Source organism: Spinacia oleracea, chromosome 2 (genome assembly GCF_020520425.1).
Source record: "Spinacia oleracea cultivar Varoflay chromosome 2, BTI_SOV_V1, whole genome shotgun sequence".
Lineage (NCBI taxonomy): Eukaryota > Viridiplantae > Streptophyta > Magnoliopsida > Caryophyllales > Amaranthaceae > Spinacia > Spinacia oleracea.
In genome coordinates this window covers 17,942,594-18,014,682 of record NC_079488.1, presented here as the reverse complement: position 1 = coordinate 18,014,682, position 72,089 = coordinate 17,942,594, and the positions used below count along the sequence as shown (strand labels likewise).

Here is a 72,089-nt window from a genome sequence, read left to right as displayed (position 1 = left end):
CTACGCCCCAGTTTTCCTTTGTTTATTTATTATTTTTTGATCTGATCGTACCCGTTTTTTGCAGATTTGGCTCATGGAACGACTTAGGCTCTTAGAAACTCCTGCCGATCCTAAACATTATCGCCCTATAGCCTTGGGTAACCGGAAGTATTTGCACCGAGGCCAGGACGAGGCCGAGTGGGCCTCCTTTTTTACTCATGGTATCTGTTTTATTAAGTGGGTGGTACCGTGGTGGGGTTTGACTTGATGTATCGGTTTATGTTTCTTTGTTGGGGCTATCCCGGCCCATTTATATATTTCCTTACCGAGTCATGCGTCAATACGGCTTAAGGCAGACTATCCCCTTTTCTGATACGGTACCACCTAAAGTAGCGGCCTTTTCACAAGCACGGGTTCAAGCGTGGGCTAAGTATTATGATGGTCTCCCGCGTTGGGCCGTAGCTACAAATGGCTTTGTGGGTCTTTCTGAAAACTACAAGTTGTGGATGAGCTCCGATGATAAAGCTGTGAGGACCGAGGCTCGAAATGGGAAGCCGGCTGAGCTTTTGATACCTCGTATTCGGGTTAGATATGAGGGCCGTGATTCTGCCAATCCTCGCACCCATGGTATTAAGACTGTGAAAGCTCGTCCTGATCGAAAGCGAAAGGAAGTTCCTCCCCGTTCCAGTTCTAGGCCTAAGAAGATGCCTAACATGAAGGGGCCTGCCGTTGTTAAAAGAAATGCAAGCTCTCGCGGAGATCGTCGCCGGAACAATGTATGGGTTAGGAAGGCTCAACCGCCATTAGAAACAGTGACTAATCCAGTTGATGTTGATAATCCTTCCCCCACCATTGTCTGTGCCCTTGAGGCTGAGCGGGCTATAACCGAGAATGTTTCTGAAGCCTTGGCATCTTTGGAAGTTAGTGTCCAGGAGCCGGTTCTTATGGACATTGATATAGGGGCAGCGCAGAAGACTATGGGGGTGGATCCTGCGAACATTGCCCTCTACAAGACTTTATTTGATGATCCGGAAGAACTAGAGTAGTGTAGTTCCTGCTAGGGTGTAGGTGCCCTTTATTTATTTCAGTTGTGTTTGTTTTTTATTCCTTAGCACTTTTGTTTTCCTTCTTATCATTTTTTAATAAAGGCGTATTTTATTTTTATTTTCATTTTTTGCTTCTCCTCTTTTCTTTTTATATTTTATATATGTCTAACACTTTTTGCACAATGTATATATGTTTTTTTTTTACTTGATTGGTCCGAATCCTTGGTAAGGATTGCCTACGTATCTTGTCAGAATCAGATCGCGCGTAGTTCTAGCTGGAATATATTCTAGGATGCCGGATTTTAATAGATATGCTCTGAGGTGAAAAGCATATTATTTAATCGGTAAAATGAGTGAAGTATTATCATTATGTTAGTCTGCTGTTTTTGCCGTAAGCTGCGTATAAAAATGAAGTTCCATGTGTTTTTTGTACGGCTATTTTTTTTGTACGCATATCTGGATACGTGCTGTACCCCCCAAGTGTTCGTTATTTTTCCGTTATGTGCGGATAAAATGACGAGCACTTCTGGAAAAAGTTAGGCAGGCATAGAGTTTCAGCGCCCATGCTGGGGCGTCAAAGATATCGGCGCCCAGCCCTGGGCGCTGAAAATGATTTTTGGGCGGTCGTTTTTGACGTTTTGCTTCACATGTTCTTGCATTTATTTCTTTTCTCTTCGTTTTGTGCTTTGCTTTTTACTCGTATTAAAATCAATTTTGAGGCTATTTCGGAGGCTTATTTGACTGTTAGCGTGAGACGCATTTTTGTCTGGATTAATTTTTTCTATTCGTGACTCGAAACGGTTTTGAGAATGGGGTTAGTATGTGGAAGATATGAAGATCTTTGTGTGGGCTTTTGAGTGGGCTGAGGTGCGTGTTGCTAATGACGTGGATAAATGGGGGTTATGTTTTTTTTTAGCAACATTTGCATTGTTTTGGATTTGATCTCTTTGTGGTTTCTTTGGGTCGCACGGGCTTGACCCTTATGTCTTGGAAATATGAATGGGGCGGTATGGTTTATTTTGTGGATTTCGGGAATTGGTTTCCATGCCACGATTTCAAGACCGAGTGGGCCTTGCTATTGGGCCTAGAGTGGGAAGCCTCTTTGCAAGTACGTTTGGTGCTTATTTAATGTTAGAATAAAAGTTTTTAGGAGAAATCTTACGCCTTTATTAATTTGGAAAGTAAGGAAAACACACTGAAACAAAATTCATCTATATTCTAAGGGGTCTTAGGACCATCTAAAGCCTTTATTTTTTCTACCAATCTAAAGAACTACTAGGCGCTTTTTACTAAGGTGCCCTATATGGCTCAAGCCTTGGGTTTAGTCTCGTAAAACTTTGGTCCTTCACCGGTACTCATCTTGAATTCTATTCCCTTTGCGTTGACCCACTGATATGTCTTCACCCATCCGTTCTCGATCTCTTCTAGTGTTGATGCAGGAGCGATTAACCGGGTTGGATCGAAACCTTCATCTTGTAAAGCTAGGGTAGTCATCACAGTCTCGTCCTCCATAGGCCTCGATTCGTTAAACAATGTCCATAGAGCCTGGTTGTCCAATATTTCAGCTGTTTTGGTCTTGGTGAGGTGGGGTGCCTCATCCAAGGTGTGGCAGTCATGGAAAATTTCAAATCCGGGTTTTTGCAAGCCATCCTGAACGAAGGGTTCAGGGAAATCACAGCATGGATGTTCTTCTCCTTCCCGAACGAACATCCCGTTAAGGGTTCTTTGATACGGGGGAAGGAGGGTGGTTTGTTTGGACTTGTTAAGGCGTAGCCCAGACAGGCGGTCAACAATATCTTCCTCCGTTGGTTCATAGCCTAAGCCAAAGGGAGTAGATTTGTTGGGTAAAGGATGGAATGTGCATTCCTTCTTCCTTATGCCCAATGGGGTTCCTGGGAAATAACCTTGAGCTAAGAGCATTCTAGGGATGACTCGGGATGCGTGCGGGTCTAGGAATGCTGGATCATAGTCTTCGATGAACTGGATTGCTTCATCCATTTGAAACCCATAAAGGTCGTCTGCAGTATCGGCCGTTCCAACCATAGTACAATTGATGTCGAGAGGAGGGGGCGCGGATTTCCAGTATTACCCCGTTATGGTTAAGTTTAACCATTTGGTGCAAGGTAGAAGCCACACCTCCTAAGTCATGGAGCCAAGGTCGCCCCAAGAGGAGGTTGAAAGTGGGCTTGATGTCGATTATTTGAAACTCCGTGGTGCGTGCCACAGGCCCGGTTTGTATGGTAAGGTTGATTTTTCCCAACACAGGCCTTCGAGAGTTATCATAAGCTCGTACCCCTTGCGTGGAGGTTTGGAAGTCATCGTTTCCTAGCCCCAAGCAATGGGCGGTTCGCAATGGGCAAACGTTAACTGCCGAACCGTTATCTACGAGCGCTAGGGGGATGTTTTGTCCTTTGCATCCAACCACTAGATAGAGGGCTCTATTGTGAGCACCCCCCTCTTTGGGCAAGTCTTTGTCAGTGAAAACTATGGCCTTTTCTCCAGCATCTCTTGTGACGTGGTTAACCAATGAGTCAGGTGTGATATCCGTAGGCACTGAGATGAGGTCAAGTGAGCGAATAAGCTTTTCGCGATGTTCCTTTGAAGTACACATGAGATCCCATATGGTAATCTCGGCCTTGGTTCTTTTTAGTTGCTTCAAGAGAGGATTTTCAATGACTTCTGCGACGGTGGTGTGCCGTCCATTCTCAGGAGTTTGTCTGACTGGGACATCGTCCATAGTAGGTGGGCGAATATCCGGTTGGTATATCCTTCCGGATCGGGTGAGGTTGTCGACTTCGGGTTCTTGAGGGGTTGTGTCAATGAGAGCATACCCGGGCCAAGTTTTAGTAAAGAGGTCCTGGCCCGATACTTGAGATAGGTAGATATCTTCAGCATCATCATCCCACACACCGCACACTTCTCTCTCGATTCGATCCATAGGGACCACAACGAGTGGTGCACCTTGAGGTGTAATGTACACCGTAGGGTCGAAGTTCTCATTTTCTGGTTGGTCGAGAGAGATGTGACAAGAGCCGAGTGGGCTCTTGTTGTTGTTGGGTTTTCCAACGTTAGGGAGAGGTATCACTTCATCCTCTATCATGTCCTGGATCGTATTTTTTAGATTCCAGCAGTTTTCAGTGTCATGCCCATTTCCTTGATGAAATTTGCAGTAAGTACCTTCGACCCAATATTTTCTCTTGACAGGAGGGTCACGGGTGGGGCCTATAGGCCTCAACTTTCCTTGATTGGTTAGTCTTTCAAAGGCTTGTACCAAAGTCGATCCGAGTGGGGCAAACTTTCGGTCTCGGACCCATCTTCCAGGGCTTCTTCGGGCAGGAGTCTCCTCTACGGCATGGACTTCTTGGGCTTTGGATGTGTTGCCCCTGTTGTAGGTGTTGCTTTTGTATGCGGGCTTACTTTGTATTGTTTTTGCGAGGTCATCCTCGATCTTTATTCCCACATCATAAACTCTTTTGAAAGTGTCAAGTCCCAGGTACCTAAAGTGTTGTCTGTAAGCCGGGTCCAGGTTGTCAATGAATTTTTGGACCAATTCTGTTTCGGGAGGCCTATTGATTAGTTGGGCCGCCTGGTCCCTCCATCTAGAAAAGTAGGTTGTGAAACCCTCATTTTTCTTTTGGAAGAGAACTTCCAGCTCGCGCATGGTGACTTGAAAATCCATGTTCGACGAGTATTGCTTGATGAAGACATTGACAAAGTCTTCCCAAGTGGGGAAGAGCTTAGGGTCCTGGTGGTAGTACAATTTGAGAGGCACAGGTTCCAAGGACAAAGGAAAGGCAGGTAAATACATGGACTTGTCCACGCCTTTCAATTTCATGGCATTCACAAAGCTCAATAGATGATCACGGGGATTGTCCGTGGCTTTAAACTTTGGTAAGTCAGATGAACTAAACTTTTCTGGTAGTTTGCCAGGAAAAGGTTCAGGATCGAGGGAGAAGTACTTGCTCCCCATGGTTTGTTGTAGGACCATTTTTTCAATCCTCTTCTCGTTATCGAGGTCATTTTTGGCTTGTGCAGCTGCTAAGGCTTCGTTTTCCATTTTCAGTTGGCCCATAAGTTGGGTCATTTGGACCATCTGGTCTCGCAATTCTTCGATGGACATGTTTGAGGGTGCGAATCGAGGTTGGGGAAGCGGAGATCCTTGAAATGAGGGATGACGGACGGAGCTTGGAGTCACTAAACCTGGTGTTGGCGATGTATTTTCGAGACGCACTAACCTTTAATTTCCCGATCGGCACCAAGTGGCAGGACCAGTCCTATGCATAAGATAAGCTAAAGTTTAGGCCCCAAAGTTTCAAGCATTACTTAGTCTATACTTTGACTCTCTCTATTGGTTTTTTCTCTCTTTCTTTTGTTGGTACACTTTTTGGTTTTTCTTTTGGTCATTCTTTGGATTTTCGAAACACTTGCCCGTTGTGACATTCATAGTTATTAGAATGTTCGGTTTTGGTGACGAGCATTGTCGTCGTAGGAGGCCTAACAACGACACAAAGAGTTATTTATTGTTGTTTTAGTCGCTTTTAGAATCGAGTGCTTTTCATACGCCCTTGCAGCAATTTTTACGAATGGAATTTTTTGCTACGTGTTTTTTTTGCGCGTGCACCGAGGCTGCTGCGCCTGACCAGGCAGCAACTTCAGCGCCCAGCGTAGGGCATGAGAAATTTTGGCGCCCGGCCAGGGGCGTTGAAAATGCGTCCCTGGCTGGTTCTCGTTTTCTGTTTACGTCTACTTTTTGTTTATGCGACTTTGATTTTGCGTGCTTGCCTAATAACGTCCTTTACGCGTTGTGCAGCGTTTGTGGGATTCGTTACGGGCCATCCCGAGCATCACTTATTTTTGTGGCGATCGTTCGGGTTTGCGGAACACGTATCTTGGTATAACTCTTTGGCCAATTGGTTTATGAATGTTTGGGCAATTTTTTAAGGTCGTTGGTTTTCTAGGATGGTTTGTCACACACAATCATATATTTCGCTACACATAATTAACATTACATCATGAGGCAATAATAACATGTCATGTAGTTTTATGATAGGCTTCTATGGGTAGTATTTGCGCCTGGCTTGGTACCGCTTCTATCGCAGATCCAACACATGCCCCGGTCGAGGTAGTGCCTTCAACAGACGAATTTCACCCAAGAGGCCAATCACGATGTAAGCCAAGGGGGCATGCACCAATGAGAGGGACCTAATGGGCGAGCGATTGGGTTTGGGACGGGTGTACTACTAGCGAAAGTGCCGAGTGGACAACATTCGAAGCGTATGCACCCCCCGGTTGGCGATGGGTATCCTTAGTCCAAACTCCCTGAGGGAGCCAAGATTCGTTATGCGGTTCTGCCCGTTCACATTAATATGCTGATTTTCAGGTCGTCCCAACTTGATGGGGAAATAAACGCGGGGTAGGATCGTTTCACCCTTCGGCTATTTTGATTACCTACAAGCACGAGTATTTCCTTCACTATCCCCAGCGGAGTCGCCACTGTGAGGGGGTCGAAAAAGCACGAGGCTAATGCGTGACCTCGTCCCTCGTGGGTGTGACGCTTCTTTTTGTCAAATCAAGTGTAATTGGATTTCTTGTGAGTTTACACCCAATTGACTAGTAATATAGGAGTCGCCATTCAGTTTTTAACGACAATGAGAAAAACTGTCAAAACCCGGTTATCGTGACATAAAGGGAGTGCAATTATGTTTGACCACGACGGCCATAGGTTCCCTTGTGATCCCTGGTGTGGGGGTCTCTCAACGTACACCTGCAGGGTAGAGATTGAGGGTTCGGGGGACTGTAACTACCGAGAGGAGTACTCGCTCGTCGATAACTCCAGAGGCAGGATATCCTTACTAGCTCAGCATAAATAATTGAAGGGACATGCGTTAACTATTAAACTAATCTGAGTTGATTTTAACAATATGCAATATATAATACTAGATCGAGCGCGATTATCTGATTTAGATTGTATTAAGGGACCTAGCATGATAATCCAATTTCCCAAAAATATTATCTTTATTCGGCGTGATAGAACAATCATATTCAATTAGTTTAACAGTTCATAAAAGGGCGAGGAAAGCAATTAAATCATGGAAAAGGGACACATTACGACGCACCCTTGAGAGGTGCGTCACGGTTCTCAGAAAACTAACCACTTTGACTTTGCTATTTCACCTTTTATTTAACGAATCTAAAGATACGGGACAGGATACGTTCTATTCGATTTTTGGATCGATTGCGACAGAACGCGTGATCAATTTCGCAGCGTGATGCTTAAGCTTAGGGGTTGGAGTCAATACTCAGAATAATAATTGGTTTTCACGTCGATCTTGGGGCTATATTTATAGAAAAGAGTTCGTGGGAAAGATAGAATTTTAGAGCTCTAATCCACGAGGAATTAGGAAAGAACACGTCCCAGGTAATTTCAGCGCCCAGGGCTGGGCGCCGAAGATTTCGGCGCCAAGAGCCAGGCGTTGAAAATAGGGTCTGGGCCGTTTTCTTTGTCAGATTCGGACTCTTAGAATCCGGAGTGTTCGAGACTTGTTCGAGTCTTTTAGTGCGTATTAACTTTATGAGGGGATGCGTCTGGGCCCGTTACGAACTCTAGGCTCGTTAGGATTTTAATTAATACGTAACTCTTATTTTCGAATCATATTAGGAATAGGATTCCTCTCACAATTTCTATCTCATTTAGGATTTATGTTGGAGTGCAACACCTAATTCTGACAGGTTTCTATCTTTTATGACTTGCCACTTTTAACAACTACTCATTACGGCAGTTACAATTTTTAGCAGGTTTCCATAAATAGCAGATTTCTATAAATAGCAGGTTTCGGGAATGGGGACAAAGGTAGGTGTCTACACCATCCAGCTCGGCTCGAGATGTAAATTGCATACTGTAGGGGGGTGGCAAATCAATGCTCCTTTCTTGGTGTACTTCCACATGGACCGACCTGTTTAGGTCGATGAGCGTTGAGCTTGCAAGTTTTGACAGTGCGTCAGCTTGTGTATTCTGACCTCGGGGGAATGAGGATGACTTCGAAAGATCTTAACTTTGACGTTAAGGAATTGATTTTTGCTAGGTAAGCTGTCATGCTGGGCCATTTGGCCTCATACTCCCCTCGGACCTGGTTGGCTACAAGCTGTGAATCAGTCTGGAGACAAACATGTTCGGCTTCCAAAGATAGGCAGAGCTCTATCCCTGCGATTGCAGCCTTATATTCGGCCTCGTTGTTAGTTTCTTTGAAGCCAAAATTCAGGACATACTCAATGCTTTTCCCTGTTGGAGGGATTAACACAACTCCGGCTCCCGAGCCATTTACTGTGGAAGATCCATCAGTGTAAACTTCCCAAGTGCTCTTTGCGTCATCCTGATAGGTTATGATACATATGACAATTCATAAATCATGCGGAAAAACCATAAAACCAGGAAAGCATATTATATTCACATAATCATTTAGCATAGTATTGATGCATACACTTTGTTGCGTGCCCTCCCTAGCTGCGCCCGAACCGAACAAGAACAAGTCTTTAGGACTCCAAGTGTCGTCCCTCCGTAGATAGTCCACAGCACGTCCGGATCCGCCTTAAGCTTGACCAACTAGGATCGCCCTTAAGGTACTTAGAATTTTCGGCTATTGTAGGCAATTATATGACTGAATTTTTGCTCTCAAAAATCACTTTGAATACTTGAATACTCGATATAAATTATGAGCCCTTAACTCATATTTATAGACCATGGAATAAGTAATCGAATCCTACTAGGATACGAATTAATTAAATTGGAATCCTAGTAGAATTCTTATTTAATTAATTTATCATTTAGGATTAGGAATTTTAATCATTAAACAAATCCTATACTCTTTAGGTTTCGTATGTGAACACAAACTCTACACAAGCATGACCCGCAAGCGTGCAGGCCATGCCCGCGCACAGCCCACACGGCCGTTCGGCCCACGCGAGCTACAAGCCCACGCGAGCTGCAGCAATGCTCGCAGCCCACTGCTCGCAGCTGCGCTCGCTGCCACGGCCAGCTGGGCCTGGCCTTGCGCTGGGCCTGGCGTGGCCTTGGCTGTTCGTGTGGCGCGCTTGGCTTGCTGGGCGATGGCCTGGCTTCGTGCTGGGCCCTCGTCCGGCAGGCCTCGTCCGATGCTTATTCGTACGATACGCTTCCGATTAAATTCCCGATTCCGGAATTTATTTCCGATACGAACAATATTTAATATTTTCGATTCCGGAATTAATTTCCGTTTCGAACAAATATTTAATATTTCTGTTTCCGGAATTATTTTCCGATTCCGATAATATTTCCGATTCTGACAATATTTCCGTTTCCGGCAATATTTCCGATTCCGGCAATATTTCCATTTCCGATAATATTTTCCGATACGTACCATGTTTCCGTTTCCGGCAACATCTACGACTTGGATAATATTTATATTTCCGATACGATCCATATTTCCGTTTCCGGCAATATCATCGTTTCCGGAGCATTCATTTCTTGCCTGTGACGATCTCAGCTCCCACTGAAACCAAGATCCGTCGATTCCGAATATCCATAGATGGAGTATTTAATGCCATTAAATACTTGATCCGTTTACGTACTATTTGTGTGACCCTACGGGTTCAGTCAAGAGTAAGCTGTGGATTAATATCATTAATTCCACTTGAACTGAAGCGGCCTCTAGCTAGGCATTCAGCTCACTTGATCTCACTGAATTATTAACTTGTTAATTAATACTGAACCGCATTTATTAGACTTAACATAGAATGCATACTTGGACCAAGGGCATTATTTCCTTCAGTCTCCCACTTGTCCTTAGGGACAAGTGTGCATTTCCTAATTCCTTTGTCGCTCGATGCTTGCTCTTGAACATAAGGTAAGAGTTGTCATCCTTATTATGTCCAGAGGTGTTCCTCGGTTTCAGAGTTCAACTGATCAAATAAACAGATAATCATAGCCTATGATTCATCCGAGCACGGCCATGCATTTCACAGTTTCTAGCTCTCCGAGTGGCCTTGTACAACTTTTAAGCATCTCATCCCGATTTATGGGAGGACAATCCCAATCTTGCGATCTTGAGATTAGACTTCGTTTGATAGGTGATTTATGATAGTTTGATTGCTAGGTCACTTCTCTTTAAACATAAACTTATAGGTAGAAACGGAATCGTAAACTCCTTTCATTTGTTCCTTGTTTTCCTATTTCTTGTACCCTTTCTTATAGTCTTAAGAATTGAATTCTTTAGTGTTGACTTTTATACTTTGTTAGACATGTCCAATGTCACCAACAAGGTTCTTTACCATTTTAATTTATGTTGAATATTTTGTTTCAACTAGATGATCTTACCAGAAACTTCTAAAGTTCTCTAAGCATCGATCGATTCGAATGTCTAGGGACTAGACTCATTCGAGAATTAAATGGAAAAAAGATTTTAGGTTGTTAACCATTGGTAAAGCTGAGCGTTTAAACTCAATGCTTTATGATCTCAAAACTACATTGTATTTTGAATTCACAAGCACCAATTGGTTTGCCATTCGATTTTGATATTCGAAAACAACCATAAAAGTCGCGAAAAGAAACGTACATTTTAAATTGCTCATTTTCTCTCATTTCTGTGAATCGTTCTTGGATTCACTACCAATCGAGGAAATTTTCTGTTACCTTTCTAAAAGGATTTACTGCAGTGCAAGATATTTAATTATAAACAATAATTAAAACATACATTGAAGCATGCAAAGTCTAAACATTTATCATGAGTAATAACTTGAAAAGCAATCATGCAATTTAAACAAGTTATTAGCATTTTATTCGAATTTATTGTTCCGGCAGGTGTGAATAAAATGATTCCAAGATCCTAAAATCATTGAAGAATTAAGCACAGTTTGTCGACTTAATTCTAAAACATCTTAGGTAAGCAAAAACCTTTTGCTAATAGTCTAGAAACTATTCTTGGTTGATAGGCACGTCTAAGAACTTATTAGGTAAAACCTATCGATTTTGCCACGAGATAAAAGGACTTCTTACTTATATCGTTGAGTTTCACCAAAACTAACATGTACTCACAATTATTTGTGTACCTTGCCCCTTTAGGACCAATAAGTAACACCTCGCTGAGCGAAAACTATTACTAGATTGATGTAAAGGATATCCAAGCAAGTGTATATTTTGGCATGGCACCTTTTAACTCAATTTTTAAGTTTGGAACTTAAGGCTCTTACTATGTTGGTTAGATTTTAAGTGAACTAAAATCCTTAATCATGCAACATAATCAAGCCGCGATCTCATGCATAATTAAGACATATTTAAAGCCATAAATAACTTAAAGCATGCATAAGATAAATGTGATCTAGTATGGCCCGACTTCATCTTGAAGCTTTAACTTCAAAGTCCGTCTTGAAAATCTCCGTGGGAGGCACCATTTTCTTCAAATAGGATAAGCTATAATTAAAACTAATTACAACTATTTGATGGTACGCAGACCATATTTGAATTGAAAAACAACTTTGGTACTTTAGACCAATTACATTCAAATTAATGGTACGCAGACCATATTTTCTATCCTATATGGGCCATACTAGTCACTTCATAACCTGCAAAACAGTACATATACAATATATATACCATTCACCCATTCATTATCATGAATGGCCCACATAGCTGGTTAGTAAAACACATTATAGATCACATAAACATTTGCAGCAATTAATCAAGGGCACCAATAATCTACAAATTATTCAGTCCTTATTAATTCTAATCAAGTTGTTTTAACCTTAAGGATTTGTAGACCTAATCAAGAGTTTATGACTAAAAAGGGCTCCAACTTAAACCAATAAATTCATATGCTTTACTAATTTTAAACATAAAAATGTATTTCTAGTCTAACCGGAAACATACAAATTTAATTAAAATTTAAAGCTCATATAAATTTATAATTGAATCCATAAATTTTATTTAATTTCAGTCGTATTTAAATTAATTCATGATTTTAATTTTAGTAAAATAATTAGAATAAATAAAATTTATTATAATTACAATATGCAAAATTAAAATCCAAGAAAATAATTTAAATTATTAATTTTAAATTAATTAAAATTACGTAAACTGAAAATCTCAAATTAAAATTTCAAAACGATCTAATCGCAACGCAACAACCCCACGCAACGCACGCCCATGGGCCACACGCACACAGCCATCGCTGGCCATGTGCGCGCAGCCCATGCGCTGCGTCGCATCGCTGCTGCTCCCCATCGCAAGGCATCAATCGAACACGCGAGCTGGTGCTCGCTGCGCGCGCCAGCGCTCGATGCACGCGAGCCATCGCTCGCTGCGCTCGCTTGCCAGCGCTCGATCCAAGCGAGCCATCGCTCGCTGCGCGCCTGCCTTTTCCGCACGCGAGCTTGCGCTCATCGCACGAGGCAGCAGTATGCCAGCTGGCGCTCGCTGCGCGCGAGCCATCGACGCTGTGCGTAGCGCTCGTGGCACGCGAGCTTGCGCTCGCTGCGCGCGAGGCTCCGCATGCTTGCGCGAGGCAGTGCGCGCTGTGGCGCAGCACGCTTGCTGCCCACACGCGACTGCTCGTGCCTTGCTCTCGCCCCTGCCCACACGCCCATTGCTCACAGCCCACGACACAAGGCAGGGTTGTTGCCTTGTGCTCGTGCACCATGCCCTTGCTCGCTGCATTCGTACCGCATGGGCGACGAGCTCCCATGCTCGTCGTCGCATGCCCGCACTATACAACACCCCTTAAGGGTAACACGTAGCGTCTATTGCTTTGTGCGTGCAAGTTATATGAGCGAGTCGCATAAAAATTAAAAATTTATATTCAAAATTAATGACAAATTAATAAATAATATTAATTTCATAATTTTAGGGCGAAAAATCGAAAATTTATTATTTAATTGATTTCCGATTAACATGGATTCAAGTCTAGGTCATAAAAAATTTAAAATTTAACATAAATTTACAATTTTTATGGTGGTTTTTAATCATAGGTTTCTAATTAAATTATAACTAATTGGTATGAGCAAGGGCATTATTTCCTTCACATCCAACATTTATTGGTATGAGCATTCGGCTAAGAAGTCAGCGAGTGCCTGCGCCTTGATGGCTGTCCTCGGGTGATACTTGATGCCGAACTCTGATAGTTCGAAAGCCCATGCAGCCAATCTTCCTGACCTCTGTATTTTGTCTAGTACTTTTTCGAGCGGTTGGTCGGTCAACACCACTACTTGATGAGAATCAAAGTAGGGTCTTAACTTTCGTGCGGCTACCACCACTGCATAAGCTACTTTCTCAATGAGTGGGTACCGAGTCTCGGCGCCTGTTAGCGTTCGGCTGGTGAAGTAGATTGGTTGTTGCTTCTTTTCTTCCTCCCAGAGTAGTACTGCGCTTACGGTCCCGGGGCTAAATGCAACGTATAGGTATAAGGTTTCCCCCTCTTTCGGTCTAACCAGTGTCGGCAGTTGGGCCAGGTGAGCCCGAAGCTATTGGAACGCATCTCTTTGCTCTTGTTCCCATGTCAGCTCGGGGTCCACTTTCCTCGGGACGCCTTTCTTTTTGATGGGTTCTGCTTCTCATCCTAGGAGGGTTCTTGGTTTAAGAGCTTTGAAGAAGGGGGGCCCTTGGTCCGAAGCTTTGGATATGAATCTTGATAGTGCGGCTAGCCTGCCGGTTAGTCTCTGCACGTATCTTTTTGTCTTCGGCTCAGGCAGGTCCAATGCCACCTAGACTTTGTCCGAGTTTGCATCGATCCCCCTTTCGCTCACCATGAATCCGAGGAACTTTCCTGCTTTTACCCCGAAGAAGCACTTCTTCGGGTTCAGTTTCATGTTGTATTTCCTCAGATTGCCGAAAGTCTCGGCTAGGTCTTTGATGTGGTCCTCCTCCCTGACACTTTTCACTATGGAATCATCCACATAGACCTCGACGTTCCTTCCCTTCTTATCAGCGAAGACGTGATCAACTAGCCTTTGGTAGGTTGCTCCGGCGTTTTTTAGCCGAAGGGCATCATTTTGTAGTTGAACACTCCTGCACTAGTGATGAATGTTGTCTTCGCCCTATCATCTTCCGGGGTGCATGAACACTTGATGGTACCCTAAAAAGGCATCCATGAATCTTAGCAGTGCGTGGCCACTCGAGAGTCTACCAATTGATCTATCCTCGGCAGGGGATAGCAGTCCTTGGGGCAGGCTCGGTTCAAATCTGTGAAGTCCACGCACATGCGCCATGAGCCGTTTGCTTTTTTGACCATCACCACATTGGCCAACCATTTGGGATACATGCATGGCTCGATGAAACCAGCCTCTTGCAGCTTTTTCACCTCTTCGGCGATGGCTTTGTTTTTCTCTGAGGAGTAGTTCCTCTTCTTCTTGATTGGTCGTGCCTCGACGTTGACATCCAGTTTGTGATAGATCATCTTCGGATCTATCCCTGGCATGTCAGCTGCCGACCATGCAAAAATGTCCTTATGATCCCTGAGCAGTTGGATCAGATCGATTCGGAGTCCTGAGCTTAGGCCTTTGTCTATTCGGACACTCCTGTCTGAATCATCTTCGAGGAAGATATCCTCTATTTCTTGATCTGGTTCGGGAGAAAGGGTTTCGGGCGCTTGTCCCTGCCTTTCTTCTCTTCGCCTCACTTTCCTCTCTTAAGGGATCCTTTTTTCCTTCTTCCTCCTCAGAACCGTCTCCTAGCCTTGGCTTTTGGTTGGCGGTGTGGCAAGTTCTTCTTGCGACCTCTTGGTCACCTCTTACTCGCTCGGCAAAGCCTGTGTCCGAGACATATATCATCATTTGATGGTATATGGATGGGATTGCTTGCATTTTGTGGATCATAGTTCGTCCGATGATGACATTGTACACTGAATCACAATCCATCACTAAGAATTCGTCTCGGAGGGTTCTTGCTGCTTGGCCTTCGCCAACCGTGACAGGTATGGTGATCTTCCCTCGGGGAATCGTTGCGGATCCGTTGAATCAGATCAGGGGATAGCTGACTTTTGTCAGCGACTCTTCTGATTCCCCGAGGATCAGCTGCTCGAAGCAGTTTCTGAAGATGAAGTTAACGGCACTTCCTCCATCAACTAGTACTTTGTGGGCGTTGTGGTTGTTGAGATCCATGGAGATTACCAAGGGATCTTCATGCTTGTACTGGACTCCGAGGCAATCATCGGCGGTGAAAGTCATGTTCAGAGGGTGGGGTTGACTCTCTCTTATGGTGTTGAAGTTGACTCGGTGGGAGAGGGCTCTCAGGTGTTTCTTGCTGGCATGGCCAGACTTCTGCCCTCCGAACACCACTAGGATGTCGTTCTTCTTTTTCCCAGCGGCCTCGTAGACCCTTTTTTGGGATTGCTCTTGCGGTTTGCCACTTGCGGCTTTTTCCTTTTCCTCTCTTCGGTCCAACAAGTATTGCTTTAGGTAGCCTCGGCGGACGAGGTCCTCAATATTATCCTTCAGCGAGTTGCATTCTTCGGTGTGATGGTCGAAGTCATCATGGAACTCGCACTACTTGTTCTTGTTTCTGCGATTCGGGTTGGACCTGAGCTTCCCTGGAAGCTTCCACTTTCGTCGTTCCTGTGGAGGCTGAGAATTTCTTTTCGGGGCCGAGTGAGTGGAGTGTAGTTGGTGTATTTAAGTTGAAGTTCACCCTTTCTCCCGTCTTTCTTCGGGCTCACGTCTCTCGCACCCTGTTTCTCTTTCCCTTTTCTTGAGCTGCCCTCGGGCTTGCTTTGATTTGTTTTTGCATCCCTCGGATCTGAAGATCCTTTCAATCTTGCAGCGGCCTTGTTGAACTCTTCTGTTTTGAAGAACGCATCTTCCATTTGGAGCACATCGGCTATCTTGGAGGGGTTCTTCATTGACAGTTTATCACGGAACTTCCCCTCCTGAAGTGCGTGTTTCAAGGCGAAGATTGCCACGTCGGGCTGCAGATTTGGGATGTTGGTTGATTCCTTCATGAATCTGGCCATGAAGTCTCGTAGACTCTCGTCTCTCTCTTGCTGGATGGAGGTTAGTTCCGCGGTAGTTTGTTCGGGGCGATTATTGCTCACGAACTGTACGCAGAATATATCCTTTAATTCCTTCCAACCGTCAATCGATCCCTTCGACAGCGACCTGAACCACTCTCCCGCTACTCCGGTCAGCGAGGTCGGGAAGTATTTGCTGAAGGAAATAATGCCCTTGGTCCAAGTATGCATTTAATGTTAAGTCTAATAAATGCGGTTCAGTATTAATTAACAAGTTAATAAATTCAGTGAGATCAAGTGAGCTGAATTCCTAGCTAGAGGTCGCTTCAGTTCAAGTGGAATTAATGATATTAATCCACGGCTTACTCTTGACTGAACCCGTAGGGTCACACAAATAGTACGTAAACGGATCAAGTATTTAATGGCATTAAATACTCCATCTATGGATATTCGGAATCGACGGATCTTGGTTTCAGTGGGAGCTGAGATCGTCAAAGGCAAGTAAATGAATACTCCGGAAACGATGATATTGCCGGAAACGAAAATATGGATCGTATCGGAAATATAAATATTATCCAAGTCGTAGATGTTGCCGGAAACGGAAACATGGTACGTATCGAAAAATATTATCGGAAATGGAAATATTGCCGGAATCGGAAATATTGCCGGAAATGGAACTACTGTCAGAATCGGAAATATTATCGGAATTGAAAAATAATTCCGGAAACGGAAATATTAAATATTTGTTCGAAACGGAAATTAATTCCGGAATCGTAAATGTTAAATATTGTTCGTATCGGAAATGAATTCTGGAATCGGGAATTTAATCGGAAGCGCGTCGTACGAATTAGCATCGGACGAGACGTGCTAGGCGAAGGCCCAGCACGAAGCCAGGCCTGCGTCCAGCAAGCCATGCGCATCAACACAACGCAGCAAGGCCACGCCAGGCCCAGCACAAGGCCAGGCCCAGCATGGCGCGCGCAACATTGGTCAATCTTAAGGCGGATCCGGACGTGCTGTGGACTTTCTACGGAGGGACGACACTTGGAGTCCTAAAGACTTGTTCTTGTTCGGTACGGGCGCAGTTAGGGAAGGCACGCTACAAAGTGTATGCATCCTAGACTAATTATATGATTATGTGCAATAAATATAATTCCTGGCATTAAGGTTTTTCCGCATGATTTATGTTGTTCATATGTATCATAACCTAACAGTGGTATCACGAGCCTATTATTATTTGCATATTCTATAAATTGCTTAACATGGTTAAATTTTACAAATTTGCAAAGAATTAAAAGGGGTGATTAATTTTCGTAATTGTTAATTAATTGCAAATTGCGTTTACTTAATTATATGTACGTAGTTTTTCGGCAGTTTCTTCGTTACTCAACCAAATCGAGTGATTTTTGTGTCAATTCCGCATGTAAAAGGCATTCCAAAAATTTTGACAAAAATACTCTTTTTCGGCCGAACCCATAATTCCCAAATTCGAAGCCTAACTATGACTTTTCGGAGGTTTTAGTTTTTCGAACGCAAAAGTTTGTAATTTTAAGATGTTAAATTGAATATTTGCGATTCTTGTTGTTAAATCTTGAATTTTTGATTGACCTACTGTATATGTTTAACAATTTTGAATGCCTAAGCTTGTTAATTATACAACCTAATTTGTAATTGTAATTAATTTGTTGAAATTCAATAATTTAGAATTTGATTTGATTTTCATAATTAATTGACAATTTAATTAGGTATCCATGATTAAAAACCACCATAAAAATTGTTAATTTTTGATAAATTTTAAATTTTTATGACCTAGATTTGAATCCATGTTACCGGGAATTAATTGATTAATAAATTTTCGATTTTTCGCCCTAAAAGTATGAAATTAATATGATTTATTAATTTTTCATTAATTTAAAATTAAAAAGTTTTAATTTTTATAAAATTTGCTCATAAAAGTTGCGCGCACAAAGAAAAGGACGCTACGTGTTACCCTTAAGGGGTGTTGTATAGTGCGGGCACGCGACGACGAGCAAGGGAGCTCGTCGCCCGTGCGGTACGAATGCAGCGAGCAACCAAGCGTGGTGCGCGCGCGAGGCAATGGTGCCTGGGCGTGTGTACTGCGCGCATGAGCGATGGGCGATGGGGCGTGGCACAACGAGACGAGGCGCGCGCGCAGGAGAGCGAGAGCTGGGTAGCCCTGCGAGCGCTGCTCCGCGCACCAACAAGCGTCGCCTCGCCATCGATCGATTTCTCGCGCCCAGCGAGCGATGCATCCCTTCGGTAGCTGCTGCGAAGCGAGCGAGCATGCTGCGCGCAAGCGTGGCTTGGCTTGCTGCGTTTGCGCGTGGCTGCTGCTGCTTGTGCCATGGCTATGCGATCAGTCGAGGGGCATTGATGCCTCGTGCACTCGACGGGGCTTGGGCGCAAGCCCAAGTGCCTCGTCATGTTACGATTGAGTCGTTTTGATTTTAATTTGAAATTTTCGGTTCGGAAATAATTTTAATTTAACTTTAAAAGTAATAATTTAAATTGTTTTCTCGGATTTTAATTTTGAATATTATAATTATTATAAATTTTAATTTATACTAATTATTTTACTAAAATTAAAACCTTGAATTAATTTAAATTCATTTAATTCAACTGAAAATAAATTAAATAAATGGATTCGATTATAATTTTATATGAGCTTTAAATTTTAATTAAACTTGTATGTTTCCGGCTAGACTAGAAATACATTTTTATGTTTAAAATTAGTAAAGCATATAAAGTTATTGGTTTAAGTGGGGGCATTTTTAGTCATAAACTCTTGATTAGGTCTACAATTCTTTAAGGTTAAAACAACTTGATTAGAATTAATAAGGACTGAATAATTGGTAGATTATTGGTGCCCTTGATTAATTGCTGCAAATATTTATGTGATGCATAACAATGTGTTTTACTAACCAGCTATGTGGGCCATTCATGATAATGAATGGGTGAATGGTATATTGTATATGTACTGTTTTGCAGGTTATTGAAAGTGACTAGTATGGCCCAAATAGGATAGAAAATATGGTCTGCGTACCATTAATTTGAATGTAATATTGGTCTAAAGTACCAAATTTTATTGCTTTTAAATATGGTTTGCGTACCATCAAATAGTTGTAATTAGTTTAATTATAGTTGATCCTATTTGAAGAAAATGGCGTCTCCCATGGTGAAATTCAAGACGGAGTTTCTAATCCATTTTCAAGACGGACTTTGAAGTTGAAGCTTCAAGATGAAGTCGGGCCATACTAGATCACATTTATATCTTATGCATGTTTAAGTTATTTATTGCTTTTAAATATGTCTTAATTATGCATGAGATTATGGCTTGATTATGTTGCATGATTAAGGATTTTAGTTCACTTAAAATCTAACCAACATAGTAAGAGCCTTAAGTTCCAAACTTAAAATTGAGTTAAAAGGTGCCATGCCAAAATAACACTTACTTGGATAACCTTTACATCAATCTTAATAATAGTTTTCCGCCATAGCGAGGTGTTACTTATTGATTCTAAAGGGGTAAGGTACACAAATAATTGTGAGTACACGTTAGTTTTGGTGAAACTCAGCGATATAAGTAAGGAGTCCTTTTATGTCGTGGCAAAATCGATAGGTTTACCTAATAAGTTCTTAGACGTACCTATCAACCAAGAGTAGTTTCTAGACTATTAGCAAAAGGCTTTTGCTTACCTAAAAGATTTTAGAATTGAGTCTAAATACATAATGTGCTTAATTCTTCAATGGTTTTTAGGGTCTTGGAATCATTTTATTCACACCAGCCGGAACACATAACTTGAATAAAATGCTTAATGCACATTAAATTATGCATGTATGCTAGAATTTGAGTTTATTAAGAGAAACTGTGAATGATTATTTATTTGTTTATTCTTTTTCTATTGTAGTTTTACTATGGCAAACAACAATCAAAACATCATCATGGGTTCTGAGCTTATGGTCAAGCTAAACCTAACGAATTTTCTTGAATGGGAAGCTAAGCTTGTTGAAATAGTCAGACTCAATGGACTTGAGTATGTACTGTTGCATCCCATGCCAAGCTACTATGCCAGAGACATGACCCCTGAAAGATTTGCCGCATGGGATGCGGATCTCAAAAAGGTTATGAGTCTCATGCTGAACAATATCCCTGATGAATGGGCTAGAAGGTTTGTAGCTTACGAACCTTTTACGCTCATCAAGAATCTGAGGGATATCTGTCGTGGAAGCACGGAGGACAGGGACCTAAACGTCCATGAGTTGATTGAATCAATGTCTGGTCTAAAGGTTAGTTCTCCCAACAGGTGTTATAGGATGGAGGTCCAAGAAACACATGTTCAACTCCTTCGCACTAAACAAAGGGTAGGCGTCCCACTGAGGTTCCATGTGGAGCTTATGCTTTCATATTTTGATCGCCTAAGTCTGCTAGGAACACTAATAAGCGAAAGGATGGCAGTCTCTATCTTGCTCAATTCACTGCACAGTGGGTTTGGTCGTTTCAAGCAACTATACCTAAATGAACCAAGAGAAGAAACAGTTGCAGAATTTGTTCACCTTGTCAGAAAGGCTGAGATAATACTCGACTGTGAAGCCAAAGATTTACTCAAGGCTAAAGGGAGACCCTTCAAGAAAGGTGGAAAGTCCAAGGGCAATACTAAAACAAAGCAGGACAAGTCCACATCAAGCTGTCTTTATTGTGATGGAATAGGCCATTACAAAAGAGAATGTCCAAAGCTTAGGAAGATCAGAAGAACGGAACAGTCGTTCCATCTTCAGGTATTTTTGTTATAGACTGTATATATACTTGCTAATTCAACTTCTTGGGTATTAGATACAGGTTTTGGCTCACACTTATGTTCCAATTCACATGGACTAAGAAGAAGTAGAAGGTTAAGCAAGGGTGAAGTCGACCTACGAGTGGGAAATGGAGCACGGATTGCTGCATTAGCTGTAGGAACTTATTATTTGTCGTTGCCCTCTGGGCTAGTTTTGGAACTAGAAGACTGTTTCCATGTTCCAAGTCTTACTAAAAATATCATTTATGTTTCTTGCTTAGATGCTAAGGGATTTTCCTTTATAATAAAAGACAATAGTTGTTCGTTTTATTTTAAAGAGATGTTTTATGGATATGCTAGATTAGTCAATGGACTTTATTTACTAGATCACGACAAACAAGTTTATAACATAAATACCAAAAAGGCGAAAAATGATGATTCAGATCTCACCTATCTGTGGCATTGTCGATTAGGCCATATTAACTTGAAACGCATAGAAAGGCTTCAAAAGGAAGGAATTCTAGAACCATTTGACTTACAAGATTATGGTAAGTGCGAATCATGTTTACTTGGAAAAATGACAAAGCAACCTTTCTCTAAATTTGGAGAAAGAGCAACTGAACTATTGGGTTTAATCCATACAGATGTATGTGGACCAATGAGTACAAATGCTAGAGGTGGTTTCAGCTACTTTATCACTTTCACTGATGACTTCAGTAGATATGGTTATGTCTACCTAATGAAGCATAAGTCTGAATCCTTTGACAAATTCAAGGAATTTCAGAGTGAAGTAGAGAATCAATTAGGCAAGAAGATTAAAGCACTGCGGTCGGATAGAGGGGGTGAATATTTGAGCTATGAATTTGATGACCATCTGAAAGAATGTGGAATTCTGTCAGAATAGACTCCTCCTGGAACACCACAAAGGAACGGTGTGTCGGAACGGAGGAACAAAACCTTGCTAGACATGGTTAGATCAATGATGGGTCAGGCCGAACTTCCAATAGAATTTCGGGGACATGCACTAAATACAGCAGCACTGACGATAAGTAGAGCTCCGTCTAAAGCTGTCGAAAAGACTCCATATGAGTTGTGGTTTGGAAAGCCTCCAAAAGTGTCTTTTCTTAAGATTTGGGGATGTGAAGTATACGTCAAATGATTAATTTCAGACAAACTTCATCCAAAATCTGACAAATGTATCCTTGTGGGCTACCCAAAGGAAATAAAGGGGTATTACTTCTACAATACATCTGAGAACAAGGTGTTTGTTGCTCGAGATGGTATCTTTTTGGAAAAGGATCACATTTCCAAAATGACAAGTGGGAGAAAAGTAGACCTCGGAGAAATTCGAGTCGAACAACAAAATCTAGAGAATGCTCATGATGACATTCAGGATGAAACTCACAGATCTTTAGAAGTATCTGGTGAGAATCATGGACCATCTAGAGATGTAACCCCGCGTAGACCGCAAAGATATAGATCTCAACCGGAAAGGTACTTAGGTATTTTGATGAACGAGAGCTATGACGTTCTATTACTTGAAAGTGATGAACCTGTGACTTACAAACAAGCTATGACGAGCCCTAGCTCCAAGCAATGGCAAGAAGCCATGCAATCTGAACTAGACTCCATGTCAGAAAACCAAGTTTGGGATTTGGTCGATTTGCCAGATGGCTACCAAGCCATAGGAAGCAAATGGGTTTTCAAACTGAAAAAGGACAAGGATGGGAAACTTGAAGTTTTCAAAGCTAGATTGGTTGCAAAAGGTTACAGGCAAGTCCACGGTGTGGATTACGATGAAACCTTTTCACCAGTTTCAATGCTAAAGTCTAGTCGGATAATGTTAGCAATCGCTGCATATTACGATTACGAAATATGGCAGATGGATGTCAAAATCACTTTCTTAAACGGCGTTTTAACAGAAACTGTGTTTATAACACAGTCTGAGGGTTTTGAGGATCCAAAGAATGCTAAAAAGGTATGCAAGCTTAAGAAATCAATCTACGGATTGAAGCAGGCATCAAGGAGCTGGAATATACGTTTTGATTAAGTAGTCAGTGACTTTGGTTTCATCAAGAACGCAGACGAATCTTGTGTATACAAGAAGGTCAGTGGGAGCAAAATTGCTTTTCTAGTATTATATGTCAACGACATATTACTTATCGGAAATGACATTCCTATGTTAAACTCTGTCAAGATTTAGCTTAGGAAATGTTTTTCGATGAAGGATCTAGGAGAAGCACAGTACATACTGGGCATCAAGATCTACAGAGATAGATCTAAGAAGATGATTGGACTTAGTCAAAGCACTTATATCAATACGGTGCTTGAAAGGTTCAAGATGGCAGACTCCAAGCGAGGCTACCTACCCATGTCTCATGGAATGACTCTAAGCAAGACTTAGTGCCCAAAAACACTTGATGAGCGTAGACGAATGAGTGGGATTCCATACGCATCATTGATTGGTTCAATAATGTATGCTATGATATGTACACGCCCGGATGTTGCGTATGCACTCAGTGATACTAGCAGATACTAGTCAGACCCAGGAGAGGCACATTGGATTGCTGCCAAGAATATTCTGAAGTACCTGAAAAGGCACAAAGATGATTTCCTGGTCTATGGTGGAGATGATGAATTAATTTTTAAAGGCTATACGGACGCAAGTTTCCAAACCGGCAAAGATGATTTCAGATCACAGTCAGGGTTTGTCTTCTGCCTCAACAGAGGTGCAGTAAGCTGGAAAAGTGCTAAGCAAAGCACCATTGCGGATTCTACAACTGAAGCGGAGTACATTGCTGCACATGAAACATCAAAGGAAGCTATATGGCTAAGGAAGTTCATAGGTGAACTTGGTGTAGTCCCCTCCATTAAAGGACCAATAACCCTATATTGTGATAATAATGGAGCTATTGCACAGGCAAAGGAGCCTAGACACCACCAAAGAGCCAAGCATGTACTTCGTAGATTTCACCTTCTACGAGAGTTCGTTGAAAGAAAAGAAGTCGAGATAAGCAAGATTGGAACTGATGACAACATCTCAGATCCATTAACTAAACCTCTGCCGCAGGCGCAGCACAACTCGCACACTACAGCTATGGGAATCAAGCATATTGGAGAATGGCTTTGATGTCCTTGTTTAATGTTTTAAAGTTTTAGAGTTTAATACTTTGTAAAACATTATTGGTTAATCATTCGCATAAATGAATAGAATTCATTTTCCATTAAATTTGTGGTTTATTAAATGATGAGTCCCTTCAATTTGACGATATATTCAAGATAGACTGTCAGGACCAGTCCTGTGACTAAGAAATGTCTATCAAGTGAACTTGAATGTCAAAAGTTGAAAATGGTCCCTAGTCGGAGTTTTCTATAAAGATGGACGCATAGAAAACGTTAGACGACTAGAATGCAAGATGACTAGTAGTTCTTCTTCTTGAACTATGTGGACATGGCAATGTCGTAATCATTTGCATAGATACTTACTTTGGGAAGACTAGTATCGGACAGACCTATGAAACTTTACTGTAAGAGATGAAAATCTGTCATAAGTAAATTTCATTAAAATTATTAGACACTAATCCTCAATACCTGAGTGATTTGAGATTACTTGTTTGAGAACTGCTTACTTTGACGTTGTCAACCGTCGCATCGTAAAAGGAGGCTATAAAGGCAACGCTCAGATAATCACCTATCAAACAAAGTCTAATCTCAAGATCGCAAGATTGGGATTGTCCTCCAATAAATCGGGATGAGATGCTGAAAGTTGTACAAGGCCACTCGGAGAGCTACAAACTGTAAAATGCATGGCCGTGCTCAGATGAATCATAGGCTATGATTATCTGTTTATTTGATCAGTTAAACTCTGAAACCGAGAAACACCTCTGGACATAATAAGGATGACAACTCTTACCTTATGTTCAAGAGCAGGCATCGAGCGACAAAGGAATTAGGAAATGCACACTTGTCCCTAAGAACAAGTGGGAGACTGAAGGAAATAATGCCCTTGGTCCAAGTATGCATTTAATGTTAAATCTAATAAATGCGGTTCAGTATTAATTAACAAGTTAATAAATTCAGTGAGATCAAGTGAGCTGAATGCCTAGCTAGAGGTCGCTTCAGTTCAAGTGGAATTAATGATATTAATCCACGGCTTACTCTTGACTGAACCCGTAGGGTCACACAAATAGTACGTAAACGGATCAAGTATTTAATGGCATTAAATACTCCATCTATGGATATTCGGAATCGACGGATCTTAGTTTCAGTGGGAGCTGAGATCGTCAAAGGCAAGTAAATGAATACTCCGGAAACGATGATATTGCCGGAAACGGAAATATGGATCGTATCGGAAATATAAATATTATCCAAGTCGTAGATATTGCCGGAAACGGAAGCATGGTACGTATTGGAATATATTATCGGAAATGGAAATATTGCCGGAATCGGAAATATTGCCGGAAACGGAAATATTGTCAGAATCGGAAATATTATCGGAATCGGAAAATAATTCCGGAAACGGAAATATTAAATATTTGTTCAAAACGGAAATTAATTCCGGAATCGGAAATGTTAAATATTGTTCGTATCGGAAATGAATTCCGGAATCGGGAATTTAATCGAACGCGCATCGTACGAATTAGCATCGGACGAGACTTGCTAGACGAAGGCCCAGCACGAAGCCAGGCCTGCGTCCAGCAAGCCATGTGCATCAACACAACGCAACAAGGCCATGCCAAGCCCAGCACAAGGCCAGGCCCAGCATGGCGCGCGCGCAACATGGGTTGCGAGCAATGCTCGTGGGCTGCGAGCTGTGCAAATCGCGTGGGCCGCGAGGCTTGCGCGGGCTGTACGGTGCTCTTGCTCGTGTGCGGTTGTGTGCGATACGAATCCTGAAGCTATTGGAATTCGTTCTATGAATAAATCCTAATCCTAGTAGATAGAATTTATTTAATAGAGTTCTAAAGGGATTCTAATTAAACTAATTGGTATTCTAATAGGATTCTAAATCCTTTTCCATGACTATATAAATATGTGTCTAGGTTCACAAATTTATACACAAGTTTTTCAAGTATTCAAAGCTAGGATTTTTAAGCAGAAAAATCAGCCAAAACACTTGCCCTATTTAGCCGAAAATAAGTCGTACCTTAAGGGCGATTCTAGTTGGTCAATCTTAAGGCGGATCCGGACGTGCTGTGGACTTTCTACGGAGGGACGACACTTGGAGTCCTAAAGACTTGTTCTTGTTCGGTTCGGGCGCAGCTAGGGAGGGCACGCTACAAAGTGTTTGCATCCTAGACTAATTATATGATTATGTGCAATTAATATGATTCCCGGAATTAAGGTTTTTCCGCATGATTTATGTTGTTCATATGTATCATAACCTAACATTTTCACCAACAAGCTTCAGAGTAGGGGCTCAGGAACATATGCTGCTCGTAGGAGATGATATGGTCCCTCGGATCCGTGGTTTCGTTATATGTTAGGTGTGTTGGCAGCCTAACCTTTGGGATCTCCTCCATGATCAGCTCTTCTGTGAATGGGGAGGACGTTGAGGTCATGATTCTTTTCCCTAGCCTCGCTCTGATGCCTCCACTCGCCGAGGTTCTATTGTTGGAACGCTCGGGTGTGCGTCGGGGGCTAGGGGTTCGATCGTGTCTCATGTCTCTCCTTCTCGCCGACCGGCTACTGACCTCGGGTCGTTCGTTGGATCTGCTTGACTTACCTAGCCTATCGTGAACCGACGGTCTCAACCTGCTGAGTACCGAGCTTCGGATCCGAGTGTTCCGGGTGGTCGATTTACTTTGGAGAGCTGATGGAGTAGGCAATGGCCTTGCGAACCAGTTTGGCTGCTGTTGAGCCCTTTTCTAGGTATCCCACGTGCTTTCTACCCATTGAGATTCGAGGTGAGTTCCTGACATGGGAGGGAGTGCTCGCACAGGTCTAGCAACCTCTTCTCTGGGTGGCATGTTCTGTCGTCGCCCGATTCTCCTCTCTTCCCGGCGGTCGTATGCCAATCCCTGCTCCTTCTCGTTGAAGAGGAAGTTTTGCATGATGGTCATGGCTGCGTTGAGCTCTTCCTGGGATGGAATTGGGGGTCTTGCGGTCATTGCGGTCGTAGCCCTGCTCGGCTGTGACCTCGCCACTGACCATGGTTGTACCTCCGCATCGGATTCTGAATCCGTGCGCACGATGACATCATTATCACCGTTGTTAATATTGTTGTTATCCATTTTCAGAGCAAAGATGGTTGATTTTTTCAAGGCTTTGAAGTGTTCTTCCCCACAGACGGCGCCAAATTGTTCCGGTGTTGAAACAATGGGCTTCGTATGAAGGCCCTTTTCGTTACTGTTGAAGATCTTGCTTGCTTGAATGAGTTGTGTCCGGATTTACCTGCACAATGACAAAGTTACTAGCCTCGGGGGTGTTTCCGAGGAAAGCCCCTCCGATGCCTAAGTAAGAACGATGCTCGGATTCTAGAGAGAATTCTCTAGAGAGTAGTCTTAAGGCAATAAATTGGACGTACCTTACGGTGTGAGCCTGGACGGCCTATTTATAGTGTTTGTGTAATAAATGCTCATAGGTCATTTATTGCAATTGGGCCTTGGGCCTTTGTTGGTGGCTAACAAGCCAAGTAGGTTAGAATGGGGTTGATGCTGTTGTATAGAGCCATTGAGCTTTGGACTGTTGGCCCAATTGGTTTCCAATTGGGAGCCCAAACACTACTAATATTTTTTCCAATAGGTCAAGACTTTACATAATAAGTCTTTGTTCTTTCATGTTGTTTTTTAAATTCATCATCAAATTTTCATAATTGTTGTATTTTTTGTTCTTTCTTCTGGAATTTTATGTTCTTTTTTATATTGTTTGTTCTTTCTTGTTTATTTGTTTGTTTATAATAATCATATGGCTAATGTTCATAATTAAACTCTTCATTAATTTTTTATTCTTTCTTTTTGTATTGTTTGTTCTTTCTTGTTGTACTGTTTGTTCTTTCTTGTTGTTTTTTAAATTCATTCATCAAACTTATTGTTGTATTGTTTGTTCTTTCATGTTGGCTTTAAAATTCATCATAAAATTGTTCATAATTGTTGTATTGTTTGTTATTTTTTCTGGAATTTTATGTCCTTTTTTATATTGTTTGTTCTTTTTTGTTGAATTATTTGTTCCTTCGTGTTTATTTGTTTATTCATAATAATTATCTGCTTTATTGTTTGTTCTTTCTTGTTGTATTGTTTGTTCTTTTTTCTGGAATTTTATGTTCTATTTTATATTGTTTGTTCTTTTTTGTTGAATTATTTGTTCTTTCTTGTTTATTTGTTTGTTCACAATAAATATATGGTTAGTGTTCATAATGAAATTGTTCACTTCACTGGTCTTTTATGTTTTTACAAGCGCCTATATTGTTTATTTCCAAATAAATAAATAAATGTTCATTTCCAAAATAGTAAATGTTCATTCCAAATAAATAAATAAATGTTCATTTTCGAAATAGTAAATGTCCATTTTTGTAGTTTATTTCTAAATAAAGAAATAAATGTTCATTCCAAATAAATAAATAAATGTTCATTTCCGAAATAGTAAATGTTCATTTTTGTACCAGTATTTGTTCTTTCTTGTTGTATTGTTTATTCTTTCATGTTGGTTTTAAAATTCATCATAAAATTGTTCATAATTGTTGTACTGGTTGTTCTTTTTTCTGGAATTTTATGTTCTTTTTTATATTGTTTGTTCTTTTTTGTTGAATTATTTGTTCTTTCTTGTTTATTTGTTTGTTCACGATAAATATATGGTTAATGTTCATAATGAAATTGTTCACTTCTTTGGTCTTTTATGTTTTTACAAGCGCCTATATTGTTTATTTCCAAATAAATAAATAAATGTTCATTTCCAAAATAGTAAATGCTCATTCCAAATAAATCAATAAATGTTCATTTCCGAAATAGTAAATGTTCATTTTTGTAGTTTATTTCCAAATAAATAAATAAATGTTCATTTCCAAAATAGTAAATGTTCATTCCAAATAAATAAATAAATGTTCATTTTCGAAATAGTAAATGTTCATTTTTGTAGTTTATTTCCAAATAAATCAATAAATGTTCATTTCCAAAATAGTAAATGTTCATTCCAAATAAATAAATAAATTGTTCATTTCCGAAATAGTAAATGTTCATTTTTGTACCAGTATATTAATGTTCATTTTAAACAACATAAAACGACATCGTTTTGGATGGGTGTACATCCAGCTTTGACTGTACCCAGGTATAACCAAAAATTTGCGGAGCCCCAACCTAGAGGCCCAATATACTACAAATTGTCATACGGAGTACATATTTATTACTCCGTATAACTTACTACGAAGTACTCCGTATGAAGCATACAAGATACAACGCGCTAATTCTCTTAGCTAGCCAATAATAACAATGTATGTCGATCACTTTATATAGAGAATAGGCCACAGTCTTGCATGTCATTATTGTGTTCGTAGTATTATATTGTCAATGTAATTAGGTATATTTTTACATCAAATTGTGGGATATTGAGGGCCCACGTGTTGTTAATAACGTTGTTGCTAATTGCTTCGCTTAGCATCATAGCATGTCAACGGAACTTAATTAGGTGTTCTTTGGACATGAAATTTCGGATTAAGGCCCTGTTTAGTTCACCTTATTTCTCCTGATCTGGTCCGATCTGGTCTGGTCTGATCTGAACTTATTTTTTATGATCTGATCTGAACTTATTTTTTCTGATCTGATCTGATCTGATCTAATCTGATCTGGTCTGATTTGATCTGATCTGATCTGGTCTGATCTGATCTGATCTTATCTGATCTGATTCTTCTGAATTAAGTTTAAACAAAAATCTACATTTATTAATATTAAACGACTTACGTGTAAAATAAATATTACACAAATTTATAATATTGTTATTATTTACTTGACTTTGCTCATGATTTAACTGTTCCTTATATTAGATAGACCTATACATGATCTAGATAGATCGGTTATGATCTAGACATATAAGTTCTGATCTGGATATGATATGTACAGATCGGTTCTGATCTATACATGATTTGTACATATAAGTTATGATCTGGATATGATATGTACAGATCGGTTCTGATCTATACATGATTTGTACATATAAGTTATGAACTAGACATGATCAGTTCTGATCTGGACACGAAATGTACAGATTAGTTCTGATCTGTACATGATATGTACAGTTTAGTTATGACCTGGACATGATCTGTACAAATCAGTTCTGATCTGGACATGATATGTACAGTTCAGTTCTGCTCTAGACATGATCTGTACAGATCAGTTCTGATCGGGACATGATTTGTACAGATCAGTTCTGATCTGGACATGATATGTACAGTACAGTTCTGATCTATACATGATTGGACATGATCTGTATAGATCAGTTCTGACCAGGACATGATCTGTACAGATCAGCTCTGATCTGGTCATGATCTGTACAGATAAGTTCTGATCTGGTCACGATCTGTACAGATTAGTTCTGATCAGGTCATGATCTCTACAGATCAGTTCTGATCGGGTCATGATCTGTACAGACTAGTTCTGATCTGGACATGATCTTTGCAGATCAATTCTGACCTGAACATAATCTGTATAGAGTCGATATCTAGACAAGTTATAATTTGGTCATATCGATTTTGATCTGGACATGATCTGTACAAATCGGTTTTGATCTGAACATATTGGTTCTGTAAGGATCGGTTCTGATGTAGATAAGATCTTTGCAGATTTGAACATGATCTGGACATGATCTGTACAGATCAGTTATGATCTAGATATTATCTGATCCTATCAGTTCTAGTCTGGATATATAATGGTTCTGATCTATAAAAATTAGTTCTGATATGGACATGACCTGATCATATCGTTTCTAACCTGGACTTAATGGTTTTAATTTGGACATGATCAATTTGAATGTTTTATTAATGTTTTTTTATGCCTTAAATGATAGATTTTAATTGCAACGACAACAACATTATTTTTTATTAAAGCAATAATAGTAATAAAATATTAAATATAATAACAATGATATAAACATATACCAATAATAATAATAATAATAATAATAATAATAATAATAATAATAATAATAATAATAATAATAATAATAATAATAATCTGGTCTGATCTGATCTGATCTGATCTAATCTGAACTTATTTTTTCTGATCTGATCTGATCTGAACTTATTTTTTCTGATCTGAACTTATTTTTTCTGATCTGATCTGATCTGATCTGATCTGATCTGATCTGATTAGATCTGAAATAAGTAATAAGGTCCTGAAATAAGGTGAACTAAACAGGGCCTAACACTCCACAAGTCCACAGGAAACTGAAGGTATTGATTGCTTAAAGAAAAAGTTGACATTATTAGTCTCAATTAAGTGTAATTAGTCTTCTTTTGATTAACTCAAAGTGATCTCTTAGTATTTAAAAAACATAACCATCTCCATTTCAAGAACACATAAGCAACATCATTTTGAAGACATGTGGCGGACACGTAAGCAACAACATTTTGAAGACACGTGGCCTTCAATCCTCCCTTTCAGCTTCTATAACCTCCAAATTTATCAATACCTAGTATTTAAAAAACATAACCATCTCCATTTCAAGGACACATAAGCAACATCATTTTGAAGACATGTGGCGGACACGTAAGCAACAACATTTTGAAGACACGTTGCCTTCAATTCTCCCTTTCAGCTTCTATAACCTCCAAATTTAATTCAATTTAATTCAATTTAATTCAATGAAGTAATGAATTAATTTCTTCAATTCCTAATCTTCTCCTCTTCTCCCTCCACCTCCCCTTCCAATGTAACTGAATTGTGTTTGTCATTTAACTCATAACATCCGATCCCTTACAAATTCAAAATCCCTTATAAGTACCTCATTTGCAGATACTCACTTGGATTGCATTTCTCATCCCAAACTATCAAGGCACAATTGAACGTTGTCGGCTGCCTCAAGATCTCTGCTGACTTTCTATCTCTTTCACTCTATTTTAAGTTGAATTCCATTTATATGTATATATGAGCAGTTGATATTTTTACTGTTGGTTCATAATTATTATTGACATCAAATGTGCAGAATTCAGCAATAAGATATTATATCAAAGGATTGGATTATAAGGTGACAAGGGGGTGATGAAAGACTGTTTTAAATTTTTGGAAAATGGTTTCAGTTATGAGAGACTATTTTCTACAATTTTAGACAGCAAAATTATTGATCCATCTTAGATGAAACCATTCTTTTGCGGGTATAAATTGGCATTTTCTTTGTAAATATATGCATTCGTAGGTAGATTGCCGTTATTTTTTAGTTTAAGCATTATAATAGCAGCTTGTGCAATTGTGGTTCATGTAACTTATCATTAATTTGTTTGGAAATTTGTAGTTTCTCCCTCAAAAAAATAGTTTCAAGTGAGTAAAAGCCCGTACGAAGAACGGGCCCAAAAGCTAGTTCATAATTAAAATGTGTCAACCGATTGAAATACCTATATGAAAGTGGGTGAGGAGGTGAACAGAGAAAGAAATAGGGTATCGGAGCTGATTTTAGTGGTTATTTTAGTCAATTGAGCAATTTCATTATGGATTAGAACCGTTTTGAGATGAAACCACTAATAGTTAGGACCGCCGTGGAATTAATAAAAAAAATTGATATCTTTTAAAGTAGGACTTCCCGGAATTAATAAAAAAGTATGATATTTTTAAAGCAAACAACCCATGGGGCCATAGCCCATAAGTAGGACTGTTGATGTCAATTTTTTCTTGATTAAATGTTCACTTTTACTGCATATTAATCATATACTTCCTCCGTTTTTTTAAATGACACAATTATTTAGGCACGTTTGCCAATGCACGATTTTAAACATTAATATATCTAATTGTGGATCGGAAAAAATTATAAAAAGTTGATATTTAAATAATATTTACTGATACGAATCTAATAAGGCCCCACACGACTATATTTTTTCTTATGTATAAACTACAAAAGGAAGTCAAAGGTGTTTGTGTGAATAGTGTCTAAAATCTCATTGTGTCATATAAATAAGAACAGAGGAAGTATGTAATTGGTAATTTATCGGATTTTTTTATTTTTTATTTTTATATAGATAAGAAGAAAATATATTTAGAAAGATATTCCGATTTATGGATTGTTTCTTGCTTGGTATCCTTTATTGTACGGAACATGAGCAATAGTCTAGTTACCATGTGAATTTAAAAGCATTGAATTTTTTGGTGTTATTTTGGCTCATTCTTCAACCGGTCTGCCGACTTGTTTGTATTTTTACTTTATTTGTGAAGTGCAATAATGCTAGACAAATTATATCTTCTCCGTCGACAATATTTCGGTAAGGCGTTAAATTGACTTATTTCAGACAAAATAAGTTAAGTTTATATAAGTTCAGCTAATTTCAGATAAAGTCATGTTATGGTTGATTTATTCAAGACAAAATAAGTTCAGCAAAAATAATTTTTTTCAAATATTTTCACACACAAATAAGTTTATTCAGACAAAATAATTTTTTTTCCAGAATAAGTTCAGTTAAGTAAATTCAGTTAAGTTTAGATAAGTTCAGATAAGTTCAGAAAATATGAGTTCAGTCAAAATAAGTCTAATAGAACGGAGACTAAATCCAGACAAGTTCAGATAATATAAGTTCATAAAACATAAGTTTTTTTCAGACATTTTTACGCACAAATAAGTTTATTTCAGACAAAAGAAGTTATCTTTCCAGATAAAATAAGTTCAGATAATATAAGCGCAGACAAAATAAGTCGAATAGAACGGAGCCTAACTCATCCCAGTATATTTGGGGAAATCTGATGGCTACTCCGTATAACGTATCCCATATCTGCGAAGAGCACGTGCTTTTCAGATAATTAAATGGCAAATTATTTACTACTTGCAAGTACCTTTGTTGTCGCCGAAGCATGATTTTGTGTGTCTAATACCTTATTATCAGAAATTATCAAAACTTATTTTAATTATAAATTATATTCAATTCGTTTTTTATAACGATTCTTACTTTTTCATTATGTGCAGCCTCCAATACACTACTTTGGCAATCAATATTTTTAAATTTGAAAAACTCACATTGAAAAGTTTGCAATTTCTTTTAATAAATTGATTTAAATAATCCTCATCCGACATAATTAGTCGTTTTGCTAATGGCCGTTTCAGATGAAGCTAACTCCTACTCTATTCAAGTACGTAAGGAAAAATATGACCATGTTTATAACTTTGTTGAATTCGTCTCAATAAGCATTTTTAAAATATTACTTCGTATTTTATAAATTACAATCTTTTCAAATACTCTAAATTACATAATTAAAAATATTAATACATATTGATTTTAACATCCCACGTTAGTACATTTTTATAATGTTTTTTACATCATTCTTTATACTTTTACCGCACAACATTTTACAATTTCCACTCCATTATTCTTATTTTTTTTTTTTTTTTTACACTCACCTGTATTTTTCATATTTTTCTTACTTTATCCATTATTTATTGTATTCATATATTTTTTCGCCACATACTCTTCCTTCATTATCTTAATATTTTTGTAAATAATAAAATATAAACATAATTTAAAATAGAGACAATAGTATTCAAGTATGTTTCCACCCGATCCTCCACCCTAGAGCTGTCAAAACAGGTCATCGGGTCGGGTTTGGGTCGGGTCATCTCGGGTCTCGGGTCATGATCAGATCGGGTCGTGTCGGGTCAATATTTCATTCGGGTTGAGTTCGGGTTCGGTCGGGTCGATTTCAGGTCGGGTCATATCTGGTTTTTTCCTATCCCGGGTTCAGGTCGGGTTCGGGTCGGGTTACATTTCGGTCAGGTTTGATTTCAGGTTCAGGTCTTATCTGGTCGGGTTTAAGTCGGTTTGTAGCAGATAATTTCGGGTTCGGGTCTTATCGAGTCGGGTTTATGTCGGTTTGCAACACAGTTATTTTCGGGTTCGTGTCTTAGTTTGGATCGGATAATAATCAGATCAAATAGAATTCAGATCGGGTCACTCTCAAGGACGGGTCAAACTCGGGTGTGATAATTAACCTATACATTTTAATTATTTTATATTCTAAAAAATTTTGTTTAACTTATTTTAGAGTTAAATTTTTCAATATCTAGCAATAAATAATTAAAATAGATTTATCAATGTAGTTAATATTTGGTCGTGTCATTGATAACTCGGGTAAATCGGGTAGCGGGTTGTCACAAGTCGGGTCAATAGCAGGTTTCATCGAGTTACAATCGGTTTTGGGTTGACATCGGGTCGGGTATCGAATCGGGTTCGGGTCATTGTTCGGTCGGGTCAGTTTGGTTATCGGTCATTTTCGGGTCGGGTGTCGGGTTCGGGTTCGGGTGTTACAAAATCGGGTTAAAATCGATTATCGGTTTTTTCGGGTCGGGTACAGATCGGGTTTCGAGTTACCTATTTTACCGTAATTTCGGGTCATGATCGGTTACGGGTCGGTTCAGATCGGGTCAGTTTTTAACAGCTCTACTCCACCCACGAAATGTTGTAAATAGAAAATGCCGGAAAAAATGGTCCAATTTTCCAAACCATCACAAATTTATAAAATAACTAAAATAAAATAAAATAAAATATCCTTGCTTCTTTTGACAAAAGTATATTTCCCATCAACAAAGAATATATTACTCGAAAAAATTGGTTAAACACTCCTTTTAGTAAACGGAAAATTAGATTCTCCGTTACGGAGCACTTAACAGTTAACCACCACTTAACCGGAGTTTATGGCAACGTTAGAAATAACGCAACATAACCAAGGACCTTTCTCGAACAAATAAAAAACCTTACCTTAATTAATTAATTATTAATTCAATCAACTGTTCCAAATTTTCACCATTTTTTTAAGATTCCCATAAATTAAAAACAACACGTGTTTATTTTCCCCCAACCAACCAAACAACTGTACACCTCCTTTTTTTTTATAAAATCAAAAATAATTTAAATTAAATTTACCACTCATTTATAAAAAGGTCACCCGCCTCCCTTCTTTCTTCTTCTCCCACCTCCTTTTCATTTTCTCTCTCCTCCATTTTTATTCCTCGTGGCTAAATCTAAGCAACCCATCAAATATTCTTCTTCAACTCTTTAAAATCTCCAATATTTTTCGATTCTTTGTTAAATATTTTGTTATTGGGGTTTAACGATTTGATTGAATTCGTAATCGGAAAGTATGTCTAGCTCGTCGGTGATTGGTGATTCCGGTAGATTTCCCGGCCAAAAGATGAGTTTCTCGCAGACTTGTAACCTTCTCAGCCAGTATGTTAAGGAGAAACGCGCTCAAGGTGTTACTGGAAACATCGAGTCCCGAGGTATAGATCTATTATTATCTAAAATAAATTAAAACCCCAACTGTGTTTATATCATGTGCTTTTTTTTTGAGGGATTGATTTTGATTTATTTTCTGGGTTTTTATAGGACCAACTTCAACGATGAATTTGTTCCCTGTGAGTGGGAAACATGCAGCTGAAGATTCAAATGTTTGTGCTGGGAAAACAATCAATCTCTTTCCTCAGCTTTCTGGGTTTAATTCAAGGTAACGCCAAGTGTTTCCTCTTCTTGGTATTTTTCAATTTCCCTTAAGTAGTAAACGTCCTATTTTGTTTTTGTTACGCAATTACTATTATTTTGTACATATAACGTGTGTGTGATAATGTTATTGTTGCTTCACGTGATTGAAATCATGGAGCTATAAACTTTGGAGTTGTAATTAAGTAAGTTTTTGACTAATATGGAATTAGGATAAAGATACGGTAGATTTTAAGTTTAAGGGATTGTTAAACTATTTTATTTTGTTGTTCATAGCCTAAAATAAATTAATTTAATTACTAGTCAATTGATTTGTTGAATTTTTCATGCAATTTTGTTGGTGGTAAGAAGATATTAAATTACTAATCAATTGATTTGTCGAATTTTTCATGAAAATTTGTTCGTGGTGAGAAATTGATTGATGGGGTCCCCAAAATTTTAGGATAGGGGTAAGGTAATATGGTTGCATGAGGAAAATGGGTTATGTACTTTGGTTGCATTATAGAGCCTCCTCATTTATTGAAGTTGTTTTTTTTTACCCCCCTTTGATTAGTTTGAGGGTAATTTTTGTCTTTTGTTTAGTTTGAGAGGTCTTTGATGGGAGAGTTTTTCACATGTTTAACATGGCCTCGAGGTTGCGCTTAACCCGTGAATCCGTCACCACATGGAATTGGTTTTCAGATGGAACCTCGTAATCGTGTTTATACCAAAGCACTGTTTGGTTTGGCGTAAAACGTTTTCATTGTTTTTCTTTGAAAAACACAATTTCAAACTAGTTTTCTCTCGTGTGGGTTCCTTTCAAAAAAAATTAGTAGAAAAAGGAAAAGGAGAGAAGATTGATGGGAAAAGAAAGAGGGAGGTAAGGAAGAAAAGTGGAAAAGTGGTTACGCGTTATTTGATTCTTGTTAACTAGAGATAACCTAAAAGTTGGTATATTTAGGAGCCAAAAAGCCCACACCATGAATGATTCTTCCAACCATAAGTTCGATTTGTTGAAGCTTGTGTTAATTTTTGTTTTGTTTGGTCAATGGTTTCCCACTTTTGTTCAATCTTTCCTACACGGGAAAATCTGTTTCTAATATGTTTTACTCGTCGAATTTCAGCGTGAACAAGCGTGCTAACCCCGAGCCTCCGACTCCCCAAATGACCATCTTCTATGGAGGGCAAGTCTTGGTCTTTAATGACTTGCCGACTGACAAGGCAAAAGAAGTCATGGACCTAGCTTGTAGCTTTGAAGCTAGCCTCAAGAAGAGGAAAGTCGAACCTACCAGTTCGAGTCCCCCTAGCCCGGTTGCAGCCCCTGTTCCTGCCCAAAACCCCAAACCAACCCTGAATCAGACCCTGATTCCAACCCAGAAATCAAACCAGAACTTGACTGTTGCTCCAAAATTTGTGAAGAACGTCATACCAGCTACCGTGCCTAATGTTTCTGGTAATTATTCTGTGCATGTTGAACTGTAATGACTTGTATTAAGGGGGTATTGTTATCTGTCTTTTGTTGGGTTTTCTGAACTATTATTATCAATCTTTTGTTTATGTAAACCACGCTTGTTTCAAACCTGCAGATCTGCCTATTGCTAGGAAGGCCTCACTCCACCGTTTCCTCGAGAAGAGAAAAGATAGGTAAGGGGTTCACTTTATTGGAGGTTTCATGTTTCTTTTCCTTTGAGTTAGGTAATAAGGATACATGTTGTAAAATTGTTGTTCACTTTGAGAATTGTTTGCTAAGAAACTGATTACAGTTTTGTAGAAACCCAAAGAACTCGAAACACATGACATAGTACCAATACTTCGGCCTTGTTCGGTTCACCTGATCTGGTCTGATTGTTCTAGTTTCTGGTCTGGCCTAAATGTTTTACATGAGTGTTTTTTGCCTTTTCTTTTCTGGTCGGGTCGGGTCTGGTCTGATTTGCTCAAGCAGTAAGAATAAGGTGATGAGAATAAAGCTTAAGCAACCATTACAATTTCGCTTGTATATAGTGGATTCTTAACAAGTATCTGATTTTGTTTATGTTTGACATTGAACAGGCTTGTGGGCAAACTCCCCGCGGAAATTCCAAATGGAAGCCCGGCAAAGCCCCTAGAGGGTAAGGCAGCGTGGCTCGGACTGAATTCTGTGCCAGTGTTTCAGATGCAGAAGCCGCAGCAGCAATCCTAGTAGTTATAGTATCATGTTATTTATGTATACTATAGGGCATTATATATATAATATGATGAAGATGATATAACCAATGAGCTTATTATTGTTATTAATTGTAGTGTTTAATTATTTATTTATGTAATTTGGGGTTGTTTTGGTTATTCGAAGCCCCAGTTTTTTAAGTTTAAGTTAGAGCTGACATTTTTGTGAACCTTTCTAGCTTATGTAATTATTTTAAGCTAGTCCAAGTTCATTTCTCAGTTGAAATGAATATAGTATATGATATATATTTGTTCTGGTATTATATTCTATAATGTCGTTTTCGAGTTTTTTATTCGATGTTGTAGAGGTAGAGCTAGTGGAATCGAACTTGAGCTGTCAATGGGTGATTTTGAGGACCATCCATTATCTGTTTTTTAGATACATCAAACATCAGTCATAAATTGAGGTTCGATAAGGTGACTTGGTTTGTATAACCAAGATCTACATCACATATTCCAATCCCTACCAAGGGGATTGATTCGTGATAGGGGCAGTTTGGGAAGAGGTTGACCGGTGTGAGGATTTGATGCAGTTGGGTGCATTCTTCTTACCTTTTGGAAAAAAATATATTCCCACTGTATTGTATATTACTCGGATCAGATACTCATATCGGACACGGTACTCGTCTTAGTGTCCGACACGACATTACATGATTTAATTATTAAATGAATGTCGAAATGTACATATTCATACCCGAACGTGTATTTGAGGTAGAATGAAGAGTCGGGTAATAAAGCTGCTACTCCTTTGCCTTTCTTGGTAGGTTTATTCTCTCCATTTCTCAATCAATCCTTTTTTTTTAATAAGTGTAGAAAAAGAAACGGGTATTATTGTACTAGTATTATTATCTTCCTTAAGTCTTATATGTGACCAGCCACATCCACACCATCAACTTGATGGTGTGGCATGTTCACACTTATAAATAAGTCCAGCTCGTTTAAAGTACAGAAAATAAAGTAACATCAGCATAGAAAATAAAGTAAAATCAGTATACACAAAGAAACTCTAACATGAAATTGAAGAAAACTTAATAAAACAAGAAAAACAACAACAAATACAATATATAAGTAACACCAACATTGAAAGTCAAATAACACCAGTCTATACAAAGAACCTCTAACATTAAATTGAAGAAACTGCAATAACTAAAAGTAACATCAGCATAAAAAGTCAAGTAACATCAGTTTATATAAGGAACATCGAACATGAAATTCAAGAAACTACAGTAAAACAAGAAAACAACGAATAAGTAACATAATCATAGAAAGTCAACTAACACCGGTCTATACAAGGAACCTCTAACATGAAACTGCAGTAAAACAGAAAAAGTAACAACGAATTCAATATATAAGTAACACCAGCATAGAAAATCAAGTAACACCCATCAATAACTTTCTTCATATTAGTTGTGCGTGTCACACCATCAAGTTGATGGTGTGGCTGGTCACACATGAGACACGATGTATTATCTTATTCCCTCCATTCCTTAATTATCTGACTTTGAACAAGCGCGGAAAAGAAACGAAGATTTGGAGCATGACGCCGTACTAAAATTTGGAGTACTAGTCACAAAGATATACTTAGTATTGATCTAACATACCAATGATAAAGGGAGCAAGAAGTTCCCGAGGTTTTCCTAGATTCTTTTTAGTTTATTGATTCTCGTCTATTATTCATGAATGAGAATTTATTTTTTAGGGTTATAATAATTGGTAAAATGATCTGGATTTATACGGGTTAACTCGTCGATCGGAATAATTTGTGTGCCGATTGCGAATGGCTCTATTTGGAAAGAGCGAAAACATCAAAAAGCGATGCTCACGTCAAGCTAGAAAACTTGGAGTACGAGATGTGTTTTAGAATGCAAAATCGTGTGATCATAACAATGATGTATTTTCTCTAAATCTCGAATATACAGATCTACTTTTTTTATTGTAGATACCGCATAATTGATTATTAATGATACGAAGTAATGTTTTTCTCCGTATTTTTTTTCTTTTAAAAATTAAATCATTCCGCTCTTCATAATAATATCTCAAAGTATGTTGTTATAGGTGTAAGTTAGATTGAGAATAATATTTTCTTTAATTAGCTAGAATTAGAGTTCAGTTGAATCAAATTCGGGGAGTGAGCTCGGAGATCCCTCTCCAATGCCTAGCTTAGCAATTGATATTGGGAATGACAAAATGATACTCCCTCCGTCCCAAAATTATAGTCATGTTTGATTACACGCTCCGATTCCTTAGCTTGTTGGAAGGGCGCTTTCCCGGAGCTTATTCCAGGTGCGAATGCAGTAGATGGGGATCATAAGACCAGGGCCTGGATCTGCTTACCCAAAAGCACGGGTTTTAAGAAAAGTAAAATATAGTATATGAGAAAGTGGAAAAGTGGAATATAATGAAAGAGAAAGTGTAAAACGCGGAATATAGTGTATGAAAAAGTGAGAAAGTGTACATGAAAGTAGAAAAGTGGAATATAGTGTATGAGAAACTGAGAAAAATAATATCCAATTAAGAAAACAAGACAATAATCAGGATAAAAATCAGGAAATTTAGGATGCCCAAATAAAAATCAGGACAATAATTTTGGAACAGAAGGAATATAAGTAAATGAATTATAGCATGTGAATTTAACATGTGAATATAGAGGAGCTAAAAAATATAGCGTCCATTAGTTGGTTTACACATGGCGCTACCGCGTAGGCTGATGCTGATTTGGAGATATGCATTGTTTCTTCTAAGGAATGTCTTAAACCTCCCCTGAATTCTAAGTAGTTAGTTGTATGTTTGGTTAAATAGAGGAGGAATAAATGAGATAATAATACTCCGTCATTTACATAGATATGATTATATGAAACATGTTATATAGGCATTCAATTATTTGCCTTCGATGCGTAGCATTGCAGCATTACCATGTTAATCCATGATGTGTACTTAATATTTGGTCTCCCGTCGAACTCAGAGCCTAAGCGGTACCTAGCAATAGCCATGCCGATATCTACGTGAACGATTTACGCAAGTACGAGTACTCGTACGATTGTTCAATGACATAGAGTTTACTCAAGTGTTAACCGACTTTATGTTGCTTAAGAAATGTTTCGAGTAGCGATTTTATTTTAAAATGTGTAAAATTGTGGAGATATGAGAATTATTTAATTTTAACATGTTTGGTAATTTAAATAGAACAAGGGAAATGAAATATTGTGGAAATCAACTACGGAATAGTTGTGTTTTGCCTGTTTTATTTTTTACACTTTTTTCCCTTGATAGTGATGGAAAAACCGTGGAAAATCATAGAAAACAAATTTAAACAAGGGGAAAATGTGTATACTAAACAAATTAACAAGTACTTCGTATTAATTTAACATGATTCTACTTTTTTGAAGTATAGATTTTGGTGTGAACCTTAGTGAAATGATTTATCTTGAAGTATAGATTTTGGTGTGAACCTTAGTGAAATGATTTATCTCTTAGGATGCGTTCTTTTCGCAAATACTTCCTCCTTTTATTTTTTTTTAGATTACACAATTGTATTCTTATATAATACAATTTGACTATCAATTGTGATTTATACATAAGAAAAAATATAGCCTTGTGTGGTTTTGTTATAATCGTCTCATCGTATAGTTTTATAATATTAAATTTTTATAATTTTACTCATTAATAATTAAAGATATTAGTCAATGGAAATTACTCCGCAGTAAAGTTGAGAAAATAAACTTATTAAACATAATTACAACATATATAGAACCGTACCAGAGCTGAAATTTATATTTTGTAAGATGAACAGAACTCGCGAGCTTATACACAGTTACATTTGACTATTTTGGATACAAATATACAACACTTTTCCAACATAACTTCTCCATTACCTAGTTAACCACGACAACACATAAACTTAAAGTAACATTAATAATTCACACCAAAACTATACTAAATAAACATCGTGCATCATGCGGGTTAAAAACTTTTTGCTTCACTATCATTCAATTTTGATCTACGGAGTACTAACACAAAGAATACTAGTATAGGAATACACAAGCACACAACTTTTAGGCTGCGTTCTATTCACCTGGTTTCCACTTATTTTTCCTAAACTTATATTATCTGTACTTAACTGAACTTATCTGAACTTATCAAAACTTATTTTAGTTATAAATTATACTTGGCCAACCCTTATTTTTCCTGAACTTATCTTATCTGAACTTATCTGAACTTATTTTTCCTGAAATAAGTGAAAATAAGGTGAACAGAACAGGGCCTTATGTGATTACGATATTAGATTTTGGTGATATTGAATTCGGGCCCCGCCAACCCGACAAGGCATGTGAGCTCCATACATGTACATGCAAATGGATTTAATAAGAGCAAGTGGTAACCAACCCCTCATAATTTTTGACGTTTTCGTTTTTTGGAAAAAATATCAATTTAATATTGGATTGAAATGTCTAATTGAGAACGTGACAATTAAAAACTTAAAAAAGGATTATTTCTCCATTGTTGACCAATTAATGCTAATAATAAGAATAGTAACTTTTTCACACGCAATGACCTACTCCTCTGCTTTGGTCGTGACTACTTTTCCTCCCTTTAATTATTTTTAGTGGTCCAAACTAGTGTGAATTTTATATTTAACTATGAATAAATATGAAAAGGAAAAACATAGAGTAATATTTTCTACAATCTTTAATACTCGTTTGAATCTTTTATCCTACTCAATTGCCTTTTATATCTTACAATAAAAATTACATTAATATCAATATGTAGAAGAAAGTAATACACAAATGGAACCTAAAATGTGTGGCATAAGATTTTAATCCGGACAATAATACAAAGATTTGAATTTTACGCTTATCAATGCCTAAATTTAAAATCAAGATATCTAACTATATACCACATATGTATTACTATATTAGTACAATTAAAAAGTTAGTTAACTTAAAAGTTACATATTGAGACTAATCCAACGATAATTTGTATAATAACAATCATTAATCCAACAATAATTTGTATAATAACAATCGTTTATATATTCTCTGTTCTTTTTACTTGATTATGACACGCAGGTTTGAAGAATGGAATAGAGAAGGTAAATGAACCATTTAATAATTTTTTTTATACACTAAGATGAGTGAATTGGAACTTTATGGTATTTTAATTTTTATTAAGTGCTGTTTACATTCTCTAATATCTTGCTCAAATTACGTGCCAAAAGGACTATTACGAGTCAATTAAAAAAAACAAAAGAAGTATATATGACTACTCGGCATTTGTTAATATTTGAAGTCGATCAACTTAATGTGTAAACAATACATAAGTAAGATCGTTGAAAGTATTAAAAACACATGAAAAGTATATTATTTAGATGATAAATCTATCCGAAACCAGTGGCGTATCCAGGATTTTTACTTAGGGTATGCAATTATGAAGTCCAAAAATTAATGGTTGTTTAAAAGTTCTTAAAAAGTACTACAGAGAGGAATAAAGAGCAAAAAGAAAATTAAAATCAATTTATGCTTATAGTTTGGTTCAAACACGGATCACTTGGCTCATAAGTATTGAATATCACGTTTAACCATCAAACCGAATCAATTCTATGATGCATAACTGCTTCAAAATATGTTTAATTTGATGCAATCAGGGTATGCAGGTGCACACCCTTGGTGTATGCTAGTTCCGCCCCTGTCTGCAACAATCATATGAGGATTGAGGAGAGACGGGCAAATGGACCACGTGTTACCTAGCTTGTCAACAAGGGAATTCAAAGTTGAGACTTCAAAATTAAAAAGGTCATGTTATCCTCCCCTTATTTTCGTTAATCCAGATTGATTTTTAATGTTAAATTTTATATTCAATAATTCATTATTATATCGATACGTTGCATGTACTTACCGATTTTTATTCATTAAAATTTAGAACTAATGTTTACTAGAATTGTTTTTAAGACGAAGAGAATACTTTAAAACGAAGAGAATATAACGTTAATATTTAACTAAATTTATTTTTGCCGAAAACATTTAATTTTTCTGAATGTGTTTAAATATGTTGAGAAGAAAGTCTAAGTGATGCCCACATCCACTAGAGTACTAGACCAATGAACTAAACTTGATATTTTATTTATTAAACAATAATACTTTATCAAAAAAAAAATATTCCTAGCAAATATGCACTCTTGAATACTTATTTTACAATATTCATTAGGCCATTAATTAGCCCATAGTTCCAAACATGTTGAGTTGTTTTCGTAGTGGAATTTGATCTTTTCTGGCTAAAGTGAATAATCACCAACAAATTTATTGTATCACATTGGTGGGGATATAACTTATTACTAAAAATTTCACCTTTAAGGAAAAGTCCCATGTAAATTAGCAGATAATGTTTTTTTTACAAAAATTGTACTACGAGTACAATTTATAAAGACAAGTACGGAGTATAAAATGACACGTGGAGAGAATCCTAATACGATTAAGGGGCATCGTACAAATTGACGTTATAATAGAGGCAAGAAAATTAAATAAGAACGTAAATAAAAAGTCTAGAAATTTAACGTAGTTTACTAACAATATATTAGCTACATCCATAAAAAGAACCCGAAAAGCTTTATTTATTTTTTTTATTTTTTTTTGGGTGCAAATGAGCCACAAGGGCGGGGATGAGAATCGATCCAAAGATCACCGGAACCCGAAAAGCTTTATTGATAGAGGAGTACAAATTACAGTAAACCACTAAAGTTATGACCTAAAGAATTTATATTGTACTTTGTACTTTGTAAACAGATGTATAAAATACTCAGAAATTAGGATCAAACAAATAATCCTGCCCAAAATAACAGATATCGTGATCCCTTGTGCTGGTTGTTCGAAGGAAAATGTAACCGATTCAAGACATATTTTAACAACATACTTCATCAGTTTGTTTTTACTCGCAATATTTGTTGCTTTCACGCATTCCTATGCACAACTTTGATAATTTACACTGACTATCTTAAATACTCTTTATGCAAAAATTATAAAAAGTTGATATTTTAAAAATACGTATTGAGACGAAGCTAAAAATCCCACATGAATATGTTTTATCTTACATTATAAACCACCACTAATAGTCAAAATAGATTATGTGAAAAATATAAAAAGTCCAAAGTTACGAGTATTTAAAACGGAGAAAGTATAAGATATGTCACATATCCAAATCACCAAACCTTTCCTCTCACATTTGTAATACGAAGCATGTAATAACATTGTGGTTCATTACTTGAGTCACTTGACAACTTTCGCAAATTTGTTATGTGGATCATAGGGCAAACCCGGCCTTAAACCAGCCCAAATTTATGGCCGTTTGGGTGTAACGACCGGGTTGAACTTAACAGGCTTTTCCGGCCAAATGGGCCGGTTCACTAGACCGGGCTCATCGTTTTTTATAGCCTATAATCAAGTTATACAATGTTTTAGGATCTATATTGAATGGTCTCACTTCAAGTTGTGTTATATGGTCCATGGACCATTGAACGAGTTTCTCTTCACTGTTGTTGGGCCTGACCTCTCATCATCAATGCATGGGGAACTTGAGATCATGAGCTTTACATATCTTGAGCAAATCATATATTTTATCCCGTCCTTAAATACCTGCAACAGTTTGATTTTTGCACTATTAATACATTGTCTTTGCCCAATTCTTTTTTACTAATATATAAAATTAAATGTTATTATGTAATAGGTTAACTCCGCCTGTGAGGGCATTCACTTGTGAGTATCGCGTATGCGGCATTCACTGCCGGTCCCAAGCCCAGATAAAGGAGGAGGGTTGCGGTAGGTTGGTGGCGTTCAACAATAAAACTAAGTCACATATCATGACATGAATCGTTATTATGTAATATATTGTTTGATTAGTAAGATATACATTTTTCAAATATCAAATTTTTTAAGTTTTTACTAAATATTACTTCCTCCGTCTTTTAATACTCGCAACGTTTGTTAGTTTCACGCATGCCAATGCACAACTTTGATCATTTATATCTTAAATTCTCTTTATGCAAAAATTATAAAAAGTTGATATTTTGAAAATATACATTGAGACGAATCTAACAAGATCCCACATGACTATGTTTTATCTTATATAAAAAGCACTAAGAATAGTCAAAGTAGATTATATGAATAGTGGCAAAAGTCCAAACGTTGCGAGTATTAAAAGACGGAGGAAGTATGTAATTGCATGTAGTTACGGTCAAACTAGTGTCATGACAAGTGTGTCAGTTAAATTGTTACAAGTAATCAAGAACTAAGAGAGTATTACGTACTTATAAATATTAATTCGAAAAAATTAGAAAAGCGTGAAAAATAAACTCGCTCAATTACTATTAAGTATTAACACCAAAAATAGTAAAACAGGATATATAAATAGTGTAAAAGTTTACTCGGTTATTGGTTGCACCACAAAAATAAAACGGAGCAATGGAAGTACAAGTTTCATACTTTGCTTCATCCGAGTTCCAAATATAATCTCTAAAACAAATTGATGTTTACTTGATTACTTGATACATCAAGTAATAATGATTCGAAGAGTACTAAACTCAAAGGAAAGTTAAAAAAAAAAAAGAGACATGAAAATCATTCTCAAAGATTAGACAATAACGTTTATTATACTTCACTCTTTACTACAATTACTTGATGATAAGCACCCTAAAGTTATTGCTGTTTGACTCAACAAAGAAATAATTTGAATGATTATATTTCTCTCTACTATTAAAATGTTTGATAAAAGCAAGGATCGGGATTCTCTCCGTTAACTTGATGGATCGTTAATGGGGATTAATGACGTCTTATGTGGGACATATTAGCTACTTGTTTTTAGAGCTGATAATCTTGTCGGGTCGTGTTCGTGTTTGCCTGTTTGATCCCATATCGATTTTGTGTTATCAAAATTATCCAACTATGTAAAAACTATGATAACAAATTGCATAGTACTTCCTCAAATTGCAATACAAATATCACTATTCATACACCAACTATGTCTATATTTTTACTTATTTCTATAAAATAAATGTTATCAAGTAAAATGTCGTTTAATTGATTTTATTTTAAATTTTCATAATTGTAGTTAAAGTTGTATTTTGGCAAACGTGATAGTCAAAGTGTTACGACTTTTTTGAAACAGGTCATATTCGTTCCATGTTGTTTCGACTTCATGTTTTCCATAGAGGCGGATCTGGAACGGTTTATATAGGGTGGCCCGTAATTTTTTTTAAGCAATCTAATATAGAATACATACAATTGTATTCAAAATTTAGGGCGGTCGAAATTAAAATTACATTACAAAATATTTCGGTCGGGGGCCAGGCCCACCCCAGCCATAGGAAACTCCGCCCCTGGTTTTCCCTTCAGTAATTTTGTGTTCTTCGTGTCGTGTCGATTTCAGTTGTGTTTTCATGTCGCGCGTACCAGAGACTGCGACTCTAGTTTTCTTGTAAAAATATATTTCAACTCTCTGAATGTAGTTGAACAATGATCTAATATCTCACAACAATCTTGTCTATAAAATCCATATAATTTATTCAGAAGAATGAAAATTCAAAACGTTCATAATAGAAAGTGCAACAGCTGACAACTGAAAAATGCGATCATTCCTTTGTGTCAAAGGAGAGACACCAAGATCTTCAAACCCTTGTTCACAAGTTGTTGCAGCCTCCATCACAGAGCTAACTTTCTCATTAGCATCGACAAATCGCTTAGCTCGATAATCCGTTGTCGCCTCCCTAAGCGTAGGGAGTGAATCCGAGTAAAGCTCCAAGCAATCCTTCAACGCGGTCATGGACTTATGTTATACCAGAAACAAGAAAGATTATTGTCAATAACGTAAATAAAGAACCAAAGATTAAAAATAGTTCACTACAACATAGAAGAAGAGAGAAAAGTTTTATTGATCTCGATGAGGAGTACAGATTACAGACTTTAATTTGGTTATGACCTAGCTAAAGTGTATATAGTACTCTCTACCTACCTTCTTCTTCTCCTGCAAGAGTTGTCTTATTGTACACCTGGTGTCCGTAACGTTATGTTTGATTAACGTTATTGACATTAGGCCCAAACGGGTTATGTTAGCACAACGGCTAGCCGGGGCTGATTGGAGGGCATAGACACAAAATTTGTAGTTGATGTTTGGGTCGTTCTTCGACGAGTTTTTGCATGTTTGGTTGATGAGATTAGTCGCTCCGGTAGCGACGACGACGAAGAGGAGGAAGAGAGAGAAGAAGAGGGTGTTGGGAGAATTCATGGTTTTCATGAGAATGTTTTTGTGTTAAGTGTGATTGTCATGTTTAGAAGTGGTTTTCATGAGGGTGTTATAAAGGGTGCTATAATTTAAGAACTATTGGCGTTTTTGGTTGCTTTTGGTAGCGTGAATAATGCTCCTGTATAGAAGTTAGGAAGCCCAAATTATTGGTTTGTACTTTATACAATTGTAAGGCAAGAGTCCAAAAGACACGAGCCCATTAAGAGGACCAATAACGTCCATTATTTCATAAGTACCTTTAGGGCTCTCTAATTGCGTTATCGGCAGGGGCGGGTCGGATATAATCGGTTCGGCTATAATCAGATAATGTTTCGTGTGGGGTCATTGTGCTCATGCGATTGGATGTGTGATTCCTTTTTTCCCGGGTCACTTAGATTTTTGTCGGACGTTGGTTGGATCAGGTTAGTTTTTGACAGGTCTATTCATGACATAAGAACGTACTAAATTGATATTTCGAAAACACGTATCAAAATGAATATAACAAGTTCAATTTAAGAAAATCCAATTAATATCATTTCACACTACAAATATTCAATATATCACATTCGAGTCATCCCGACCGCCTTTTACCTACTTTGTTAATTCCCGTGTCTCTCCGTGCAATATTTTAGGAACAGAGAAAGTATCCGATTAAATTATAATTACGAGGTCTTGTTAACCGATTTCATGATGTAAAGGGCTAAAGAACACAAATTAGAAGCATTATCATTCTGTTTTGTCAAAGGATTAGAAGATCCAACTCCAAGATCTTGAAACCCTTCTTCACAAGTACCAACAGAAGTCATAACCGAGCTAACTTTACTATTTGCATCGTTGAGTCGATTAGCCATAAAATCTTTTGTTGCTTCATCAATCGTCGAGCTCGACTCGACGTACAAATCCGAGCAATCGGCTAACACGGCTTTCGTGTTCGGATCAATGGCCTTATCATTGTTCTTAAGGAGAGTTTGTATCATAGAAGTTGTTTTACTTACATTGTTTTTCACTAAGGTAAGGGAGACTTTTCCTAGGCATGTAAGACCATTGGTACAAGATTTTGTTGTAGGGTAACTTTTTAGGGCATTGACGCAGAAGTTATAGTCTATTTTTTTGTTATTTTTTGATGCTTCTTTACATGTTTTTGTGACGAGATCTTCGTACGAAAAAGCTTTCGTAGAGAGGAGGAGGAGGAGGAGAAGGGAGAAGATGGTGGAAGGAGAACTCATTGCAAAATTATGGATGTTTTGTTATGATCAAATTATTATGGGAATAATATGGTTTTTATAATTTTTTTGGATTGTTTTTGGGTTAATGAAAGGATTGAGGGGGTGATAGACATTTATAAGGGATTGTGGAGAAAGTTGTTGCTAATTATTGGAAATCTCTGGCGGATCCAGTAATTTAGGAATGAGGCCGGCCACGAATACAAAAAATGTTTACTTCTTAATCCAAGTAAGTATACCTTTTTGCGGCGAAAAAAAATGTTTACCTTTGTGCATATTCAAATTCTGTTAATGATGCCTAGACTGTGAAAAATATAATTGTTTAATGTCTTTTATGACTTTCTACACTCAATAAATGATGTAATTAATCCGTTTTTAGGTGCTTTGAATCAACACCATAGAATAAAATAAAAATAATTTGTGGTTACACTTTTTCACAATGGTGACTTGATTTTTAAGTTATCGGTTGTACCTTCACTACATATGCTAAATTGCTAATAATACACATCGAAGACAAGAGTAGTCCCTATTTTGTGCCGTCAAAAATTAAAAAAAGGAAGCACAATAATAGTAACTTAATGTACAAAACGGAATGATGAATGATCCTATTTGAAAAATAATACTTGTAATTCGTATAAACAAAATCCTCAAAACCATGAAATGATCACTTCGGTGAAAATGGGAGGGACAAAAACAATAATCGTACTACAATTGCTGAAATAGTTGTAAATAAAAAAAATGAAATGGTAAGGGAGAGTCGGCCTAAACATGATACTCAAAACATCTGAAACAATGTAAACAAAAAGTAAAAAGAAGAAAAAAAAAAATACACGAAAAGATTAGGTCTGTCAAGACTATGACCTAACTTATCAGAAAGGAGAAAATAAGAAAATTTACGAAAAGTCTTGGTGGCTATCCATTAAATGCATGTCTAAGCAACCTTATTTGCCAATGAAATGGATATATGGAACTCATATATGTACAATGTTGAAAATAAATTTCATTATCTTAGTTATTGACATCCTTCTCTGGACAATTTAAGGGTAATCCTAATTTTTAAGTACATAATATATTTTATAAACATATGTCACATGCTACTCATGTGACTTTTAATGATACAAGTATTTAAAAAAAAAAAAAAACTTTTTTAACCTCTTTCTTAATTTTTTTTTTATAGAATTCGTCTGGGTGAATCTTGAACGATTTAAGTAGAGACTAGGAATTCGGGATGGCAATCACATCCGAATCTGAACCGAGTCCGAGCCGATCTGAAGGAAAAAATCCGATCCGAATCCGAGAAAAAATAGTCCGAAACCGAATCCGAATCCGATAAAAAACATCCGAACCCGAATGGATATGGATCCGATATGGAGTCTGCAGAGACTCCGATCCGAATCCGACCCGAGTCCAAATCCAAGTCCAAATCAAACACGTAATTATTTCAAACTGTATTATTTTTCGTACATAACCTTTCTTAAAGAGGACGTTCCTAATTTATTCTAATATATTTAATTAAAGCGCATATATTTGTAAATTATTAATTTATTTGAAACTCATTAGATTTTAGTAAATGAGAAATATGATTTCTAATTTATTTTAAAATTAAGAAATATAAGTTCTATGTAAGTAAAGTTAACGCATGATTCGGATTTGGATATGGATTTGGATATGGATGCAGTTTTTTGAGTCCGAATTTTAAATGGATTTGGATATGGATATGGATATGAATATGGATGCAATTTTGGAGTCCGAATTTTAAATGGATTTGGATATGGATGCAATTTTAGAGTCCGAATTTTAAATGGATCGGATTTGGAGTTTACTACATCCGATCCGAATCCAATCCATTGCCATCCCTATTAGAAATCATTAGAAAAATATACAATTGAACTCGGAGGGTTTAGCCTCCTTACTCCCTTAGGCCATAGAGAAGATCCATAAAAGTTCTAATCAAAAGGCAGCAAAGTCTTATACAAGACGGACTTATAGAAACTGATTGTACTACCCAATCGACTCAATCGATTTTATGCATCCTAACTTTGTAGTTTTTGGGCATACTATTAGTGCCTCATAACATAACATAACATAAGTAATACTTCGTATAAGATGATTTCACACAATACTCACTCCTGATGGCTAAGTCTATTTAATTCTAAACGTAGTAAAATACTGAAGCAAAATATTTAAATTTTCAATATTCTAAATAAACACAACTTTCACAACAAAATTGAACCAACGGTAGTATTTAAATTGTACGTAGTACAATTGAATGTATGTATAACTAAAATATATAATAAAATATTATTGAATCACAAATTCTTATAAACGACCTGTCTGATAGTTTACTAATTGTCTAACAATCCACGTGTCATGTCATCCATATACTCCAGAGCAAGCTTGAAAGGGAAAACACTCTCATAGAATGTAACATCACAAGAGACAAAAACCTCTTTAGTCTCCAAATTATAAACTCGCCATCCTTTCTTATCATGTGGATACCCTAAAAATATACCGTATTGTCCACGAGACAGGCCGTTGGCCTTATTATGGGCATAACACAAACACCCGAACACCTTCAATCGAGAATACGAAGGATCCGGAGCAACCCCAAACAATTTCTCGTACGGAGTCAAACCATCAAGAACGGTTGAGGGAGTACGATTTATCAAATACGAGGCAGTAATAACACATTCCCCCCAAAACTCCATAGGAAGATTCGCTTCAAAACGAATAGCCTTTGCAACATCCATGACATGCTGGTGTTTCCGTTCCACCCTACCATTTTTCTCTGCACGTCGTTGTCGTGTAGTTTGATGAATGATCTCATGTTCAGTATAAAATTGTTTCAAGGAGGTAAACTCGGGTTCACTATCACTTCTAAGGATCTTAACCCGTTTATCGAATTTGGTCTTAGCATACCTAACAAAACTTCTAAGAAGAGAAGGTAACTCATTTTTATCAACCATGAGTTGAACCCAAACAAAGCAGCTAAAATCATCCACAATAGCAAGAAAGTAACGTGCACCCGTTAAAGTAGATGTACGATAAGCACCCCAAATTTCACAATGTATCACGTCAAAAAAGTCGTTACTAACCGGTAACGGTAACGGAGAGCGGGTTTGTTTAGCAGTAACAGACACAACCCTTGCCGATCTCGTCGATTCCGCCATTATGGATTCCGCTGTTACAGTCGTTTGTACCGCTTTATAGTGGTAGAGTCCACCACGGCGTTCGCCGATTCCGATAACGTTCCCTGACAAGCCGTCATACAGAACGCACTGATTCGACGAAAAAGAGACCGTACAATTCGTGTCGTTAATAAGACTGCTAATTGATATCAAATTTTTGGAAAAATCAGGAACAAAGAGAACACTGCGGAGTATAAGGTCGGGAGATAAACGAACAGTCCCTTCTTTTGTGGCCGGTTTCTTAACACCGTTAGGGAGAATAACTTGTGTATTGTAGATATCGTGGACGTTCGATAACAGCGTTAAAGTTCCCGTTATATGACGAGAAGCACCACTATCCAATATCCATACGACGTCGTCTTTGTAAGGTTGAGCTTTTTTCATAGTGTTGTTGTAGGATTCAAAATTCGAGTTAATTTGAACGACGGTGATTGAGATCAACGAACTCTGCAATTTGGACTAATTACCTCCGATTTTAGGTTTTCACTTCGAATTTCTGTGATATGAGTTGCAATTTATAATGTCTTTAAAATAAGTTAGTCTCCTAATTGTGTTAGGTTTTTGTTTATTCTTCTAATTATGTTAGGTTTTTTTGTTAATTCTTCTAATTATGTTAGGTTTTTGTTTATTCTAAATTAAGTTGATTATTCAAGACTTTTCATTGGTTCTCTCTTCGATCTCCGTACAATTGCACTAAAATAAAATTCCTATTTTATGATGTGTATTACGTCCGAGGTTGCTCAAGTATAAACCTACGCGTTATAAGTAAATAGTAACAAAGAAAATTCATACTACTGTGTTCTATTACACCTCAAATTAAACTCATGAGAAATCGCAAACTCAATGAGGTAAGTAAGAACGGGAAAACCAATTGCTTGTTGGTTTAGTGGTGATTGAGGCTGAACTTGGTAGGAAGAATTCGTGTTTTATAACCCACAACAACAATTGAGAGGAGACTGGAACCTACCCATTCAAAACTCGCCCCGAATCCGGATTAGTCCCAAATGTGAACCGAGGGGTACAAAAAAAAAAAAAAAAAAAGGGAAAGAATTAAAAAAAATAGTGGTCTTATATTAAAAGAGGAAATGTTGTAAGTATTTAAAAACTAGATTAGATCCCGTGCACGCACGGATTTTGATAAATTTTTTCACAAAATATTTAACAGAATATCTCCCAAACTACTGCATAGTTATAACATTTTTAACATACTCGTTTAAATTTATTAATCTAATATGCATATTTAAAATGCTAATATGGTAATTTGACCAAAATATTGAGTGATATATTTTCCATTATATTAATATAGCGATTTGACTAAAATATTACCAATTTAGAATAATTATTATTACGCCGTATCTATTATTGCCATAATTTATAAACTAAATTTTGTTTCCATACATAAATATTTTTTAAAAAAGGTAGAAAATAAATATAAAATCAAACAGATATATTTTTTTGGGAAAATGTTTTTGGCGGGAAAAATCGCACCAGGAATTAACACGTGTCATTCTTGGTGTCTCTTTTAGTATATAGTAATAGACAAGTGAAAAAGACAAGTGGGGCAAACGGAGTATTAAAAAACGGAAGGAATAACAATGAAGGCAAATTTGTTAAAAAGTACCTTTTATAATCCAAATTTTGCGAGAAAGGACCTTATATTTTTTTTTTGTGAAATAACACCTTAATGTAAATTTTTTTTGCTAGAAAGGACCTTATATATAAAAAATTGTTAAATCACACATTAATGTATTTTTTTTTGCGAAAGACAACCAAAAGTAAATTTCCGGCATTGACTTAGCTTTACCGGCCATTGACTTGCACGTGAGAAGCACGTGTGACATTATTTTGCTAATTACACCCAATTTCCTCCAAAATTTTAAGCTTTAAAACCTAAAGTTAAAAAAAACGAAATAAAATCAAGTTTGAAAATTCAAGAGTCGGGAAAATCGTTGTCTTTAGCCAACGTAAGCCACACGTGCTGCTCACGTGCAAGTTAATGGCCGGAAAAACTCAGTCAATGCCGGAAACTTCCCTTAGGTCCTTTCTCGCAAAAAAAAAATACTTAAAGGTGTGTTTTCACAGAAAATATTATATAAGGTCCTTTCTCGCAAAATTTGAGTTATAAAAGGTCCTTTTTGGCAAATTTGCCAACCATGAATAGGGTAACATTTTTGCATGAATTTAATTGTATGATTTAGTTTTTTTTCTTTATTACTTAACCATTTGTTAAATTTTAGTTATGAAATACGAAGTATATGATATGAGTCCATAAGACATCTTGAATTCTTGATGTTGCAATTTGGTTTTGTAAAGATGAAGAGTCGGATGGGCCGTATCCTCTTTCAAGGCCCAGATTACAAATTTACAAGCCCAATTACAAAATATGGTCACTCGAGGATTCTGATTTCTCAACCTTTAGCGTAGAAGATGGATTACAACATAAACTTAAATGAAAGTGTTAAATGTGCTTTGAAGTTGATGAATGTGCATGAAATTTATACATGCGCATTCATATGCAAATAAGAAATACACCTCCGTATTTTAAAAAGAGATATATTTTCTTTAAAAGGTCGTATTTATACCAGAGATGCACTTTTTTTTTTCTGACAAATCTTGATCCTCATTTCCAATTATATTAATATTTCTCTATTTCTTGTGGTCCCCACACTTACTCACATCCTCCTTTTACTATAATAAACTAGTCTTATATGCACGCGATGCGTGCGAGATTACATATTATCTCTATTCTATAGTACAGTAGTACTACGTATCGCTCTTACTTCGTACCACCTCTAATGCGCCCTTATTAGAAAATAAACTTTCTCTCTCTGATTTGTATATTTTGATTATGAACGACTCGAGGGACGGCTACCATCGAAAAGAAAGAAAAGTTAACAGCGAGATTAAATGTGATCAACCAATATATAAAAAAATGAACCATATAGATTTTTTACGTTCTTTTTGTTTGACAACCGAATACGAAGTACAATATTAGAAGCTCTCACAATATCAAATGGGGATTGTAAAATAAAATTGTGTAAAATCATGCATGAAGCTTTAATTTTTCGAATATTTGTCTTCCGACCCTTTTCAATTTAAATTTGACTGATAGATTATATTTATATTTTGTGTATTATTCTCTATATCATATTTAGCCATATATATTATTGGACGATATTCCTTTATTGATGAGAATGACATAAGTCAACATATATACAATAATACAAACTAATCTACGTAATTATAGGCTATAACTTAGGTAACGGCTAATCACCTATCTAATTACATGAGATACAGAAGGATTACAAATCCTCACATATTTACATTAACGAGTATATTTATGGGGCATTTTCATTAATAGTTAGGCTTAAATAACATAGAGGGTGGTTTAGTAAAATTCTTAGGGGACACCAAAAGCGTAATTACGAAAATAACCCTCCCTCTTGGCTTATATAATAGAGATAATTCTCTCACTACCACACATTCATCTTATTTTAATAAATTCAACTCACTCTTCTAAAACTAAGTGTCAATCAAAGTGTATCTCTTTTTAAAAATAAGGAGGGAGTAGACTAATATTAGGCGAGTCCATTTCAATTCGAATAGTTTTAATCAGGCCAGTTTCACTAAGTCTAGCAAGTTACTAAAGGCCGGTTCGATATTACGGCCAATTATCAGTTTTTAATTAATTTATTTTTATTTTAGAAGTCATATGATTAGATTGAATTATAATAATAATAAAAAAACAGTCATACTTATAATAAATATGTTGCTTTTAAAAGCTGACAACAAAAAACTGAAAACAAAAAGTATATCAAACGGGGGCGTAATATATGGAGTAAACAAACAGAGTAACTCAAAAGTCAATTCCTATATGAATCCCAACAATATATAAGCTGGCCCTTATGAAAAACTGAAAATTATTCATTGTTCAATTTGTCGAATTATAATTACATGAATGCTACTAGAGTTATACAATACCAATTCTACTCTATTACAAACGCAAATACAAATTCTTCTTAACCACCTACTGACAATTTACTAATTGTCAGACCATATGCCACATCACTCTTTCCCACCAAGCCAATAATAATTACAAACAGAAAGGGAAAAATTTAGTAAAGCATACATATAATGCTAAGTGCAATAGCAGATAATTGAAAGGTATCATTATTATGCTTAGTCAAAGGAGAACCAACACCAACATCTTTAAAACCATCTTCACAAGTAGTTGAAGCTTCCATAACTGAGCTTAATTTCACATTAGCACCATTAAGTCTTCTAGCCCTATAATCTCTTGCTACTTCTCTTATTGTAAACATCGAATTCGAGTAAAGTTGTAAGCAATCTTCCAATCCAGATTTCGTGCAATTATCCACCTTGTTGTTCTCTAACAAGGTTTGTACCAAAAAAGTTGTACTATTAACATTGTGTTTAACAAGGTTAATGGAGATTAAGCCTAAACGGGTCAGGTTAGCGTTGAGACTGGAGGGCGCGGTTTGAAAGGCGTTGATGCAGAAGTTGTAGTTGATGTTTGGGTCACTTATTGATGAAGTCATGCATGTTTGGTTGATTAGATTAGTGGATTCGACGGCGGTGGTGACGGTTGTGGTGGCGGCAAGGAGGAGGAGGAGGAGGAGGGAAAGAGGGAGGAGAGTGGGAATGGAGGAAAGAATAATAATCATGGTTGTTATTTGAGGTAGGGACTTATTGAACGTTAGAGTTGAGGAAGTGATATAGATGATCTTATTAGTAGTGGAAGGGAAAAGGATGAAACTAACTTTTTGTACGTTGGAAAAAGATTGAGTAGAGTCGTTGAGAAAAGGAAAATGGTGTATTATTGCAAGTAAATTTTTCTAGCTTTACTTTAAGCATAATGATGATGAAAAGATAGGTTTGAAATCCTCCAGTCAATAGTTTATGACATTGTTAGTATACTCGATCCTTTTGTAATTAATAATCCAACCTTTGTCCGGTTTTCTTTAATTAAGCCTACCTATGCGATATTTCTAAATAATCCAACCTTTATGACCCAACTACTATTATTAAGTTTGGATGACCGGTTACCTGCTACAAAGTCAAGGAAAATTTGTAATTATTAATCCAACCTTTGCTCGATTTTCTTTAATTAAGCCTACCTATGCGATATTTCTAAATAATCCAACCTTTATGACCCAACTACTATTATTAAGCATGGATGACCGGTTACCTGCTACAAAGTCAACGTTAAAAACGTTGACAACCTAAAGTTGGTTTCCCTGCTAAAATATTGGGCACGTCATCATCACTTGCCACCTAAACAAGGATTTCATTTTTTTTTTCAAAAAACCCTTAACCCTTCTCTTCTCTGTACCGTGTTTCAATTCATCTCTCCTTCATTACTGCTGCTTCAACCACAATTGTACTGGTTCATGACATCATCAGCGATTTTCTTGTGGAAATAGGTGACTTCATCCACGCGCATTCAAATTTCGTCTCCAAAATCGTACAATTGAAGGTGAACTTACGAACCTTAGCATTTTTGTTATGTTTTGGTAAATTTTGAATTTTGGGCTTCCTTGATGGTCAGTTCGTAAAAACCCGAGCTGTTGCAATAATATAGTTTTTTTTTATGTTGTGGGATGTTGGTTATTATGGTCTTGTTGAAAATTTAGAAAGAAAAAAAGACCTTGAATTTGAAGAAGATCCAGATCCAATAGGAAATTGCTTTACCCCAGCCATAACAATTGCTGATTATTTTTGATGAACTTCGAATTGAGAGGTATGAGGGATCGACAATGGTGGAGAAGGGGTAGAAGAGAAATAACGGGGAGGAGTTCAGAGATGAAGCAGAAAATCGCAGAGGAGAGAGGAACGAAAATTAAAATAGCAATTAAAGAAAATAAGGGAAATAAATAAATTATAATTGTTATATGCCACGTAAGGGTGAATACCGCCTATAGCAGGTTAGTAACTTGTTAGGCTGAATAATAGTAGCTGGGTCATAAATGTTGGATTATTTAGAAATATCGCATAGATAGGCTTAATTAAAGAAAATCGGGCAAAGGTTGGATTAATAATTACAAATTTTCCTTTTTTTTATTTGAAATATCACGAGGGTTATGGTATATCTTAACCAATCTTATTAGCACATGATGCGTGCGAAAGTAAACAAAAATACATTATATTATTCAATCAAATAAATTCAATAAACACATAAGAAAAAAATTGTTCATAAAGTTCCTCTTAGGAAAAAAAAAATATGAAATTTGCGTAATTTGTTGTGATTGTAATCCGTTAATATTTATCAATAATTTTGATTGAAAAATTATGGTGATTGGAGAACTTTTTGGTATGATGAAAGTATTTTTTTTAAAAAAATTTAATTATTCTTAAACATATTTTGCCATATTTGAATTTTGTCATATGAGTATAATTTTGGATGAAGATCAATTATATTGCAAATTAATGGTGATTAATTGTATCAAAGGAAATGTTGTTATTTTTATTGATTTTGCATAATTATGTATCTTTTGATTTAAGATATCTATATAATTAAAGCAAAGTAATGGTTAGTGAGAGGTAGCAAATCTCCAATACTCCATTCTCACCTATGCCACGTTAATTTCCAATATCATATACACTCAAAAGGCAAGTTATCAATTCACAACTTCAATCAAGCAAAAACAAAAAAAAAAAGAATTCAAACTAGCAATAAAAGAAAATATAACCTGCATTCAAAAAAAAGAAATAGAAAATATATGTTTTATTAAATGATTGAAATATAAATACAAATAAATAATGAAAAAAACCAAGTTGTGTTTCTTCAAATCAATCTAACAAATATAGAAAACTTCATTTTTTTTAATTCTGCATTTGATGTATATTTAATCATTTTTTTTGTTAAAAAAAAGAGTAGGTTTTAGTCAAATGGTTAAACCATACAATTTATAACTTATGCTACGTTATTAGAATGACATTTTATCTTAGGCATCTACCAACATTTCAATTGTCTAACATCATTTAAAAAAAAAATCTCATATAGACATAAATATATCCTTGATTTATTAATTTCATAACTACTCTATATTTGTGTTATTACCATTAGTCCATTATAATGTACAGAGTAAATGTTTTAAATCTAAAGCAATATTTTATTTACTTCCTAATTTTATAGAAATGTCGTGCATTAACACGGGTCCATACTAGTTTTCCTTTAATATGATTTATAGTTTTCTTTGTATAATCACACCTTCCTTGTTTGTAGTTCTTTAGTTTTACCCTTTTTCACCTTCGGTAATTTCTTTTTCGGTGTGTTTGCAATTAAATTGTCACTGTATTTTACAATTAATTAACTGGAGTGTTATAGACTATTTATAAAGAGACACCAAGAGATCATTACAGACTATTCATAAGGGGACACTAAAAAATCATCTATATTGCCTTTTATATATATATATAAAAAAAACACTAAAATCGCTATCACTAGAGAAATACAAGGCATGCATCTGATTGATAGGTTTTCTAAACAAGCAGGATTTTCTCATATGTTTATCTTGTTTTGGTTGCTTTTGTTGCTGGATGACTCTCTTTCCTCGTGGGATATGGCATAGAGGATGCACCTTTGGGAAATTAATTAACTAATTATATTTGTGGCTTTTGTAATACTCATACCTCACTTGTAAAGGAACAATAGAGGACCCTAGTACCTGGCCTACCCTTATAATTTATATTGTTTTAATAAAAAATAGGAAAATTTGGTAATATTAATCTAAATTTTGGCCGATTTTCTTTTATTAAGTCTATCTACGACATTTTTTTATAATAATACCACATTTACCACCCGGCAATTTTTATTGGGCCTAATAGGTCATAAACTTGCTGTAGGCGGTATTATGTCCCTACGTGGCAGTATTCTCTCTCGATATATTCAATCATCATCATCAATTCATTCCCATGTCGTTGACTTTTTCACCGGTTATCGGTCACTTAAGCTCAATAAAAATCGTTGGGTAGTAAAAGTAGGATTATTAAAAATAAGCAGTATGTGGGATTAATAAAAGAAAATCGCTCAAAAATTTGATTAATATTACCAAATTTTCCTAAATAAAAGAATATAAAATCTCCCCAACTGGAGAAATATATGAATCGGGCATCTGAATTGGTTTTACATTTTCACTTACGAAGGAAATAATTTAGTCATTTTGATAATATTTTTATTCTTATATAAAATTCTCTACACAAGGAGAATGTTCTCATATGTTGTGTAGGTTGCTTTACTTGGTGGATGACTCTCTTTACTTGTCGGAGACGGCGGAGGATGCACCTTTTGGAAATTGGTTAGCTAATATTTGTGGCTTTTGTAAATTGTAATGATACCCAAGTTGTAAAGGAACAACAGAGGACCCTACCTTTTTAAATAGGTAGCCCATTAGTGTACACCATAGCCCATATTAGCACATTTGTTTACATAATTCAATTAGTAATTAGGGTTGGCCCATTAATGTAGTACCCATCTAAGTCATACTTATACTCGCTCTAAGATCATAGTTATCAAACATATTGGTTTGATGTTTAAGAGAGAGAAGTGAATAAAAAATAATAAAAAGAGGTAGAGTGATGAGTGAGAAAGATAGAGAGAGAATAAAACCAAAAAAAATTGGTGTTCATGAACACCAAATGGAAAACCAAAATCTTGTTTGGAGAGATTGACATGTGTCATATGGGGACCAAAATTATTGGTTATTCTTTTTTCTTTTAATTGCAATGTGATTTATGGCATAGATTTGTTGTGTTAAAAATACATACCTATTGCAAATTAACAATGCCCATAAAATAAATATTACAACTAAAAAAAAACAATATATAAATATCTTCATTTTTTTAATGCTCTATAAAAAGACACCAATATTGATCCACTTTAGATCACAAAAAAATCTCAATTTTCTCCTTCTTGTTTAACTTTAGATCACAAATCTCTCAAGGAAGATCTTATTGAAAATGTATGGAAAAAATATAGACAAACTAGTGATTGTTTAGTTATATGTTAGTAGTATGCAATATCACTTATTTAAAGGTTGTAACGATCGAGTTTTTAGGTAAAAAATTAATTTATTATTGAATGTAAATTATATACTTAACAAGTGAAGTTTTACTTAGTTCAATTTTTAAGTACTTTTTTATTAAATATTTATTAGCCGATTATAAAATTTAATTAAGAAACAATTAATATGCCACTAACTTAATTAATAACGATTAATTATGCTACTAATAATTTGAATATCATGAGATATAAATGTAGGTGGGATATAGATGATGTAGGAGAGATATGATATTTTGGTGTTTGATAAATGTTGTTAAATGTTGTTGGTGTTGAGTAGAGAGAAATGGAAAAATATTATATTTTATTAAGTTGAAGACCAAAACTAGAGGGAGGCTACATCGCTGGTAACCAGCGGCACAATTACCCCATATCCGGGGTAAAATGGTAATTTCATCTCATGAGTTGAAAAGTCAAACAAAGTACTATATATGGGCAACAATGACAGTAATTAGTACAACAATGACAGTATTTTAATACAACAATTACAGTATTTATGCAAACGATGACAATACTTATATAACACTTGTATACATACTTTTACCCATTCATTTAATATGCAACACTTTTATCCATTTATTTAAGTGGTCTCTTTACTTTTTATATTTTATTACAGTTGTATACATAATTTCCTTTTTTGGGTGATTGTGACAGTATTTTAATACAACAATGACAGTATATATACAACAATGACAATACTTATATTAGAAATGACAGTATATAACAAGTTAACAACACTTTTACACATTTATTTAAAGGTGGGCCATATTTTCAATTTTTTTTATTTTTTAAAGTGGGTATGGAGTCCTTATTTCGCTGGTTACCAGCGATGTAGACAACCTCCCAAAACTAAGGTGTTTGATAAACATGCTCTAATAAAAGCTGGTATATAGAGTGTGAAATTTGAGAAAAAAATGTACTTCCTCTGTATCATGGTTGACTTTTTCATCCTCTGATCATTACTTTGACTCTTAATATCTCAAATCGTGTGTAAATAAAAATTATAAAAATTTAATATTTAGTACATATATATCAATACAAATCTAACATGACCCTACATGATTAAAATTTTCTTACGTACGAATCACAAAAAATAGCCAAAGTTGTAGTGTGAATAGTGTAAAAAACAAATTGTGCGATATTTTCAAAACGGAGGAAGTATATACTTTGTATTGACTGTTCCTATTTTATGTTCTTTGAAACTATTTATTTTCTAAGGAAATACCCATACACGCTTTAAGATTACAATCGGTCTTGCGCGCAACAGGTGTACGTTAATATTAACGTACACCAAAGAGTTCACACGTGCCAAATTACCAAACAAAACAGTAGAAAGAAACGACGTTGAAGAGGGGAGAGAAATAACGTAGAACAGAGGACTATAGGAGAGGGAAGAAGCCGCGAAATCAAATGAGAGAGAAGCTGCAAAATTTAGGTCATATCCATTCCAATGGAACTACTACGGTCAAACAAACAACATGAACATCTCAGTGTAAGTTTGTTCTCTTCTGATTTTTGATTGAATTTCGAATGCAAATTTAGGATTGCCCGCTAGGTGTTCGATGAATTGTTTGTGTGAATTTCTGTAATAGGTTGTGTCAACATTGACAAAGATGAAATAGGTATGGCTGAGGCTATGAATCACAAGGGAAATATGTTGAAAACGATGGGGATTAATGTAATGGAGCGCAAGATATATCTCTCAATTGAAGAAACCCTGTAAGATATCAGGTGCCATTTTTGGCTTAAGCTTTTGAAGGTCGTATGAATTTGTGTTACCTTGGAAGTTCTTATATCTTAGTTTCCATTTGGTTTAGGTATATGGAAAGATGGGATCTGGATGTTCTCTACCGGTGAGGTCTGCATACATGCTGATTTTGCCAAGCCTCGTGGTCAGTGTTTCTGACTAGTATATTGGGTGATGATGATTATCGTAATCATGGTGCTTTGGGGATGCAATAAAAGATCTTTCTTTGCTTGTACTTTATGCATAGAGCAGCTAAATATGATCTTTATGTTGTTAATCACAGGTTCCAGTCATACAACTTTTGCTAGGACAAACAAATTTAGTATATGGAGATCACATACTGTCAATTTGGAGATATATTGTGGTAGGTACTGTTGTAGATGCTGCAGTGTTGATACTCTCAATCGATCCTTTGACCCAAAAATGGTGAGATATTATAGTTTCTCTCTAATTGAAAATTTTGACTGACTTACTGGATGTGTGTTTGTTTGGTTAGCTGTCTCTTTTGATGTTATGGATGTCGAATGACTCAAATCCCTTTTATAAAATTATACTCCTTACTCACCTGCAATCTGAGATTGTAGTATTTCATCTTAACCTTACCTGTTGGCTGTTGTTGATGTTTCAGTGAGACCAAAGTTTGCTTTTTACTGATTCATATTAACTTTTATATTATGATTATGGTTTGTACTCCATCATAGTGTATACTATCAATTATCAAATAAGACGTGCTTATTTTTGTAAGCCTATTAGCTCAACTGGGCAAGCATCGTGCAACTTGCACGGAGATGTAGGTTCAAATCCTCAATAGGCTAATAGTTTTATTATGATAAGTAAATCAGCATTTTGGGTAACTTTACCAATTTTGGGGTGACTTTATATTGTTAGTCATTTCTCATTATATCAAACCAAAACACAACCCAATAGTATGTCGGCTATATGGGACTTGAACCCATACCATGTACATAAATGCACATTGCTCTACCATTTGAGCTAATAGCCTTAGTTTTCAAATATTTGCATATTGGGTAGACTGGTACAAAACTTTTCTTAACTTTTAAAACAATTTCCATAATTTTAACCTATAAAATTACAACTTTAACACAGAAAAGTACAATGTGTGAAAATAAAAATAATGCATGACTCACATTAGCTGAAGAAAGGTAAAAATATAAAAGTCAGCCTTTTAGCAGTTAAAGTAAAGGTATTAAAAGTAAAAGTTAGATTTGAGATGACAGAAGACTGCCTTAACTTTTAGAACAATATCCATAACTTTAACCTATGAAACTACAACTTTAACACAGAAAAGTATAATGTGTGAAATAAAAAGAATGCACGACTCACATTAGCTGAAAAAGGTAAAAATATAAAAGTCAGACTTTTAGCAGTTAAAGTTAAGTTATTAAAAGTAAAAGTTAGGCTTGAGTCGACGGAAGACTGTCTTAACTTTTAGAACAATTTCCATAACTATAACCAACATAACCACAACTTTAACACATAAAATTACAAGGTGTGGAATAAAACAGATTGCATGACTCACATTAGTCGAAGAAAGGTAGAAATATAAAAGTCAGACTTTTAGTAGTTAAAGTTAAATTAATAAAAGTAAAAGTTAGGTTTGAGACGACGAAAACTGCCTTAACTTTTAGAACAATTTCCATAACTTTAACCTACATAACCACAACTTTAACACATAAAATTACAAGGTGTGAAATAAAAAGTGAGTGTTTAGATTTAAATGGTACACACTACAAAAGCAATTGAATTGATATAAAAAGTTTCTTAAACTTTACTACTCCAGGGCTAACTTTATATTGATATTCCTAACTTTTCACTTAAATGAAACCTCGGAAGTTAAATTTAGCATTTTTAGTACAAAAAGTAAAAGTTAGCCTTTTTGCATTAAAAGTTAGATTTCGTGTAGTAAAAGTTAGGTAAACTGATATAATATTTTTCTTAACTTTTACTACACCAGGACTAACTTTTATATTGATATTCTTAACTTTTATGTTTGTATACCTCACTTTCCAAATAAGTGAAACCTCATAACTTAGTTCGCAACTTGCAAACATATATGTAGATTATGCGGAATTTGAACCCACAATATGTACATAATTGCACATTGCTCTGCCATTTGAGCTAATAGCCTTTTGTAGTAGCATTGGAAAAAGCAATAGAATAGACGAGAGATCTAATTCAAGGTGTACCTTTAAACTAATCAAAACCCAAAAAATCGCAACATCTAAAGCAATGATATGCATAACATCATCATAGCCTAATCGCAAACAATAAGTGAAAACACAATCTAGAAAACCTAAATTAAAACTAAAATTTGTAAACCTAAATAGAAAAATACCAAAATACACAAATAAAAAAAAAAAAATTGACTTATACCTATTTTGACGACCTGATGGCTCCACTGTGTTGGACTGCTGGCAGCAAGGTCTTAATACTTTCTTCATTATTTTGGATCTCTTGTTCCTTTGCTTTTATACTCATGATTCATTATCATCGTGATTCCATCTCTCTGTTTCCAATCTGATGCATATAATAAGAATTTTGAAAGAGGAGGTATTATCCTGTAATTCTAACATGATAACTAATCGAAGAACAAAAAAAAAAGGAAGCTGACCTTGATTATGGAGAAGAATCGCAGAGAAAATAGCAGCTAAAAACGCATTAATAGATCGAAGAAAATCGCACAAAAATCTCCAGAGAGAAGGAGAGAAAGAGGACAGAGAATGTCGAGAGAATCAGAGAAGAGAGAAAAAAAGAACGCTCTTTTTACTCACACGTGTGAGTCCAGCCCACACTAAGAAAACCCGGTTATTTGGGCTTGGTGTACAGTAAATTACTGTACACACATTGTAAACAAGATTTTGTGTTAAGATTATCTCTTCACTGTGTGGGCACTATGGAATCTATACTATATATTAAAAAGTGTTTGCAAGAAAGCATGCGTGACACGTGGCGCTCTGTTTACGAGTCATTCACTCAATGTAATTTTCATATACATAAAAAAATGTTAAACATGGTTTGTATAAGGTTTGAACCCCCAACTTTGAATTTAAACAATAAAGCTTATACCACTAGGACATGACATGTTTCACGTTATTATTGCAAAAAAATCAAACTAAATGTGAAGTTATTAATGTAGTAACCCGGGGCATCGCCCGGGTCCGAAAACTAGTTAAAGAAATAATACTCCGTATTATTTTAATAGTGCTTCTTTCAATACTCATAGAGTTTTTTTTTTCAAAGCTAATTCAACTTTTTACGAATGGCAATGTCGCCTACATATTGACTCTTATCAGCTTAAGGGCTGCCCTATCCAGGGTCATCTTCGCCAATATGGAGGCCATGTGCTATATATAAATATTGGCCCTCTACAAATTTTACGGGCAATTATTTAATGTAAACACATAATTATTACTCCATATTAATATTGCTTTATTTATACAAAATATAGAGTCAAATTAATAATATGGTTTAACGTTTTATGTGTGATGGTTTGAGAAAATTGATGAAAAGGTTTGATGGACATGAAAAAAGCAAATAAAAATGGGGACAAGCAAAGAATTGAACTCTGGTCTTAAGTTACCACACTTATGACTCATTTTCAAATGGGACAAAGATTACATAATGCATATTAAAGCAGCTGTTAAATATATAATATTTCCTCCGTTCATAAATACTCGCAACGTTTGTCACTTTCACGCATACCAATGCACAAATTAGATCGTCAATATCTTAAATTCTCTTCAAACAAATAATTATAAAAAGTTGATATTTTGAAAATACGTATTGAGACGAATCTAACAAGATCACACATAACTAACTCTTAAAACCTTATATGTGGTATTAGGGTTATAGTGTAATTTTAATTCCTAACAATTTTATTTGACATATAAATCACCAACCATCGTAAAAGTGGAATATGTGAATAGTTAATGAGGCTTATTTTTATATATGTATTTTGGGCTTAAATGTTTGACAATATTGTAATTAGTAATCCTAACCCTAATAATGTCGTGGGCTTTATGTAATACCCCGAATTTTTAAAACTCGATTAATTATGCTTAATTATTTTTATCTAGCCTAAAATCGTTTTAATCCTAAATTCGAACTTTATTTTAATTAACGAAGTTTTATTTCGCTTGAATTTTTAATATTGCTACACGATTTATTTTCCAGTTTATAATTTAATTTCATATTTACGAGCTTAACGCCCTTTTTAAATTTTAATTATTTTCGGATTTCTAATAATTTGGAAAAGTTCTTATTTTATTCGGAAACTAAATTTATTTTTCGTTAAACGATATTTTTATAAAGAATTATTATAAAACTTGATTTTAATTAAACATTTCTATTTTTATAAATTTCTGAAAATTACAACAATTACTGAATTTTTGCCTAATATTGTAAAATTACGAAAATACCCTCAAGGAACCAAAATTCACTTTTCCCTCTTCCCTTGCTCTCCACGTATAAACCAGGAAGGAATTTCCTTCCCTCCTTCCCTCAATTCTGTCCAAGTTCACCCCTTGGACCCCAAGCAAACTTTTCAATACTGATATACAAATTGCATTTCCATTTCAGGAAATTCAACATCAGAAAATCAAAAACAAATTCCAATTTTCATTCTCTTCTCTGTCAAACCACCACCACCACCGTTTACCGTTACCACCACCTAAGGCCACCATCATTCCCAACCACCCGCACCTACACCAACTCTCAAACCTGTCACCACCTCTGTCTCCGCCCAGATTCACCGGAAAACACCCCTCAAACCTCCCCTGCCCCCTCGTCTTTTTCCTCTGCCGCACCACCGTACCGCAGCCACCACCACTTCCAGCCACCTCACCACCTCCCAAATAAAATTCCGCCTCCACCCTCATCGTCGGACCATCGCCGCACCTCCCCCAGCCACCCCACTCACACATCCCCTGCTTTTCCTTTCGGTGCACACAACCTGTACGGGAATAAAAGTAACCTAGCAGTCCGTCCGTGTCCCATCAGACCATTGATCGTCTGGCAAGACCTTCCAAGCAAAGCAAACCGCAAGAAGTAATCGCTGAAAATAACTTAAGTCCTCAAGGACCACGCAGACCCCTAGGTCCGCTGGGCAGCGACCTGCTAGACGACAACAGAGATGCGTCGTTGAGCAAAAGGACAAATAACAAGTACATCACTAACGTACACGCGGCGACATCTGAATAGGCCAAAGTACAGAATAGTACGACTATAAATACTGCCGTCCCCATTCATTTGCGGACACGTTCAATACAAGTACAATTCTTAACCCTCTCCACTTTCTCTCTCTAGAATATTATTTCGTTTGCTGACTTAGGCATCAGAGGGGGTTTCCTCGGTAAAACACCTGAGGGTAGCTTACGTTCATTCTGTCTAACAGGGCAACATCTCCAGGCACAGCATTCCCAGTTCCATACTCGGAACAAGTGGAGCTAGAAGGAGGGGACCTCTCAGGCCTCGCTTCTTGAAGAACACCTAACCCCCTTTTCGTACAAATGACTGAATCTAGTGAACCAGTGATCCAACAGAGAGAACCACCCACTACCAGAAATAGCCAAAGACCTGCGACCATACCCCAATTCGGTATGCCCCAAAACACGGGACCGCCAAGAGAAACACCTCAGCCCAGAGCCATGGCAACCCCTAGCCAGGGCATCCAAATCCCGACAAGTGCCTCACTGGCACGTCTGGGAGCTAACTTCTCACCAGACCAGATGCGCACAGCCCTGAAAGTCTTGACTTTCCTCACTCAAACAACCCCCCAGGTCATGAGGCCACCTCCGGAGATCGAGGTTGATCAGAGGAGAAAGCGCCCCAGGCCACAAAATAGCCCCAATGTTTGGAGGAGGAACTTGCAGCCGGAAATGGAAGGGGCAGACGATCAAGAGCATGAAGCAGAGAGCATCACACCTAGCAGAGCTCAACCCAAGGCAAGAACAGAGCAAATGCTTAGCCCAAGACGTCACTCCGCATCAGGTATGCCGAATCCCATCCGAGCTATAGTTAGACCTGATAATTCCCCTTTTTGTGATGAAATACTTTCCGAGAGGATGGAAAAGATAAAAATGCCCACTTGCAAGTACTCCGGAAAGACAGATCCAATCAATCACCTCTCAGCCTTTGGGGGGCATATGATGCTTCACCAATGCGGACTCTATGTGGTGCAAAGTGTTTCCTTCTACACTAGAAGGGATAGCATAGAGTTGGTTCGATAAGATACCCAAAGGGACGATCACTTCCTTTCGGCAGCTGTACATCTTATTCCGTACTTAGTATATAGCCAATATTGCTAGAGAAAGGATGACAGGAGAATTGATGTCAGTCGTCCAAGGGTCGCAAGAATTTATGAGGGATTACATATCCAGGTTTAACATGGAAGCGTCAAATATACCCAAGCTGCAGCAAGAGGTGGCAGTCCTGACCATGATGTCTGGTTTGCGTGATGGAGAATTCAAGAATTATCTGGGTAGGAAGTCATTCACAACTCTGGCAGAGGTATTGGGGAAGGCAAATGAGTTCATCAAAAGTGAAGAAATCGGCAGAGCAACCTCACGCAGATATGTGGCAAGTGAGAACAATTATAGCAGTCAGAACAAAAAAGAGCCATACAAAAAAGAATACCCAGACAGAAGAGAACACCAGCAGCCCAGAAAAGACTGGCATGGGCAGGGCCGAGGCAGAGGTAGCGAATTCAGAGCCGAAAAGAGGGGTAAGTTCAATGAATATACTCCTTTAGTTGCATCCAGAACTCAAATTTTTGCCATCAGTAAAGAAGATGAGAAGTGGCAGAGACCACCAAAAATGTATAACAAATACAGGGACCCGAAGAAATATTGTGATTTTCACAGGGATCATGGTCATCTCACGGAAGAATTTACTCACCTGAAAGATAATATTGAAGACCTAATCCGGAGGGGATACTTGACACAGTTCATAGCAAAGAGCTCATATAGCAGAACCTATGAGAACAGGGATAATGATAACAAATTCGATAACAAGAAGGCAGATCCTAAACAGAGCCACCCAGCAGATCAAAAAAGGTCGGGCGACATTTTGGTCATAACAGGAGGGCCGGTTTATGCCGGGACCACAACTAGCGGCGTCAAGGCCAGTGTAAACGGGTTCAAGCACCAGGTCAACTACCATAACTCTGGTAAATGTCCTGCCCCTCCAAAGATCCCACAGTGCACTTTCACGGAGGACGATTGTAAATGCATAATCTACCCCCATGATGACCGGAAATTCTGTGGTCCAATAGGACAATCGAGAAAGAGGCGACAGGGGAAAGTCCTTACAAGTTAGCCTTTGGAGCTGAAGCAGTATTACCAGTAGAAGTTGGCCTACCCAGTTTCAGAGTGCAGTACTACGATGAAAGCACCAATGAGCAACTCATGAGAGAATCGCTGGACCTTCTGCCAGAAGTAAGACTGCAAGCAGAGCTAAGACTCGCAGCAAACAAAGAAAGAATGAGCAGGGCTTACAACAAAAAGGTCAAACATAGGCCTATGCAAGTAGGGGACTTAATACTTAGACGAACAACTGCCACAGGAAAGGGCAAAGCAGAAGGAAAGTTCACTGCAAACTGGGAAGGACCATATCAGATTACAAAGGAAGTAGCCCCTGGCTCATACCACATTATGACAATGGATGGAAAAGAGATAAAGAACAGCTGGAACGCCAATATGCTCAAAAAATACTATGTTTAACATAAGTGATTGTATGATGATAAGGCAAGATAAGCCAAAATTATCCCTTTTTTTTTAAATTTTTTTTTTATCTTCCTCATAGAGTACATATAATGAAATGAGCTTGGCTGTTCTAGAAAAAAGATATCATGGAAAATAAAATGCTAAGTAGCCAAGAAATGCATCATGATGCACATTTTCAACAGATAACTTGACTTGATCAATCAAGTTAGCTGAAGGAAAGTATCATGATGAATTTCTGGTTTAGAGTACATAGCAACTCAAAGAGG

At 36.8% G+C, this 72,089-nt stretch overlaps 4 protein-coding genes across 4 annotated transcripts; 1 reads left to right on the top strand and 3 right to left on the bottom strand.

The window, feature by feature from the left end:
- Positions 1 to 35,845: 35,845 nt before the first annotated feature.
- Positions 35,846 to 38,844, top strand: LOC110793062 (protein TIFY 10A). Its single transcript, XM_021997900.2, has 5 exons — positions 35,846 to 36,183; positions 36,290 to 36,407; positions 37,504 to 37,832; positions 37,966 to 38,023; positions 38,429 to 38,844. Exons 1-5 carry the CDS (start codon positions 36,045 to 36,047, stop codon positions 38,556 to 38,558), a joined length of 774 nt encoding a protein of 257 aa, XP_021853592.1. The 5' UTR covers positions 35,846 to 36,044; the 3' UTR covers positions 38,559 to 38,844.
- A 9,189-nt stretch (positions 38,845 to 48,033) lies between these two features.
- LOC110793061 (putative invertase inhibitor) lies at positions 48,034 to 48,914 on the bottom strand. Its single transcript, XM_021997899.2, has 2 exons — positions 48,575 to 48,914; positions 48,034 to 48,388 (listed from the first exon to the last, which is right to left on the bottom strand). Exons 1-2 carry the CDS (start codon positions 48,854 to 48,856, stop codon positions 48,125 to 48,127), a joined length of 546 nt encoding a protein of 181 aa, XP_021853591.1. The 5' UTR covers positions 48,857 to 48,914; the 3' UTR covers positions 48,034 to 48,124.
- Positions 48,915 to 49,337: 423 nt separating this feature from the next.
- Positions 49,338 to 50,360, bottom strand: LOC130466807 (putative invertase inhibitor). The gene has a single exon (XM_056835391.1). It carries the CDS (start codon positions 50,068 to 50,070, stop codon positions 49,507 to 49,509), a length of 564 nt encoding a protein of 187 aa, XP_056691369.1. The 5' UTR covers positions 50,071 to 50,360; the 3' UTR covers positions 49,338 to 49,506.
- A 7,010-nt stretch (positions 50,361 to 57,370) lies between these two features.
- On the bottom strand, positions 57,371 to 57,940 carry LOC110793064 (putative invertase inhibitor). The gene has a single exon (XM_021997901.2). The coding sequence runs from the start codon at positions 57,938 to 57,940 to the stop codon at positions 57,371 to 57,373; it is 570 nt and encodes a 189-aa protein (XP_021853593.2).
- Positions 57,941 to 72,089: the final 14,149 nt, after the last annotated feature.

Excerpts from the sequence above, each read along its gene's own strand:
- LOC110793062 (XM_021997900.2), top strand. The coding sequence starts at position 36,045 with ATGTCTAGCTCGTCGGTGATTGGTGATTCCGGTAGATTTCCCGGCCAA. Across the intron at positions 36,408-37,503 it reads CTTTCTGGGTTTAATTCAAG|CGTGAACAAGCGTGCTAACC; the intron begins GTAACGCCAAGT and ends GTCGAATTTCAG. Across the intron at positions 38,024-38,428 it reads CTCGAGAAGAGAAAAGATAG|GCTTGTGGGCAAACTCCCCG; the intron begins GTAAGGGGTTCA and ends GACATTGAACAG.
- LOC110793061 (XM_021997899.2), bottom strand. The coding sequence starts at position 48,856 with ATGAAAACCATGAATTCTCCCAACACCCTCTTCTTCTCTCTCTTCCTC. Across the intron at positions 48,389-48,574 it reads TCTTGCAGGAGAAGAAGAAG|TCCATGACCGCGTTGAAGGA; the intron begins GTAGGTAGAGAG and ends GTATAACATAAG.
- LOC130466807 (XM_056835391.1), bottom strand. The coding sequence starts at position 50,070 with ATGAGTTCTCCTTCCACCATCTTCTCCCTTCTCCTCCTCCTCCTCCTC.
- LOC110793064 (XM_021997901.2), bottom strand. The coding sequence starts at position 57,940 with ATGATTATTATTCTTTCCTCCATTCCCACTCTCCTCCCTCTTTCCCTC.